The sequence below is a fragment of the Gossypium hirsutum genome, chromosome D08, assembly GCF_007990345.1.
Source record: "Gossypium hirsutum isolate 1008001.06 chromosome D08, Gossypium_hirsutum_v2.1, whole genome shotgun sequence".
In the NCBI taxonomy this organism is placed as follows: domain Eukaryota; kingdom Viridiplantae; phylum Streptophyta; class Magnoliopsida; order Malvales; family Malvaceae; genus Gossypium; species Gossypium hirsutum.
Window position 1 is genome coordinate 4706393 of NC_053444.1, and position 72089 is coordinate 4778481.

Consider the following 72089-nt stretch of genomic DNA (forward strand, 5'->3'; position numbering starts at 1 on the left):
AAACTGCATTTTTACATGGAGAACTTGAGGAGGATATTTACATGTAACAACTAGAGGGTTTTATAGTCTTAGAAAAAGAGGACTATGTTTGCTTGTTGAAAAATTCCCTTTACAGTTTGAAACAATCACCAAGACAGTAGTACAAGAGGTTTGATTCCTTTATGACTTCTTATGATTTCAAAAGAAGTAGCTTTGACAGTTGTATTTACTTTAAGAAAATAATGATGGTTCTTTTGTGTGCCTACTCTTTTTTGTTGATGACATGTTGATAGCAGCTAAATATAAATGAGAGATAAGAAAGGTCAAAGCCCAACTAAGTGAAGAATTTGAGATGAAAGATTTGAGACCAACAAAGAAGATAATTGGTATGGAGATTTTCGGAGATAGAAAAACAAGAAAATTGTACCTAAGTTAGAAGGGGTACATTGAGAAAGTTCTTTGTAGGTTCAATATGTAGAGTGCTAAACCTGTTAGTACTCCTTTAGCAGCCCATTTCAGGCTTTCATCGGCTTTATCTCCATAACCAGATGATGAAATTGAGTACATGTCACATGTTCCATATTCTAGTTGTAACACTTCTAACCCTTATCCGTTATCGGAACAGGGTTACAGAGCATTACTGAACTTTACGAATTAAATACGGACATTTCCCAACTTTTGTTACACATATTAAGAATCAATTATATAACACTCATATTGTCCCTTAGATGGACCTTCAAGGCCCAATATTCACCTTAGAAGTGAATCGGGACTAAACCGGGTACTTAGGGAATTTTTTCCCAAAATTTCAAAAATTTTCTTTGAAGCAGGGGACACATGCCCGTGTCTCTACCCGTGTGAACTAAAATAGGCCATTTTAAGGCCACTTTTCTCACCCATTTTGACATTAACCTGTACTCAACATTCACATACACCAATATACCCAACCAAGCAATCAATACAAGTTAAAACATGTTCTCAACATGACATAACATCAAAAATATTTCATTTACTTATACCTACCTTGTAACACCCTCTAACCCTAAACCGTCGCTGGAACAGAGTTATAGAGTATTATCGAATGTATCGGATAACTTATAACTAATTCACAAATAAATAACAGACATAGCATACTTGTATCAAATATGTTATATTAGTTCCATTTCATACTTGTAACCAATTTAAACATCATCCTATAACCATAAACACAAGACTCTTATACTTAACTTATACATCATCTAGATACATGCCACATTATCAAAACAAATGTACATCACTAAAATTTCTCTGAGGTCAGGATTGATCTGGATGTTGGACCGGGCACTGGCTTTCTACTAACCTGCGCACGGAAACAATCGTATGCTGAGTATGGGTATACTCAGTGGTTTTATCATAATTCAAATTTATAACATTAATCGATAAATTATATACATTCAATTTATGCCTACAATTATTCATTAATTATCTCATACTTTAAATCAATTTGATCATTAATAACAATAAGCAATATTTCACTATCTCAATTTTATTGGATTTTTCACATCTCATTCCAATAGTTCATTTCAATTCATATACAATTCATTCAATTTATCACTATATTCAATATCAATTCTATTGCAATTTGTACTCACTAATATCATATAACAAAAATTTACTCTTAATCAAATCATGAACTTTGGGTTCATATCTTTAAATCTCATATCTCGATTTCAAATTCACATATCAATTCACAATTTCACTTTCACATTTCTTTCCATAACCCAATCAGTTCACACTTATTCAAACTTTCTCATTTCAATTATTTACCCCTATTAACTTGACTCGGACCTTGGCAGATACACGGATCCAACCAAACACACCAGAATGACACCCAGTGCCTCATCGGATAGTTCGAAGCAATAAAGAGACACCCAGTGTCTCATCGGCAGAACCGAAGAAAGTTGGTACCAAATGCCTCATCAAAACTATCTGAAGAAATATAGTGACACCCAGTGTCTCATCGACTCGAGGTCGAAGTATCCCTGAACTCTTCCAATCCTAAGGCATGCCAACTATATCCGACTCAGCCCGACTAGTTAATAGGGTATTCAAATCATTTTTCTATTTCAAATTCACTTTCGATTCAATCACAATTCATTTCAAATTCACTTTCCACTTTCTAATCAATATACAATTCAATACCAATACATTTTCCACTTTCCAATCAATGTACCATCAAATGCTCATATATATTCATACTTCATTTCAATTTCATTCAATTCACAATTTCTCATATTCACAATTTAAATCAATTTCTCAATCCAATATGCATTTCAATACCACATTAATTCTTTTAATTCAAATCATATCACTAGTAATTTCAATTCAATTCACTTACAATTCAATATCATTTAATTCAATATCGATATTCACCTTATTTTTATTTACCAAACATATTATTCAAAATTCAACAATTGCTATTAATAAATTCAATACCAATACGTATTTATCATTCAATTCAATCATGATACTTACCTCAATTTGCTTATCATGTATATTAATTTAAATTTGAACAATTAATAATTAAATTCGAATTATGGTAATACTAACCGAAATTTCTCTCGAGTCACTCCTTGTCCACCTTCTCCTTTCCTTTCTTGGTCAATGACTCTTGCACGACATTGGCTATGTAATTAAACAATAAAAAAAATCATTAATACACAATTTCATCTAAATATTTCTATTTATACCTAAACTTTACCTAAATTCTAATTTAATCCCTTATCAATACTAATTTTATTTTCCCAATTTAACTCCATATTCTCTCTCTTAATTCTTACTATAAATTCATTTTAACCCTTCAATTTCACCATAAATCCCTAATTTTGAGATTCTTTCAATTTAGTCCCTACTATTCAAAACTTACACTTTATATTACAATTAAATCCTTTACTAACTTCTAACTTGAAATTAAATCAATTTAACCCCTAACACTTCAATTTATTCAACATGAACAACATCCAATAATCTACTAAATTTCAAAATTTTAACATAAATCAAGTAGTAATTATCTCTAGGATTCCAGAAACTCAAAAATTACAAGAAAAAGACTTAATTTAGCTTACCAATTAAACTTCAAGCTTGAAATCTCTAATTTTCCCTTTTATCCTTCTTCCCCTTTTCTCTCCTTCCTATTTTAGTTTGCTCTCTGTTTCTTTTTGTTTTGTTTCTGTCTTTCTTTTTTTCATGTATTTCCTTTCTCTGTTTCGTTCTACTTCTTTCCCCTTTTCTATCATTTTATTTCTATCATGTTTTATATAATAATAACATAGTAATAATATAATAGTTTTACTTAAATAATAAGTAAATACATAATAATCACAAATATATGTATTTTATTTATACACTTGGATTTATTTCTACCACACACTTGTCATAATTTTGGTTTATTTTACCTAATATAATAATATAATATAATATAATATATTTATAATTAAATAATATTTTAATATATTTAAAACATAAAAATCTAAGATTTTTATCATACTTATGCCGCCTCATTTATTGGACTTGGCATATTTACCTATTTAGTCCTTTTAACTTTTCTTTAATCTATTATTCAACTTTCACCTCTACTTCAATTTAGTCTTTTTCACAATAACTCTTAATTAAGTCAAGTTCATTTAACCAAAACCTAATTGATCACACAACTAACTTCGTAAATATTTTTAATAAATATTTACAAACCCGTTTCACTAAAACGGAGGCCCGATAATTCACTTTCCAATGCTTGCACTTTTTAGGTCGTTACATACCTATTTAACTCATTTCATTAATTTATCGAATTCTACTACTAATTAGATGCATACAAACATTTAATATTCACAACCACAATTCAAACTATTTCATTGCCAAACCAACCTTATACATGCCATATAAACTAAAATTTACATTGCAAAAACTACCGGAATAAATTGAATAGTGTAGCTTGATGTGTTGATCCTATCTTCTGACTACACGTTAATCTACAAGAACATTAAACAATATGAGTAAGCTTAATGAAGCTTAGTAAGTTTAATAGGTTAAACATTGATCTTACTGAACTTAATATAATATAATATAATAAATTAAATTGTAAATAAATCATACATTTTCCCTGTCAAATACAATATAATCAATAAACACACTTCCTTCAGATCAATATCAATAATAATTTATAAATATTTCAATTAAATCACATAAGTCTCTTACCATTTCTTACTGAATCGAAGAACGACTTACGGATATGAGTACATCGTTCTTTTTGTGACATAGTCCAACTATGGTCTTACACATGCATTGCCATGACCCTGCCATGGTCTTACATTTGTAGTGCCATAACCCAGTTATGGTCTTACGCATGTATCTATACTGCCATGGTCCAACCATGGTCTTACATTCAAGGTGCCATAACCCAGTTATGTTCTTTTCATTAAAATGCCATAGCCCAGCTATGGTCTTACATTTAAACATTGCCATGGTCCAACCATGGTCTTATCCATCAATTTATTCTTTACCATGGAACGATCGTACTCAATCCTACGTTCTACTAATTTTAAACATTCAATTCAATTTTCATACTTTTACAATAATCTTAATTTCAACAACAAAATATGAAAAAATATATTATGCCATTCCTAAATTAACAAATAATCATGAAAGTTTAACCATATGAACTTACCTAAGTTGGATTGTAAAATTGGTAATAGTTCAGAGACTACTCAGCTAATTTTCTTTTTCTCGTTGATCTACGAGCTCTTGATATAGAATGTAAAATTTTTTATTCATTAGCACATAGTTTAATTTCAGTCCGCTTCACAATTTATACCCCTTAAAATTTGAAATTACACAATTACCCCAACTTTTATAATTTTGCAATTTAGTCCCTCACCAATTAACTCATCAAATGAGATAATTTTTCTCAATTAACACTTTACCTAAATATTATAAGCTATTACACAACCCTTAATAAATATAATTTAATACCAAACCCTAAGATTTAATCTTTTTCACAATTTGGTCCTAAAATTAATTTCTATTGAAATTACTTAATAAAATCTTCATATAAAAAAATTAAAACTTCAAATCCATGTTAATTCATCATAAACATCCATAACCCATCAATGGTAACTTTCAAAATTACCCACAGAATAAAAAACTAATGAATTAGATAGTTGGACCTAATTGTAAAAGTCTCAAAAACATAAAAATTTCAAGAGAAAATCAAGAATTAAACTTACATGAAGTAAAAATATAAAAACCAGCTTAAGAAGCTCTCTAATGGCTGTTTTTGGCTGAGAATTGAAGAAGAATTGCCTAAAAATCTTTAGATTTTTTTTATTTAAGTTTAATTTTACCAAATTTACAATTTTACCCTTAAATCACCTAATTCCAAGAATTTTTTTCTGCTTATGCCGCGTCAGCTATTCCTTGGGTGTTTAATTACCCTTTTAGTCCTCCCTTATTTACCATTTATGCTATTTAATCACTTTAGCAAGTTTTGTACATTTTTTAATTTAGTCCTTTTTAATTAATTAAATATCGAAACGAAAAAAATTTGTAACAAAACTTTAATACTACCTTAATGAAACTCTATAAATATTTATAAAAATATTGTAAAGAAGCCATTTGGTTGAAGGGACTCTTTAGTGATCTTAATGAAAACCTTCAAATTAGTACAATATTTTGTGACAGTCAAAATGCCATCTTTTTTATGAAAGATCAAATGTTTTATTAGAGAACAAAGCACATTGATGTTTGGTATCATTTTGTTCATGATATTATTGCTTGTGGTGATATTGTTCTGAGCAAAATTAGTACTCATGAAAATCCTGCAGATATGATGACTAAGTCATTTCCCATAACCAAGTTTGAGCATTGCTTAGACTTGGTTGGTGTTTCTTGTTGAAGTTAAAATTTTAAGGGGTTTTTATGGAAGAGGGGAATAACTTTTTCATTGAGAGTTCTCGATGAAAAACTTGTTTGTTGAAGAATTCGTGTCAAGGTGGAGATTGTTAGAATAGAGTGACCTGAATCCTTATTAAAATAAAACACAATGGTAAAATAAAAGAAAAGTAAAATCCATATAGAACTACAATTCTTTTATTTTATTTTAGAATAAGGTTTTTCAACCTTATTGCACATCATCTATTTGATATTGATTAGAATAAAGTGTTTCAACCTTACTATACTCATTCTATTAGAATATGATTTTTCAAGCCTATAAATAGATATAGTCTACTACTCTTGTATTTTATTTGAATTTGACATAGTGAATTGTCTTCTTATCTGCCCGTGGTCTTTTTCCAAAAGGATTTCCACATAAAAATATGTTTTTTTTCTTTATTTTTCTTTTTTTTTCCTTGCGATAAATCGTCATTATTGACGTTCTATTTTTCACACCAGACATTTAGAAACAAACTGATGAACATCGTGACGCATACCTTTCTAGTAGAAATTGGAAAATAGTTTATGAAATTTTCTTGTAATGCCAACACGACCATAAATCGAAGACGAATGAAATTCTGACAATAGTTGGTGACGAAGTGGCAAATCTAATGGATGGACTAGATGACCACAAAAGAAAAGAAGTCCATTGTAGGCAAAGTTAGGCAGTAATTGTGGATTGGAGTGAAGACGATGACGTAATTCTTGGAGTTCTGGATGGGATTGAGTAGCAAGATGTACAACCTCTACAATAGTAAAAACTGGGCGTCAGAGCACAAGGAGTGATGCTAAAGGAACACGAGATAAGGCATCGGCAGCGAGGTTAGACTTTCCTAGGCAGTATCGAATTTCAAAATCATATCCCATGAGTTTCCCCCAACCATTTATGTTGCTCCAGTGTTTGAATCTTTTGACCAGTGAAACACCGCAAAGATTGTTTAATGGTAATAATGGAAAATCATCGACCCAACAAATACTGCCGCCATTTTGCGACTGCTTGTGTAATGGAAAATATCTCCCATTGATAAGTGGAAGCAGATTGCATTCGATGATTGAGCTTTTGGCTAAAATAACCAATTGGATATGATCCTGGGACAAAATAGTGCCAATACCTACTTTGGAAGTATCCGTTTCGAGAACAAAAGGTTTGGTAAAATCCATCAATTGCAAAATCAAAGTCGAAGCAAGTAATTGTTGCAAACAGGAAAAAGTGTTCTCCACTTGGGATGTTCATAGAAGTTTTCTTTCTTTAGCAAATCAGTAAGAGGTCCAGCGATAGTAACATAATGACGGACAAAATGACGGTAATTGCCGGAGAAATCCAAAAAGCTTTGGACCTCCTTAATGGTGGTCGGTGTTGGCCATTGAGAAATGGCGTGAATTTTGGCAAGATTGACGACAATTCCTTGGGCCAAAATAATGTGTCCTAAATAGCCATTGAAACCTTGGCCAACTAAACATTTGGACTGTTTAGCCACAAGTTGATGGGTCTGAAGCCGTTGAAAGACCTGTTCAACATGATGAAGATGAGCAACCCAAGTTGAACTATAGACCAATATATTGTAAAAAAAACCCAGAACAAAGACATTAAGAAAAGGCCGAAAGACCTCGTTCATCAGGATTTGAAACGTCGACGGTGCGTTCGTTAAGCCAAATGGCAGAACCAAAAACTCGTGATGGCCCCCATGAGTTCGGAAGGCTGTCTTGCATTTGTATCCAGCCTTTATCTTAATATGATGATAACCCGCCAACAAATCTAATATGGAGAAAAATCAGGCACATGGAGCTCATCAAAAATTTCGTCGATCGACAGAATAGAAAATCGATCTCTGATCGTGATAGCATTGAGGGTGCGATAATCAACACGAAATCATGTTCTGTCCTTGTGCACTAACAATATAGAAAAAGAAAATGGACTGGTACTGGGTTTGATTGCACTATCGCATAATTTTTTTTGAACTAACTTCTCCATTTCTCTCTTCTGAAAGTGAGGATATCAATATGGTCGAACTTGGATGGTTCCCATATTCGGTAACAAGTGGATGGCATGATCATTTGGATGGGTTGGTGGAAGACCCAGAGGTTTGGTAAAGACATCTGAGAAGGTCGATAAGAGAGATACAAGATCAATCAGATACAGTGGAAGAGAAGTCGTGTCAGGGCACAGCAGTTCGAGTAAAAAATACTCAACAATATCTTGTGTATGGGCCATTCGCCTAAGTCAATTGTACTAAACTTGATGAACAATCGGAGATGTGTCACCTTACCAACAAATTGGTTGATTGTTGTAGGTAAGCTGAAATTGGGCGGTGGCGTAGTTGGTGACAACCAGCCCGAGAGTCACCAACATTTAATCCCAAGAACCATACCCTAAATCTTAAGAGGCAGAACATAAAAATCAACATTAATCTCTTGACCCTGAATGGCTAATGGAACTTAACGAAAAAAACTTGGACAATGCAACCGCTCATCGTTTCTGACTAAAACAAAGAATAAGGGAGTTTTTCAATAGCCAAATGCAAAAAGGTAGCCACACGGGTCTGAACAAAATTGTGGGTACTACCCCTATCTAAAAGTACCTATATCAGCTTATCGTAAACGCAGCCATTAAATCGAAGGGTAGTGGTGGAATAGCCACTGCCTAATGTATTATAAGAAACAACATAAGCTGTAAGAACTTCCTGAAGTTGTGGATGAGTAGCTAGAGAAGCATCAGACGGTTCTTTGTGGGTGAGTTCATCACTGGCAGACAAAACAGAGTCACGATCATCATCAAAAACAAGAAACTGAGGCTTAGACTTGCATTTATGATCCCGTAAATATTTCTCGTCATAGTGGTAGTAAAGGCTGAAAAGGAACTTTCGTACCCTTGAGAGAGTGGTAACATTGCATGGTGTTGGAGAAGACAAAATAGAGTTTGTAGAAGGTGAGGCCAATTTAGGGGTAGGCAAAATGGGCATTCCATGGCCCAATGTAGGTCTCAAGAGCCTTTTTTCCAAAAGAGACCGTTGCTCATACAATTGGGCAAGCCCAATAGCATTATTGAGCTTTGTGGGCTTGTGGATAAGTATAGCAGTTTTGAGGCCTGATCGTAGTCTCGATATGAAACAGTGTACCAGAAATAAAGGTGGTAAAACATGGTTCGGTTCGTAATGGCCTCAAAACATATACGATATTCACTGACTGTAGAGGTTTGCTGTAGTTTGGCAAGTTGACCTTCAGGAGATTCTAATTCACGGGAACGAAATCGCTTAATGGGAGCATCTGTAAAATGCGCCCACCTAGCTAACTGTTGATTACGATACATCCAATCATACCATTCTTCAGCCACGTCGTCAAGGTAAAAAGAAGCTATTGTTAGATGATCGTTCTTTTTATTGTTGTAAAAGGAGGATTATCGATTGGCTTGTAAAACCCATCGATCAGGAATACCTCTAGAAAATTGAACAAACTAGATTAGAGCTGGTTTATGAGTTCCCAAAGGAGCTGGCCCTATTGGCAATTGAGAACTGCGTCTTCGTGAAGAGGTGGATGTCAAGGAGGCAGTGGGGAGATGATTCAGGATTTTTTGAAGCATCTGTTGGTAAGAGGCGAACGAAGTGGTCAAGGATGTTTGGGGATCATGGATTGAGATGCTTAGACAGATTTGCCTATCTTGTCGAGGAGCTTTAGGTGAGTACCATCGGCTATCGAAGTGGATGGTCAATGAAAGCACCAAATAGAATGTACTCGTATTTCCAAATTACATAAAATTACAAAAGATGAAGATAAGGTAACATAATTCAGAATTTTCCAAAAGAAACAACATGCATTTCATCATTTTGCTTATTCTCTTTATACTCCAAGCCGTTAGTTCCCTGCTGACATGGTTATCATAACAAACTCAACAAATTTTTTTGGTACCTTGCTGTTACGAATGGGTCTCGTGTTTATTGATGGCCCATCTTCTTGGTCTTCTCGTGTGTTGGTCCCTTCATTGTGTGGCCCATTCACAATATAATAGAAGTTTGTATAATAGCATGCAAGTTTTTAATGAACCGTAAGATGAAATTTGGGAGGAAAGATGAAAGGTTCATTAGGGAACAATGTTTTGGAGGTGGCCAATAAATCTATTTTAACGAAGAATGTTAATGATTGAAGAAATATCAAGGAGGTTAGCATCACTGCATCATGGAAGAGAGGAGGTTGAAGAAGATGGAGCTCTAAGGAAAAAAAATAGGTCTTAGTGCAATTGGAGTGGAAAAAGAGGTAGTTGCAGAACTGGCAAATATTAAATTGAGTGGTAAGACTATAATGATTTGAAGTAGTGTTTTTCGAAGGTGAATAGGTGATGGTATGTAAAGTTGCTTAACAAGATTAATCTTATCTTTGCAAGCTTGTGCTTGAAGGGTTTTTACAATATTCGTCAAATAGTAGCTGTAGAAGCCCAAATTTACCCGGGCCACCAGAGAAAATAAAACAAATAAATCAACCAAACTCAAAAAATTCAAGCCCAATAATACAAAAACAACAAGCCCAAAATATAAAAAAGAAAAGAGGCCCGATTGGCCCAAAACCTAAACTCTTCAGCAGAAACCCTAGTGCCCACTAACCCTAGGTGCGCCGCACCTAGGGTCTTCTGACCCCTAGCCTTCTGCCACCGTCGCGCCACCTACTCTGCCACCAACTCTGCCGCCGCTCGTCAATCGCCTGCAAGAAATTAAGGCAGAAGTGACAAGCACAAAATAGACTAAAAAAATCATGTAAAAATGGCTATAAAGCCATAGCAAATCACTTGTACCTGGGTTCCCCCCCTCTCTTTTACTAGAATCAGAAATAAAAGAAAGAACTTTCGAGGTTTTTTTTGGGTCTTTCTGTTTCATAGATCTATTTTTTTCTCTGTTGATTATTTTCTTTTACGCATATATATGTAAACAAAAGTAGTAAAATATAAAAAAAAGAGAACCTTATCTACGCCGCGCCGGAGGAGGAGAAGGCGAGCGGTGTCGCCCCGTCTTTGTTTTCTTTCGCGGGATTCGGCCTTGGATCCATGGCTTAAAGGCAATCGGCTTCAAAAAGGGACCAAAAAGGTCCGATTTTGCACCTCCGGCCGCCACTCACGGTGGCGCTACAGCGGAGGCACGCTGGAACCCTAGGCCGGACCACGGCCGGATTGGAGGCCTGAGAGAGAGAGCTCTCTGTTGTTTTTTTATTTTAGGGAAAGTGATGAAAATGAATTGTTTTTGTTTTTTTAACATTTATATTAAATATGAAACGACGCCGTTTAAGCCCCATGACCTGCGCGTGATCCGACCCGCTCCAGGAGGGATCCGCATGTTTTTATGAAATGGGCTATTTGCGCGCAAGGCCCCTCCTCTTTTGAGCTGTAGTGCAATCGCGTCTTTGTGGTTTTTATATTTTGGCCGTGTAATTTTCTGATATTTTCATTTCAGTCCGCGCTGAAACGCTGCGCATTTGGGGTTGGGAATATTTCCTGATTAGTCCCTCGTGCCTCCAGCGCGTTCAATTTCAGTCTCGGGCCACTCTTTTGTAATTTATTTACGATTTAGACCCCCAAAGTTCTGTTTTCAATTTAAATTAGTCCCTTTTTTGTATATTGTTGCTATTAATTAATTTTAATAATGTTATCATTATTTTTACTACTATTATTATGTTTAATACTGTTATCACTATTATTTTTTTATTTTATATATTTTTACTACTATTATTTTTATTATTCTTATTTATCTATTTAATATTATTGTTCATTTATTAATGCATGATTATTTATTGTATTTCTTATTTATTATTATCACCATGTATTTATATATATACTTTTGATCCCAAGCTTCCTTATATACATGTACATACAAACATGTTTGTCTTTTTATGTTTTATATTTATATATATATACATACGTATATTACCACCCATACATATATCTTTTGCATTTTTTTTCTTTCTTTCTTTCTTTACAATTTCCAAGTACATGTATACATATATTTTTAATATACGTTCATGTGAATATTTTTTATTTCATATGTTTTACCTATTTTGTAGCTTCAAAATACATTCATATACATACTCGTATATTTTCATACATTTCATAATTTTTATATGTACACATGCATTTTTATAATATGTCTATATAAACATACGCACATATATTTTTGTAACTTATTTATATTTGTATGTGTATTTATATATTTATATATATATTTATATATATTTTTTAATACATATCTACATATATCTAAATACCCATTTTATTTTCATAAACACTTACGTATATGTACATATTTATATATCTTTTTATATTTTCATATTTTTATTCATATTCTTTATTCATTTATTTATTTATTTACATTGTCATCATTATTTTGAGAGAATGTTTAAATTTTATTTGTTTATTTACTTGTTATTTTATATGTAATCGATTTGTCTTTTTTTTTTCTTTATTGTGGTTGTTCGTATTATATATGTTCACATCGTCGTATTCATTATTGTCATTTTTAACATTACATCGATTTTTTTTCTTCAAATTCGTAAGGAAGGAAAATTTTGAAAATAAAAATAATATTCGATATTAGAATCTTCGAGAAAATCAAGCCCTAACGTATTGGTTTCCGATTTCCTTCGTTGAATCTAAATAATCGAAACTTTTTTATATAAAACATAACTAAAATCTCGTTATTGGAAATTCAACACGTAGTGTCCTAATGTATTGGATATGACGCGTTGTTTTCTCGAGGCGAGGATTTTCCTTGTAAATACAATATTCAAGGTTTAATTTTTTGAGAAAATTGTACCCAACGCTTTGGGTTGCAATTCTTTCACATGAATTAAACAATTGAACACCCTTTTAAATTTTACTATGCAAGTTTTTAGACTAGTTCATTTCTGAAGAGGTAAAATATCGTGCCCTAACGCATTGGGTGTGACATTTTCTCTTTCTGAAATGAGAGAATCTTAACGTGTAACTTGATTTATATTAGTTTTAAAACAAAGGATCGTATTTTAAATCTCTTCAAAGTTTTTAATTTTCGACATTAAGACATTAACTATTCAACTAGGTACCAATTTTGGGCGTTACGAGGGTGCTAATCCTTCTTCGTACGTAACCGACTCCCGAACCCGTTTTTCTAAATTTCGTGGAGCAAAATCGTTGTTTTAATAAAATCAAATTGTTTATTAAAAACAACCACTTTTTGAGGTGATCCAATCACACCTCATTAAAAAGGATTGGTGGCGACTCCCATTTTCGTTTTTGTTTTCAAAACTCAAGTCGACCCCGTTTTTGTCAAAAAAATGGTGTCAACAGTAGCAATTGCCTTGTGTTTGATGTTTGGAGTTTGCCAAGGAGGTTCGTAGCTACTAATGTTTTGTGATGCTAAGGAGTGTGCTTGACTTATTTTATTTTATTTTTTATTTTCGGTTTATTTTGTTTATTCTCTCTTACCGAGCTTACTTGTTGTCTAACTGAATTTTAGGTGCTTTTATGGAGTGTTCTTGTTGCAATGCTTTGTTGCTTTTAGGAGTTTCTAGTTTTTTTTTTTGTATTTAGGTGTGAATTTGCATTTTTTTCCCTCTTGTTTTATGCAAAATAGTCAATATTACACTAGTAGACACTGTTTTTCTACTAGAATTGGTACGTATCACTATCAATTTGTTTAAGTGTATTGTTTCAAATTTATTAATATTTTATAAAATATTTAATATATATAAAATTATTTGAGAATATAAACTAAATGATACTGAATAAATTTCAAATATAAACTATTTATCAATTATATAAAATACTCATTGATAAACTTTAAAAATAAAAATTTCAAATCTGGTTTCATTTTTAAAATCTGTTTTAAAATAATTAATAACCAAACACTTAATCTTAGCTTTTCAACCTAAATTTTTAGACCCGATTATTTTTATAATATTTTATTTAATTATACTAATAACTTCTAACCTAATTTCGGGATTCGGAAATATTCAGTTCACTAACCCGATTTTTGGGATGTGACAGTTATATTGTATTTTTGGTGTTTGTTCTTGCAAATATGAAGTAATTTTCTAAATACGCAGGGGAGATGAACCCTAGGAGAATTATATTATTTGATTTCTAGTTTTATGCAATAAAACCTTAGTTATTTGTTTTCAATTATGAATGTTTAGTTATTCTTGGGTTGATAATTCTAGAGTATTAATCCATATTTGATGTGCATAAGTTTGAGGTTGAATAGACCCTTTTTAGGAATAGATCTTACATAATTGAATGGAGTTGCATGCAATCTTAGAAATAAGACGACATAAATCTATCGGATTAGAGTCAAATCTAATAGGGGGATCCATGGAGCAAATTAATATGATAATAGGTATTTTAATTAAAAAAATTTCCATTAATCAACCTAGAGTTAGTTGCTCTTATACTCGAAAGAGATATTAGCATAAATTAGGATTTCTAAGGATCAAAGAAACTAAGAAAAGAAATTGCATAAATTAGATTGAGAATTACAGATGAAGTCTAGGTGGATTCTTACCTAGGTATTGTTTTCTCACTTGGTTGATATTCGAATATTTTTGTGTTTTATTTCTTTAACGCATTCATTAGTTAGTTAATTTTAGTTTTAATTAATCCTTTGAATTATTAGGCTAAATAATAAAAAGACGATAATTATTAGTAATTGTAGTCCTCAAGGAAATAATATTTGTGCTCACCATAACTATGTTATTAATTGATAGGTGCACTTGTGTTACCGATTTATAATTAGTTTAGTGGACATCATTTGGCTTCAAGAGTTGCTTGGTGAAGTGGAAATTAAGCAAAAGTATGTCAAAGTACATTACAATAGCCGTAGTGCTATTCAACTAGCAAAGAATCAAGTCTACCATACAAGGATGAAGCACATTGATGTCCAGTATCATTAATTTGCACGAGAGATTCTGGAAGAAGGTGGAGTGAAGATCCAGAAAATTTCAACCACTAAGTATTCTATAGATATGATGTCTAAGGTTGTGATTGAGGCCAAGTTCCAACCATGTTTGAACTTGATCAATGTTAAAACTTGAAGCTTGAAATTTGAAGACTATCAAATGTTGTTTTGCAAGGAGATTGAAGATGTGGAAATTTGCTAAGGTGTAGATTTGTTGAAATAGAACAATCCCACATCTAAAAAATACAAGGTTGTGGAGAGTTTGTACTACTATAAACAAAGATTGTTTCTCCACCTCTGAATCATCCCAAAATTTTTTATTTTCTTCATAAGGCAAATTTTCCCTCTTCTTATTTGTAATTTTTTACTTGTGACTTTTTGGTGTTCTATTTTTTTTATCTTTCAATATTTTGTTGGGTAATTGTAGTGATACATTGTTCTATTAAATTAAATTATTGAGAGATTTTGTCTAGGAAGTTAGGTTTTTAAGTGGGATCGTTTGTGACCTTTCCAATCTTTTTTGGGAATTAACCTAATATGAATATATGTGTATATATATATATATAATATACGTCAGGGGCGAAGCTAAAAATTTTTTTAGGAGGGTCAAAATTTAATTGTAATTTTTACAATAGTAAAAATATAATTTCACCATTTTAATAGCCTCTATCTTTATAATTTTTAAAGGATTAAATCAAAATTTTTTCATTTTTAGGGGGGACCAAAGTACAATTTTACCTTTATTAATTTAAAATTTTAAAAATTTTAAAGAGCTTAAATGGAAAATTTTTTATTTTAGAGGGGCCGGGCCCTTGCTAGCCCCCTGATATACGTAGAAATCTCTTGAGCAAAAAATACTTATTTGAGCGATTCATAATCTATATGATTACTCATATAGAAATTTAGAAAGTCTTCCTTTTAAAGATCCAAGAAATTTATGCTCGAGACTTTTAATTTAATATTTTTTTGTTTTTTATTTTTAATTCACATAGACCCAAATCATTTAGTATTACAAGGGTAATGCGTGAGTAATGATTAGGATAGCAAAGTTGGTAGAGCAGAGGATTGAAAATCCTCATGCACCAGTTCAAAGCTGATCTTATGATTATTTTGTATGAGTATCTACTCTACCAATTGATTGATATGGATGGACAATATATATATATGGGAGTAAACCCTCTATTTATTTTATTTTGTTTTATTTTCTAGTATAATAATTTTTTTTTGCCCTATTCGCACAAAAGTAACATATCAGTTGGCCACACTGCAATTTCTTCTGATTTCACCTTGTTCTCCAGTGAGAACATCAAGGGAACCCATATGCACCATTGCGTCGCCCAACTTTTTAGCCCATGCTTCACCGCGCCTCACATTGTTCAACACCAACTCGGAGGTCAAGGAACTGTCCATCAATGTCTGATCGGAGGTGAGCAAACCACGACGACGCGTCAGTTCAATGTAGTACTTGTTGTCCAGGCGTTTGGGTGTGACACGTTCAAGTGGCACTGTGGTTCGATCCCCTCCAGCACCATCCGCAGATGTTGGGGGTGGGCACTTGGTTTTCAAAAAGGCAGCGTAGTTAGGATCAAGAGAAGGGTCTTGAGCATGAGTGGCGTTAAAAGAGTAGAGCCGGTTGGAAAAGGAAGAGCAATGCGAGACACCAATGGAGTGTGCCCCTGATAATGTCACCATCTCATCCACTGACATTCCTTTCCTATCGAAGAGTTGAGCAATTTGTTGCGCGTTGAAGAACGGCGGGGGCAGGTTTTGTGGTACTTCGTCGCTAATAGAGACACGGCCATCCCGGCGGCCGGCGGGAATGGCGTAATAAATCCCTCCAGCTTTGTACGTGCTGTCACGGGCAGCGAATGCGATTATGTCCGCACAAGACACGGTTCCTGGACATTGTGCCTCGATTTGGGCTTTGGCCCTCGCAAACTAGGGTTATTAGCAGGGTGATCCATCTCTGCTGGGGGTTCTCCGGGCACGGACCTTAGAAGGACGGAAGCATCACAACCCTGAATTTGCATGCAAAGAGCAGAGTTAGAGGAGGAAACATGATGAGTCAATTTATCAATTATTAAGAAAATGAGCGTATACATACCCTGACGAAGCAGTCATGGAAATACATTCGGATGAGACCAGCAGCTATGCCAGGATTAAGTGTAACCGCTTTGTTTACAGCTTTTCTTACAATGGTCTCTGCGGATGGACAAGTTTGTGTATAGAAGCCCACCTTCAAAGATGCAGAAGCCACAATTGAGCAGCCAAGCATGAAGGAGAACAAGGCAATAATGTGAAATTTCGAGCACAACAAAATCAATGTGCCTGATATATATAATATAGCAGAAGAAAAAATTGTATATTAATTGGAAAGGGTTGAGGATCAGAATATAGTGGTTTGTGCAGTTGGAATTGAAAGATTATGAGAGTGGAGATGTTGGATGGAGTATATATACATGGCCATAGGAGGAGTTGGTGGTGATTACTTGTTGGAACCAAAAACGTGTGTAGTTTTAGCTGTAGGCTTGAAAGCATGTGTTCCTTTGTTTTGAACCATTTAGAGGCATGCAGCAGCTTCTTTTTTTTGATTTGTCCATTTTCTTCTTTATTCTTTAATATTTACATTTTTTCCTCCTTAAATTACAATTGTTATGATTTGTTAAATTCCACTCATATTTAATAGTTTAAAATAATTGTTTTGTTAAATAAAATAATTAAATTTATAATTATTTAATTTGACTCACGAACACCTTTATATTAGAGGCAATAACATAACCAAAATTTTAATTTAGGGATCAAAATTGATTTATAAATTTAAAAAAAATCAAAGTGCAAATTTACAATTATATTAATTTATTATTTTAAAATTTTTAAAAAGACTAAAATCAAAATTTATCATTTGAGGACCAAAATATAATTAATTAATATTGAAATTTTATTTTAATAATAAAATTTAACAAAAAAAATTTTAAATAATATTTTTAATATTGAAAAAAATATTGATATTAATATTTTAATCATAAATTTATATTACAATTTATAAATATTTAATAATAAATATTTTATAGTATATAATATAAATATTTTAATTATATAAATATGAGTATTTGCTTAAATCATGTTTAGGTTCATTTATCCCTTCAAACTCTAATGCGCCATTATACACTCTCGTATATGTAATCTAGATTAAGTTTTAATTAGGTATTGTTTATAATTAAGTTTATATATGCACTGTTTTTTAAACCGGACTGGTGGTCGAACTGGTCAAGTCACCGATTCACCGGTCCAATTAAAAAATTATTACAAACTAAAAAAACTGAAAACCTTGATTCAACTGGTTCAATTGCCGGTTCAATGGTTCAATTGTTGATTCAAACGGTTTTTTAGTCAGTTTAATCGATTTGTACCAATTCCCGATCTAACCAATTCAAAACCATCTTCCAAAACGGTACCCCAATCCAACCGACTGGTCCAATCCAATTCAAATAACATTGTATATATGATATTGATGATTATAAAATATTATCTTGTTATAAAATAAATTTCAATTGTCAAAAGTAAAAGTTACTATAATATTTTGCAACAAATATATTTATGTTGTGTTTATTTCATTAACGACAACTTTTAGACAATAATTTCAAAAAAATTACCAAACACACAAAAAAAAATTCAATTTTTTAAAGAATCAATCCATTTTACAAAAAATATTTTAATGAAGCTTAAGTTTCTTTTTATATTGTATTTATTTTATGTAATTGTATAATGTTGAATTTCAACTTGTCCTACATAAGTAATAGTTTTTATACGACTTTGGCAAGTTTTAAATGCTATGGCAACTAGATATTTCTAGTTGTGACTACGCCAATTCTATCTCAAATCCAATTGAAGTACACACATTATGCAAAACCAAATTTTATTTAATGATAATTCTTACAACATTAGGTACAACTTACAAGTGAGATTGTCCAAATATAGGAGAGATAATTACCATTAAAAAAATTAAATATAGTGAGAGGTAGTAGAGAAAAATACATGTCCTAATGAAACAATTACAATCACAAGTGGTTATCACGAAAGCAGATTTTTTTAAAATTGAATCTCTGGTCAAATAAGTTAAATTGTTAGTTTTCAATTCAATTAAGTAACGAATAAATAAAAAATAGTGGTACAAATTGAGAAATTAAACAAATAAATTTAACGTGAAAAAATCCCTCCAAAGAGGATAAAAAAATAAGCAAAGATAATTTTACTATAATGGAAAAAGAACGAAGAGTACAGAAGATGGAGATAAAAACTAAATCCGAAAACAAAGAAGTGAACACAAAATTCTCCAAAAATGTTATGAGTTCTAATATCTAATGGGTGTGCTTTTGTAAAAGAGCCTATTTATAGCCTAAATTCGTAAGTCAAATAATAATAAAATAATCTAAACTAATCAGAGTTCGACTGAAACAAATAACTAGAGTTTAACTAGGAGATTATCTTTCAAATTTGACTGAAATACGTGGCATACTCAACAAATCTCCACCTTTACTCGTATTTCACAACGCCATCTTTCCCAAAGCCCCCCACGGGCCTATCTTAAACTATGCAGGAAATTAACTGAGTTTAATCTGTGCTTAGAAGATGGAAGACTTCTAGCCTTTGACTTGTGCACTGCCAAATCAAAACTAACCTGAGTCTAATTTTCACGAACACAATGTTTTAACTTTTCAAAACCTGCATCCAAAAGAGAACCTCTCTTCAACAAAATGGTCATGCATTTTTCCCTCATATGACCAAGTTGCCTCCACTCCAAACGAGTTGGCTTCGACTCTGTGACAAACATGGGACATTCGGTTTCACCAATCATTGTAGAACCTTCAAGAATATAAAGATTGTCAGTCCTTTTAGCTTTTAATAAAATGAGAGCCTTAGGAGACACCTTAATACTGTTCGACTTGATATTGATTCTGCAACCTTTCTAGTCTAAAATACTCAAGGAGATAAAATTCTTTCGTAAACTAGGTACATATCTGACATCTAAGAGTGTCCTAATCATCCCATCGTGCTTCCTAATTTTAACAGTACGAATACCAATTACCTTACTGGATGAATTATTTTCCATGCGCACAACTCCACCTACAACCGAACTGTATGTGGAGAACCATTCTCTGTTGGGACACATGAGGAAAGAACGTCTCGAATCTAGGATTCACTCAGACGTAAGCTCAAAGCTATCGCTCATTGACACTAACAAGATATCACCATCGCTTTCATTGGCCAAATTAGCACCAACTATATCTTCCTCGTTACTCTCAACAACCCTTTTTGTAACACCCCTAACCCGTATCCGTCGCCGAAGTAGGGTTACGAGGCATTACTGAACAAACACAACCATTTTAAAATCAAACTGATCACAAATATGAAAATTAAATTACTTTTGCATAGCTATTTATAATTTACAATCAAAATCTAATCAACATCGTACTCAAACCTATTCATGCCTTAAGATTGAGTTCAAATATTTAACAAAATACCAAAAGTAGTCGATAGTGTGATAGACTATGCTGATGATCCCCGAGCTCGTAACACGTCTCTAAAATCTATAAAAACAAATGGGCAAAAGCAAACAAAGTAAGCTTTTATAGCTTAGTAAGTCTATAGCATATCTAAAATACATATAAAAGAATCATATAATTCTTTAAGAAAATTTATTGAAATCACAATTATCAATTATAATTACTAATCAAACATTGCTATATTAAGTCATTTGTTTAAATTTTAAAAGGATGTGTATTTATCTAATACACACAAACAGACAAATGTATATACATTTTATACATATAATCTACAATCATGAATCGCCGAATGCATATATACATATATGCATGACAAATATTAGAACCAAATGTATATACACTTTAAACATATTAGCCAAGTGCATATATACATAAGCTTAACAAATATTATAACCAAATGTGTACATGTATTTACCACATACATTTATCCAAAGTCATATATGTACTTATCATGCACATACAATCGAATATATATATAACTTTATCAATCACATTTCATATCTCATTATACATGTATATATATATCGATCATAAACTTTTAACCTAACTCATATTTATGCCTATAACCGAATACATTCGCATTCAACTTTTACTTATAAACAAATATTTACACATATATGTATTAGCAATTGCACATAAGATTACTCATCAGTTTCTTATACCAAATGCACCCATATAAATATATATATATCAACCACCTATGTCGAGTTTATGCACAACATCTTCAAACACATAAATCTGAACAATTCACACAATTTCAACAGATTCACCAGCACTTAGCCTGCTAGGCTTAAAACCTGATTCAATACACTGGCAATTAGCCTGCTAGACGTAAAGTCCGAAATATTTCACCGGCGTCAAGCCTGCTAGACGTAAAGTCTGAAACATTTCACCGGCATCAAGCCTGCTAGACGTAAAGTCTGAATTATCTTATTGACAATAATCATTTTAGGCCCCAAGCTCAAACACTCAATTCACCCAAATATTACTCATTTTCGAACTATATAGGTATATAAATTCCATGCATAAATATTCAGCTCAAAACTCAAAATTTATATCATAGAAACACATGAATATATATATAAAACTCAACCACCAAATCCAATTTGACAATTCAATAAATCAACTGAACATATTTATGCATAACCTTATACTTCAAATCCTACTACAAATATAACACTATTTAACTAAAAATATTCTTGAATAATATACACTTTACATTCCAACATATTAAAATTATACACACATATATATACATGATCAAAACTAACATATGCAAATATCATCTAATAACAAATTTCAAAACTAAATCTTATACATGCATACATATACACTCAAACCGCATATACTTTTATAATGACACATCTTAATTCGATTCAAAAGTGTATATATACATGTATATTTACATGTTTAATAATAAAACTCTTATATCTATGTATATTTACGAATCTCTAAGTACACATATATACATATACATATCTTTGATTAAATCAATAATTTATACATATATATACGTGTATGAATTCTAACCCTGTATATATATAAAACTCTTATACTTCAACTAAATTCATTAACATTTATGTATATACTTATTTACCTTTGCACTTTAGCTAAATTCAATTACCTATATAAGTATAAACCTCTAGGTTCGAATATAAAAGAAAATACATATAAGCCAATCATACTTTTAATTTATTCAACCGATATACTTTAAATTATAATTCATCAAAAATAAATACATATACATACTTGTATATTGTTTTTATGACATTAAATAGCTAATAGACTTACCTCGGAAGATGGAAAATCGAAGTCGGACGATTATTCGACTAATTTGGCTTTTCCCCGATCTAACTCCGATTTCTTTGGTTCTCGATCTAAATATATTCAAAATAAGATAATTTATTTATTAACACATTCAATTTAATCCAAAAACACATAATTTGGCAAATTACTATTTTGCCCCTAATATTTACACTTTTTGCTATTTAGTCCTTTTTGCACAAAACACAAAATACACAAAATTTTCCCTCACTAAGCTAGGGCCGAATGTTCCTTGTCTTCATACTAGTCCACACATTTCATTTATTTCACAATTTAGCCCTATTTACTCAATTTCACTAAAAATCCCAATACAAAACATATTAATCTATCACATATCTTTCATTTTTCATCATCAACTATCACAAAGTCCAAGCATTCATCAATGGCACATTTCAAAATCATCAACAATTCACAAAATTAAAACATGAGTTTTGAAGAACACAAAGCAACGATCTCAAAAACGTAAAAATTATTAAAAATTAAAACCTAAACATACCTTAATCAAGCAAGCAAAATAAGTGCCGAACCTAGCTTGCTATTTTTTTCTTCTTTTTCTTTTGTATATTCGGCAATGAGAAAGATAACATGCATGGCTTTGTTTATTTTAAGTTTTATTATTTTCAATATATTATACCATTATTATTTTACTTTTATATTTAATATATATAATATATATATAATAGCCATCATTGCCGTCCACTACCATTAATATTGGCTAAATTTCAACATGAAACCTCCAAATTATAAAGACATAAATAATTAAGCACTTTCATATTTAGCCATCAAATTTTTATTTTATGCGATTTAGCCATTTTCTCAAATTAAGCACACAACAATAAAATTAATTCATGAAACTTTCACACAAGTAAATTCACACATAATAAACACGTAAAATAATATTAAAATATTTTTCAGACTCGGATTTGTGGTCCCGAAACCACTGTTCCGATTAGGGTTCCTTTAGGGATTTTCATCCCCGAAAATTCTTACCGGTGAATAGGTTTGGATAACGCTCTTTCATCGTATCTTCTGACTCCCAAGTTGCTTCTTCAACTCCGTGTTTATGCCACAATACTTTAACTAACGGAATTTTCTTATTCCGTAATTCTTTGATCTCACGAGCCAGAATGCTAATCGGTTCTTCTTCATATGACATATCAGACTTAATTTCAATCTCTGTCGGACTAATTACATGTGAAGGATCAGATCGGTATCTCCTGAGCATCGAAACATGAAATACATTGTGAATCTTTTCTAGTTCAGGTGGTAACATCAATCTATAAGCAATCGATCCGACACGCTCTATAATCTCATACGGTCCAATGAATCTTGGACTCAATTTGCCTTTACGACCGAATCTGAGTATTTTCTTCCACGGTGATACTTTCAAAAACACTTTGTCCCCGATCTGAAATTCTATATCCTTTCTTTTCAAATCCGCATAAGATTTCTGACGGTCCGATGCTGATTTCAGACTATCCCAAATCACTTTCACTTTCTGTTCGGTCTCTTTAATCAAATCAACCCCGTGTATCTTATTTTCACTGAGCTCGGTCCAATACAATGGTGTACGACATTTACGACCGTACAAAGCTTCGTAAGGTGCCATTTTGATACTAGATTGAAAGCTATTATTATAAGCAAATTCAATCAAAGGTAAGTATCGTTCCCACGTACCTTCAAACTCGAGAATGCAACATCTCAACATATCCTCAAGTATCTGAATGATTCGCTCAGATTGACCATCTGTTTGCAGATGAAAAGCTGTGCTAAAATGTAGCTTCGTACCTAAAGCATCTTGTAATTTCTTCCAAAACCGCGATGTAAATCTCGGGTCTCTGTCCGAAATAATAGAAATAGGCACTCTGTGCAATCTCACAATCTGAGAAATGTACAATTCAGCAAGTTTATCAAGTGAATAATCAATACGAACCGGAATAAAGTGAGCCGATTTTGTCAATCTATCAACAACAACCCAAATTGCATCTTTCTTGCTGGGTGTTAACGGTAAACCAGATACAAAATCCATCGTAACTCTGTCCCATTTCCATTCAGGTATCATGATCGGCTGAAGCAATCCAGAAGGTACCTGATGCTCGGCTTTTACTTGCTGACATATTAAACATTTCGAAACAAAGTTAGAAATGTCTCGTTTCATACCATGCCACCAATAATGCTGTTTCAGATCGTTATACATTTTCGTGCTACCCAGATGAACAGAAAATCTACTATTATGGGCTTCATTCAAAATCATCTGAATTAACTTCGGATTTTTCGGAACACATAATCGATTTCTGAATCCCAAACACTTCTCAGCATCAACTAGAAACTCTGAATCAACATTTAAGTCACACTGGGCTCGTTTTGCAATTAAATCATCATCGACTTTCTGAGCTTCACAAATCTGTTGAACAAATAACGGTTTTGCTTTCAACTCAGCTACTATCGCACCATCATCAGACATAGCCATATGCGCGTTCATTGCACACAAAGCAAATAGTGATTTTTGACTTAGGGCATCAGCAACAACATTAGCCTTTCCCGGATGATAGTCAATCACAAGTTCGTAATCTTTTAGCAATTCTAACCATCGACGCTGTCTCAAATTCAAATCTTTCTGAGTCATCAAATATTTCAGGCTTTTGTGATCGGAATAAACATGACATTTTTCTCCAAACAGATAGTGGCGCCATATTTTCAACGCAAATACAATAGCGGCCAATTCCAGATCGTGAGTCGGGTAATTCTTTTCGTGCGGCTTTAACTGTCTCGAGGCATAGGCTACAACTTTGCCTTCCTGCATCAAAACACAACCCAAACCATTTAAGGATGCATCACTATAAATAACAAACTCTTTACCCGATTCTGGCTGAACTAAGACTGGAGCTTCGGTCAAAAGAACTTTCAATTGATCAAAACTTTTCTGACACTTTTCTGACCACTCGAACTTAACGTCTTTTTGTAGTAACTTTGTCATCAGGGTCGTAATCACAGAGAACCTTTTCACGAACCGTCTATAATAACCAGCGAGCCCCAGAAAGCTTCGAACTTCCGAAACATTCCTCGGAGGTTTCCAATCAAGTATAGCTGAAATTTTACTCGGGTCAACCCGAATACCCAATGCTGATACAACATGGCCCAGAAAACTGACTTCACGTAACCAGAACTCACATTTACTAAACTTTGCATACAACTGCTTATCTCGCAAAGTTTGTAACACAAGTCTCAGATGTTCGGCATGCTCATTTTCGTCACGAGAGTAGATCAAAATGTCATCAATAAATACTACCACAAACCGATCCAGATACTTTCTAAAGATCCGATTCATCAAATCCATAAAAATAACAGGTGCATTAGTAAGTCCGAAAGGCATAACAAGAAACTCATAATGTCCGTACCTCGTTCGGAAAGCAGTCTTTGGCACATCAGAGTCTTTAACTCGCAACTGATAGTAGCCTGATCTCAGATCTATCTTCGAAAACACAGTAGCCCCTTTCTACTAATCGAACAAATCATCAATCTGTGGTAACGGATACTTATTCTTTATAGTCACCTTATTGAGTTACAGGTAATCAATGCACATTCTCATCGTTCCGTCTTTCTTTCTCACAAATAGAACTGGTGCACCCCAAGGAGAGAAACTCGGTCGTGCAAAACCTTTATCAGTCAACTCTTGCAACTGTACTTTCAATTCTTTTAATTCGGTCGGTGCCATACGGTACAGAGCTATCGAGATTGGAGTCGTCCCTGGTAATAACTCAATACCAAACTCTACCTCTCGAATAGGTGGCAAACCCGGTAATTCTTCAGGAAACACGTCTGAATACTCACACACTACTGGCACAGATTCAATCTTCTTTTCGGTCACTTTGCTATCAAGAACAAATGCAAGGTAAGCTTCACAACCTTTTCTCATATACTTCTGAGCCAACATCGAGGATATTATTGCTGGTAAACCATTCAGGTCATTAGATTCAATCCGAATAATCTCATCATTCTGACACCGTAGATCAATAGTTTTCCATTTGCAGTTTACTATAGCATCATGCAGAGTTAGCCAATCCATACCCAAAATTATATCAAACTCGTCGAATGGTAACAACATCAAATCAGCTGGAAAACATAAATCTCGAATCATCAACGGACAATTCTTACACACTTTGTCAACCAACACACACCGGCCCAGGGGGTTTGATACTTTAATTACAAACTCAGTAGACTCAACAGGTAGAGTCTTACTGAATACTAAGGTCTCACACACATAAGAATGAGTCGAACCAGGATCAATCAACGCAATAACATTAGTATCATAAAGAGTGAAAGTACTAGTAATAACATCTGGAGAAGAAGCCTCCTCTCGAGCTCGGATAGCATATGCTCTGGCAGGTGCACGAGCCTCAGATCGAACTACTGTGTCCTTTGTTCCTCTCTGACTACCACTTACATTACTCAAATGCCTTGGCGGTCTACCCCGTACTGACACATTACTCGGTCTAGTATTCTGCACAGTATTTTGATCAGCTACCATCGGACACTCTCGAATGAAATGATCCTTTGAACCACACTTGAAGCAAGACCGATCATGTAATCTACAATCTCCAGGATGCCATTTCCCACAATGCTTGCACTCTGATCTATTTTGTCGAACACTACCAACGCTAGCAACTGAAGTAGCTCGTGAACTCACAGGGGGTCGATCTCGATCATACTTAGGAAACCCTGCAGTAGCTTTAGATCGACTATGATCCTCTCTGGATTTCCTTGAGGTCGACTGGAAGGATTTACTAAATGATCTTTTACGAGAATCTCGAGCTTCATAGTCAGCTTTCCTCTTCTCTTTCCCGAGCTCCTCAGCTTTACAAGCTCGCTCAACAAGTACTACGAACTCTTTTATCTCAAGTATACCAACTAACAGTTTAATTTCTTCATTCAGCCCATCTTCAAATCTTTTACACATGATAGCTTCAGTCGAAACAAACTCTCGAGCATATCTACTGAGTCTCACAAATTTCCGCTCATATTCTGTCACTGTCATACGACCCTGTTTCAATTCAAGAAATTCCTTACATTTCTGATCAATGAATCTCTGGCTGATGTATTTCTTACGGAACTCAGTCTGAAAGAATTCCCAGGTCATTCGCTCTTTCGGAACTACCGATACTAGTGTATTCCACCAGTGATATGCAGTGTCCCGTAGCAAGGATATGACACATTTCAAGCACTCATCAGGGTTGCAAGATAACTCATCAAACACTCGAATGGTATTATCAAGCCAGAATTCAGCTCGCTCAGCATCATCATCATCGGTAGCTCTGAACTCTTCGGCCCTGTGTTTTTGAATTTTATCAACAGGAGGCTTAAGTAATCTCATTGGATCACTTACTTGAGGTATAACAGGAACTGAAGATGGATTAGTTGGGGGTGGAGGTTGTTGTACAACCGGATTAGTTCGGACATATTGAGTAAACCAGTCATTCATCATTTGGTAAAAGGCTTGTTTAGCCTCTCCCTCCTGGTTACTCGAGATTGGTCGAGAATCTACTAGCTCTGTCCCTTGCGCAGGAGCAGGCGCTATACTCTCAACATCATCAGCTACGGCTTGTTCGGGATCCATTTTTATACGAAAACACATTTTTAGATGTCAGCAGTCATCACACTATCTCAGTATATAACTATGGCATGTATAGCTAGACTCATACACGCTACGTTAGTCCAAGAATCGACTAAACCGTAGCTCTGATACCAATAAAATGTAACACCCCTAACCCGTATCCGTCGCCGAAGTAGAGTTACGAGGCATTACTGAACAAACACAACCATTTTAAAATCAAACTGATCACAAATATGAAAATTAAATTACTTTTGCATAGCTATTTATAATTTGCAATCAAAATATAATCAACATCGTACTCAAACCTATACATGCCATAAGATTGAGTTCAAATATTTAACAAAATACCAAAAGTAGTCGATAGTGTGATAGACTATGCTGATGATCCCCGAGCTCGTAACGCGTCTCTAAAATCTATAAAAACAAATGGGCAAAAGCAAACAAAGTAAGCTTTTATAGCTTAGTAAGTCTATAGCATATCTAAAATACATATAAAAGAATCATATAATTCTTTAAGAAAATTTATTGAAATCACAATTATCAATTATAATTACTAATCAAACATTGCTATATTAAGTCATTTGTTTAAATTTTAAAAGGATGTGTATTTATCTAATACACACAAACAGACAAATGTATATACATTTTATACATATAATCTACAACCATGAATCGCCGAATGCATATATACATATATGCATGACAAATATTAGAACCAAATGTATATACACTTTAAACATATTAGCCGAGTGCATATATACATAAGCTTAACAAATATTATAACCAAATGTGTACATGTATTTACCACATACATTTATCCAAAGTCATATATGTACTTATCATGCACATACAATCGAATATATATATAACTTTATCAATCACATTTCATATCTCATTATACATGTATATATATATATCGATCATAAACTTTTAACCTAACTCATATTTATGCCTATAACCGAATACATTCGCATTCAACTTTTACTTATAAACAAATATTTACACATATATGTATTAGCAATTGCACATAAGATTACTCATCAGTTTCTTATACCAAATGCACCCATATAAATATATATATATCAACCACCTATGTCGAGTTTATGCACAACATCTTCAAACACATAAATCTAAACAATTCACACAATTTCAACAGATTCACCGGCACTTAGCCTGCTAGGCTTAAAACCTGATTCAATACACTGGCAATTAGCCTGCTAGACGTAAAGTCCGAAATATTTCACCGGCGTCAAGCCTGCTAGACGTAAAGTCTGAAACATTTCACCGGCATCAAGCCTGCTAGACATAAAGTCTGAATTATCTTATTGACAATAATCATTTTAGGCCCCAAGCTCAAACACTCAATTCACCCAAATATTACTCATTTTCGAACTATATAGGTATATAAATTCCATGCTTAAATATTCAGCTCAAAACTCAAAATTTATATCATAGAAACACATGAATATATATATAAAACTCAACCACCAAATCCAATTTGACAATTCAATAAATCAACTGAACATATTTATGCATAACCTTATACTTCAAATCCTACTACAAATATAATACTATTTAACTAAAAATATTCTTGAATAATATACACTTTACATTCCAACATATTAAAATTATACACACATATATATACATGATCAAAACTAACATATGCAAATATCATCTAATAACAAATTTCAAAACTAAATCTTATACATGCATACATATACACTCAAACCGCATATACTTTTATAATGACACATCTTAATTCGATTCAAAAGTGTATATTTACATGTATATTTACATGTTTAATAATAAAACTCTTATATCTATGTATATTTACGAATCTCTAAGTACACATATATACATATACATATCTTTGATTAAATCAATAATTTATACATATATATACGTGTATGAATTCTAACCCTGTATATATATAAAACTCTTATACTTCAACTAAATTCATTAACATTTATGTATATACTTATTTACCTTTGCACTTTAGCTAAATTCAATTACCTATATAAGTATAAACCTCTAGGTTTGAATATAAAAGAAAATACATATAAGCCAATCATACTTTTAATTTATTCAACCGATATACTTTAAATTATAATTCATCAAAAATAAATACATATACATACTTGTATATTGTTTTTATGACATTAAATAGCTAATAGACTTACCTCGGAAGATGGAAAATCGAAGTCGGACGATTATTCGACTAATTTGGCTTTTCCCCGATAACTCCGATTTCTTTGGTTCTCGATCTAAATATATTCAAAATAAGATAATTTATTTATTAACACATTCAATTTAATCCAAAAACACATAATTTGGCAAATTACTATTTTGCCCCTAATATTTACACTTTTTGCTATTTAGTCCTTTTTGCACAAAACACAAAATACACAAAATTTTCCCTCACTAAGCTAGGGCCGAATGTTCCTTGTCTTCATACTAGTCCACACATTTCATTTATTTCACATTTTAGTCCCCAAAAATTTAATTTCACAATTTAGCCCTATTTACTCAATTTCACTAAAAATCCCAATACAAAACATATTAATCTATCACATATCTTTCATTTTTCATCATCAACTATCACAAAGTCCAAGCATTCATCAATGGCACATTTCAAAATCATCAACAATTCACAAAATTAAAACATGGGTTTTGAAGAACATAAAGTAACGATCTCAAAAACGTAAAAATTATTAAAAATTAAAACCTAAACATACCTTAATCAAGCAAAATAAGTGCCGAACCTAGCTTGCTATTTTTTCTTCTTTTTCTTTTGTATATTCGGCAATGAGAAAGATAACATGCATGGCTTTGTTTATTTTAAGTTTTATTATTTTCAATATATTATACCATTATTATTTTACTTTTATATTTAATATATATAATATATATAAAATAGCCATCATTGCCGTCCACTACCATTAATATTGGCTAAATTTCAACATGAAACCTCCAAATTATAAAGACATAAATAATTAAGCACTTTCATAATTAGCCATCAAATTTTTATTTTATGCGATTTAGCCATTTTCTCAAATTAAGCACACAACAATAAAATTAATTCATGAAACTTTCACACAAGTAAATTCACACATAATAAACACGTAAAATAATATTAAAATATTTTTCAGACTCGGATTTGTGGTCCCGAAACTACTGTTCCGATTAGGGTCAAAACCGGGTTGTTACACTTTTATTTTGTAGTTTATAATAATCTACTCTGACGTGACCTAACTTCTTACAATAGCAACACATTTTGTCTTGCTTCTTTGATGCTACCAAAATGAAAGCTTGCCTATCTGCCTTGCTATTTGAACCAAACTTATTGTCGAGTTTTTCTTTACTCAACAAATGACTCTTCATTTCCTCAAATAAGAGTTTGTCTCTGTCATAAATTAGGGTCTCCCTAAAAGACTTGTATAAAGAGGGTAAAGAGCACAATAATAGCATAGCCAGATCTTCATCTTCAATCTTAAACTCAACATTATTTAAATCATTCAAAAGAGTAATAAATTAACTAATGTGATCTCTAAGAACCTCACATTCTTTCATGCGAAACGTAAATAGATGTTGTTTCAACATTAAACGGTTAGCCAAAGACTTAGTCGCAAAAAGAGTTTCTAACCTTTTCCACAAGGCGAATGAGGTTTTCTCCATCAATACCTTCTGCAATACCCTATTCGCGAGGCACAACTGGGTTGCAGACAAGGCCTTTTCATCAAGTTCTTCCCATTTTGCCCGATCTAGATTCTTAAGCTTTTTCCTGATAACGACCTTTTTCAGGCCGGTCTGAACTAGAATTGCCATAATCTGAACTTGCCATAGATTGAAATTTGTAACACCATCAAACTTATCAATGCCAAATATTGTTGCTGCAATTTTTGAACTGGCTAATCAGCGAAAATTGACCTAGCTCTGATACCACTTATTGGAGATCAACTCAATTAAGCAACGAATAAGTAAAAAAATAGCGAAAGAAATTGAGAAATTAAACACACAAATTTAACGTGGAAAGCCCCCTTCAAAGAGGATAAAAAATCACGGGCAAAGATAATTTTACTGTAAGGGAAAAAGAACAAAGAGTACAAAAGATGGAGATAAAAACTAACGTCTGAAACCTGAAAACAAAGAACCCTCAAAATGTAAACACAAAATTCTCCAACAATTGACTTGGTCATTAGTCTAATCATAATTAAATAAATAATTTAAAAATCGTAAATAATTAATAGAAATTATAAATTGGTTCAATTGTCGGTTTTATAAATAGGTTCAATTGATTCAATTATCAAATTTTACTTCAAATTTAAAGTTTTTATTGATTTTAAAAGTTTATTTAGTGAACAATTCAATCCCTTTGTTCGAATCGATATAGCGATTGATTTTCGATCAGACAAAATTTCAACAACATCATCTCTTATTTTACAAAATTTAATCTCATGGATCTCAAATTATAAAAATTATCTTGAATGAGCATGCCTAATACTCTTTATAAGAGTTGGTGAAAGGTGGTTTTGTAATTCAATATCAATGTTCTATGGTGGTCAATTCGATTATACTATCAGATTTTAGTTTAATCGGTTTGATTCAACAATTGTTAAATAAAAATAAAAATTTATAAAAGAAAACGAAATTTAATAATCGAATGAACCATCAAATTTTTGTGTTTTATTCAATGTGTAATTTTATTCATGACTTTTTTATTTGGTTTATTTTTCATAAATGACTAACATCATTATCGATAAAATATCATTTTATGTTTACATGTTACATTCACAAATACTTATATTTATCCAATATAAAAATAAATTGATGTATTCATTTCTTTAAATGTGTACAATTGAATCAAAACAAAAGTTTTATATATACATTTGAACCAAAATCAAAATTTAATGAGTATAATTGCACAAAATCAAAATTCATGTACAAAATTAAATATTAAATCAAAGCTTGTGTATAATTTTAATATTTATCTCTTATTTAATGATGGTCACAAAACTAACTATAAATACGATAAAGACAAGCGCACCTATCAAACAATAATATAGCTATGGTGAGTAGAGAATATCGTATCCACGAGGACTAAAAGTACTAGTAATTATCGTCTTCTTATTATTTAGCCAACAAATTGGAGTGATTATTTTTAACCTAAATTTACTAAGAACGCAACAGAGAATAAATCAAGGAAAAAAACTAATATTAACCAATGAGATAGACAATACCCAAGAAAGAATCCACCTAGACTTCACCTATTATTATGAATCTGAATTAAATGATTTATTCACTTGTTACTTGATCCGTAGAAATCCCTAAATTATGTTAATATCTCTTTCGAGAGTAAGAACAACTGACTCTAGGTTGATTAATTGAAATATCTTTCTAATTAAAATTCCTATCATCGCATTAACTCTATCTATGGATTCCCCTATTAAATTTGACTCTAGTCTGGTAGATTTATCTCGTCCTATTTCTAGGATTGCATGCAACTCCACTCAATTATGCTAGATCTACTCTTAAATAAGGACTTTTGCTCCACTAAAATAAGCACACTAAATATGAATTAATATCCCAGAAATATTAAAACAAGAATTAACCATACATAATTGAGAACAAGAATTAAGTATTTATCGCGTAAAACAGAAATTAGATAAAATGATTTATCATAGGTTTCATCCTCCCTAGGTATCTAGGGAATTAGTTCATAGTCCTGAATAGAAACATCTCAAAGTCAGAAAAACCACAAGACATAAAGAAACTCAATACAACTTTGAAAGAAATTAAAAGGAGATCTTCAATCTTGATGGAGATCCGCTTCCGAGTTGATTTCGATGGCGTTCTTCGAGTGTTTTCTTTGATCTTCTCCGATTGCCCCCTTATGTCTTCTTCTCATGGGTATTTATAGACTTTAGAATGCTTAAAAAACTTAAAAATTGATTTCTTTCGCGTATTTGAGAAACAGGGTGCGAAATCGACACGGGCATGTGTCCAACCCATGTGGCTCACACAGGCGTGTGTCCAACCAGTGTGGAAATGCTCAAGCCGTGTGGATCCTGAAAGCAACTCTTTTTGTCCGATTTTGGCTTGTTTTTCGCTCCTTTCACTCCCACTTGCTCTCCTAAGTATATAAACATGAATTTAAAGGATTAGGAGCATCAAATTCACTAATTTTCATAGTTAATCATTCAAAAATGAATTAAAAATGAGATTAAAATATGTTACTTTTATAGCTTATCTTTTAAAAATTCATTTTAATGAGATTTAAGCTTTTAAATCTATCTTTGGAGGAAGCAATATGTTTGGTCAAGTATGTAACAAGATATTCTGGTGCAGGATTCACTACCTTGAACCAAACAAACATTTAGGGTAAGTAGTTAAATCCATATTAGATTCAGTTGAAGCGATTGAATAAAAAACTAATGGTTTGACTAGTGATAATGAAAAATAAAACGAATTGCTATAAATTAATAAAAAATTGAAAATCAAAACTTGACGGTTCAACCGATTATTAAAATTTCATCTCTTTTATAAATTTTTTATTTTTATTTAACAATTATTGAATTAGATCAATTAAACTAAAATCCGATAATATAATCAATTCGGCCACCTTAGAAAATTGATATTGAATTACAAAACCACATTTCATCAACTCTAATAAGAGTATTAGACATGCTTAAGATATTTTTGATAATTTGAGATCCTCGAAATTAAATTTTGTAAAATAAGAGACAGTGTTAAAGGGTATGAGTTTTCTGGATGTGGCTCCTACTTCAATGAGTAGTTGAAATTGGCGGAGGATGCTTAAGTTGAAGCCTTTGGTTCCTGCCACTTTTCAACAGTTTGCTAATGCTAAAGTGAGTACTTCTCAATTGTGGGAGGCAATTAGAACTCGTGGTGTGAAGGTGGAATGTCAATGTTTGCTATGGTTCCCTTTACATATTCCTAAGCATTCTCTTATTGCTTGGATGGTCATTTTTAATAGGCTCCCAACCCGAGATCGCTTGCTTGCTTTTGGGATTTCGATTGATACTTGTTGTTTTTTCTGTATGGATGCTGCAGAGAAATGTGATCACATTTTCTTTGAGTGCAGTTTTTCAAGGAAGGTGTGGCAGTCAATTTTGTGCCTTTGCTCCATTTATAGGGCTGTGAGAACTTGTAGGCAAGAGTTATGGATACAGAGGAACAAGAGATATTTTGGTGCATCTTTCTTAACTGAAGATGCTGTCTTGGTACAAGATTAAATAGATTGTGCAGGCTCGCTTAGGGGAAAGATCAATCAATAGAACTGATCCTATTATTGCTTCACTTTATGCTTCTTAAGGTATCATTGGTTAATTTGTTTGTATAGCTTAAAGTTACTGTAAAATGTTTTTTGTTCTTTGTAGAAGTTTTAACTGCTTTCTTGGATTAATTAACTTCATCACTCATCCAAAAAAAAAAAGAGACGGTGTTATTGGAATCAGGTAGAATCGAAAATTAATTGTTATATTGGTTCAAACAAAGAGATTGAATTATTCACTGAATGAACTGTTTAAAACCGATAAAAACTCTAAAATTGAGGTAAAAATTGACTATTGAATCGATTGAACCAATTTATACTTTCTATTAATTATTTATAAATTTTAAATTATTTATTTAATTATCATTGAACTAAAGATATAATCATTTAAACTAAAAACTAATAATGTAACTCATTCGACCACTTATTCAATTTTTTTTAAAAAATTGCTTTCTCATCCTAACTGTTTCATTAGGAAGTATACTCTTCTCAAGTACCTCTCACTATATTCAAATTTTTAGTGGTATACTTGTTCAATCCCACTTGTAAATTTTACCTAATGTTGTAAGGCATAATCAATTTGTTTAATGTGTGTGAATGGATAGGAGTATTTTAATTGCGTTAGAGATAGAATTAGCTAGTTGCCATCGCATTTAAACTTGCCTAGTTCATATAAAAACTAGTTCTCCTAGGTTTCCATTTTAAGTTTAACATCACACAAATTACATATATAAGATAAATACAATATAAAAAGAGTTTTACTCAAAACATTTTCATGAAAATAATTTTTGCAATTTGAATAATTTTGCATAAAATATTTTTTGTTGTTTGATAAATTTTCTTGAAATTATTATCTAAAAGTTATTTTTAATGAAATAAACATAACACAGATATTATGGTAACATTTACTTTTAACAATTAAAATTTATTTTATAATAAGATAATATTTTATAATAATCAATATTATATATAAAATGCTATTTGAATCGGAACGGGCTAGTCGGGGTACTGGTCCAGAAGATGGTTTTGATCCGGTTGAACTGACTAAAAAACTAGTTGAATCGATGATTGAGCCGCCAATTTAATCGATTGAATCGGGGTTTTTAGTGTTTTTTTTACTTTTAATGATTATTTTTTTGAAAGGTTATATTATTGAATACAATAATTTAAATATATATTTTTAATAATATTCAGCATTTTAATATTTGATATTAATATTTTAAATTTTTAAATATTTTAAAATTTATGATAAAAATTATTATTAATATAATAGTATTAAATTTCACTTAAATTAATTTTTATATAAAAAAATTATTTATAAAGAAATGTCTACGCTTTCCAAATAAGGAAGTCTACTTACAAGAAAAAAAAAGTCTACTTACATATTTATAAATTATTTGCCATGAAACAATCACCCCTTAAAACAACAAAAGAAATACAACATGTAAGTAGGGAGGGGCTCTATCCCTCAAAAAAGTAAAATATCATTTAATTATTTTTAAACCGAATTATAAGTTGACGGTAATGATAAAATTATATTTTGGTCTCCAAATAATAAAATTTAAGTTTAATCTTTTTAAAAATTTTAAAATAATAAATTAATATAATGGTAAAATTATATTTTAATATTTTAAAAAATTTATAAATTAATTTTGACTCATAAATTAAAATTTTGGTTACACCATTGCCTCTATTATAGAGGTGTTCGTAAGTCGAATTAAACAATTACGAATTTAATATTTCTTGTGAGATATTTAAACAATTATAATTCAAGCGGAAAAAGTATAAATACTAAAGAAGTATTAGAAACTTGAAATTGATATTTCTGATAATTAGATAATAGATTTGAAGCACAAAGATGATGGACAAGTCAAAACAAATTACTGGTATGCATCAATTCATGTAGCAGCCAAAAATGAAAAGAGAACAAGAAACCGTCCATATGGGTAGGAGAATAGAGGAATATGCAGGCGGTGTTCTAGATGAGAAAACCCATAACTCTCCTTGCAATAATTTAGAATAGAGAGTTGAAAGACTTGGTCAGAGCTGAATATATACATATGACATAAGTGAGGTATCTATTTAAACTCGTTTGAGATAGTTTTAATTGAAAATCTTTTTACTAATTAAAAATTATGTATAATATCTTTGAAAAGATGTATATAGTTGCAAAGTGTGTTGCAATTAACCACACTAACACTATACAGTACTCTTATCAATTTTTTTAGCAGTGAGATTATATGCGATAACAGTGAGATTATGACATTAAAATAAATTATCAAGAATATGCCAGCAGCTATGCCAGGATTAAGTGTCACCGCTTTGTTTACAGCTTTTCTCACAATGGTCTCTGCGGATGGACAAGTTTGTGTATAGAAGCCCACCTTCAAAGATGCAGAAGCCACGATTGAGCAGCCAAGCATGAAGGAGAGCAAGGCAATAATGTGAAATTTCGAGCACAACAGTGTCATTGTACCTGATATATATAATACAACAGAAGAAAAACTTAAAAATTAAATGAAAGCAAATTAAAAGTAGAATGGAAAGGGCTGAGGATCAGAATATGGTGGTTTGTGCAGTTGGGATTGGAAGGTTATGAGAGTGGAGATGTTGGATGGAGTATTTATATATAGCCATAGGTGGAGTTGGTGGTGATTACTTGTTGGAACCAAGAACGTGTGTAGTGGTAGCTGTAAGCTTGAAAGCATAGCTTGAGGTTGAAGTGTTCCTTTGTTTTGAACCATTCAAAGGGATGCAGCAGCTTCTTTGTGAGTGAAGAGGAAGAAAACTTCAGATTCAGACATACATATATTGCTTCATCTCCTTAATATCATATATATATATATATATATCTCTGACCAAGCCTTTCAACTCTCTATTCTAAATTATTGCAACGAGAGTTATGGGTTTTCTCAAGCTGTAATGGAGCTGCAGTAATAATATTATACTGGTAAATTCATATAGAACACCGCCTGCATATTCCTCTATTCTCCCACTCCATCCCATACAATGGATTTTTCTCTCTAATTACTAATTCAATTATAGTTATCGAGGAATAGCCTAATACCACTAGCCCTTTTGTATATAAAATATATGTGAAAATAACTCAATAATTAATTCTTACTAAGTGAATAAGCTTGAAAATAACATAAAGTTGTATTATGCATAAAATTATAATTTTAATTCATATTCTTCAATTGGATCATTTTTAGTCCATATACTTTCAAATTTTAAAATTTTAATCTTATGCAAACGATTGCAATTAAATCCATTAATTTTTTGTGAGTAATATGTAAAAATAACAAGCTAGCACTATATTATCCATATAGTAATATGTTTTCAACCTCAAATTTGAAAATAGCTCAACTTAATAAATTTTACAACTATTATTTGATAAGGACTGCAATTTTAATATTTGAAAAGTAAAATGACAAAATGATCAAATTAAAATATAGAGATTAAGTCCCCAACTTACAAGAAGATGAGTCACAATTGATAAAAGTATTTTAATAGACCTTGAAATTGCTCGATTCTTTTGTTCACTTTTTTGATTTGGTATATTTTTGCGCTGGAACAATAGCAAGAATGGCTCTAAACTTTAGCTCATATATTTACTTTTAAAATATCGATTTTGATACCTAAAGTTTCATACTTGTCTACTAAAATAGTATCTATTCAGTGGCGAAGCTGAGGGGTTGGCAGGGTCTGACTCCCCTAAAATGAAATATTTTTCATTTAGGCCTTTTATAATCTATAAAATTTTAAATTAGTAATGGTAAATTTACACTTTGGCCCCTAAAATGATAAAAAAAATGATTTAACCTGTAACACCCCTAACCCATATCCATCGCCGGAATAGGGTTTCGAAGCATTACCAAAGTTTATCAATCAAATAGGAAAAATTCTCAAACATTTCTTATCATTAAAAATAGTCATCAAAGCATCATTTTAATCCAAATGATAAACATACCTAATCCAAATCAATTTGCCTAGTTCATGAGCACTTAAACATAGAATTAAATTCAAATGCACGTATCTAGATTTAGTTCAATTTACCATGCCATAATATGGCTTCAAAAAACAAACACATATTTATATATATTTACCAAACTAATATTAAACTTATAACCTCATTTACAATTCATCCACAAAATAACAATTATTTAGACACCCTAGGTACATGTCGACACAAAGGATAAACATCACAAATTTGAGTTCGGAATCGTTATTGGATGCTAAATCGGTGATAAAAAGTTAAGTACCTAACCTGCGCACGGAAAACAAAACCGTACGTTAAGTAAAACTCAGTGGTATTTCTATAATCCAAATATTTAAAGACAAGATAAAATAATATGCACATATTAATTATAAGCACAATTGAATATTTAAAACCACATTTATTCATACAATGGCATTAGCCATTCAATATTCAAATCATAAATACATCATTTTATACCATTCTAAATTCTCATCATTTGCTATATAATAGCTTTTCACAATTTGATCCACATATCATTTAAACAATAACATTATCCATTCCATATCCAATTCCTGAATACATAATTCATGTATCTCATTTTCATGTTTCAATTCACTAACCCATTTTCAATTCCCGTACAATATCATCCAATAGCACTCATAATACCGTTTTATTTAATTACCCCTATTAAGACGACTCGGACTCGGACAGATATACGGATCCAATCCTATGCCTCATCGGATAAATCTGAAGTAGTAATTGCACCCAACGCTTTATAAATTTGACACCTAGTGTCTCATCGATTAAACCGAAGTAAATTGGCACCCAGTGCCTCATCGACTCGAAGTCGAAAAAATCCTTGTACTCTTCCTATCCTATGGCATGCCATCTATATCCGACCCAGCCCGATACAGTTAATAGGGTTCCAATTCGCTTTCCAAATACAACCAATATCCAATTATCATATTTGCACATTATCACATTTACACGTATATATTCATTTCAATTCAAATAATCATTACATTTATAATATATATACCAATTCAATCCATTTCAATCAGCTTTAATGCAATTCAATACCAAAGTGCCAAATACTCACCTCAACCACTTACCATATGCATTAAATCAAAATACAACAATTAGTAACTAGGTTCGGATTAGAGAAATACAAACCAGGAATTCCGAGCTATTAGACGTCGACTTTATCTTTTCCCTTTTTAGTCGAGGATTTCAGTACGACGTTAGCTACGGAATTAAAACAATTAAAATTCATCAATATAACACAATTCAATTTCATATTGAATATTTCAATTTTTTACTCAATATTTGCCAAAATTTCAATTTAGTCCCTAAACCGAGACTAATTTTTATTCGTCACATTTAATTCTACATTTTCATACAAATTCCACTTTAAATTAAATTTAACTCCCTATTTTCACTTAAATCCTAAATTTTGAATTTTTCACAATTTAGTCCCTTTTACTCAAAATTTACCATTTATTCTACAATTTAATCCTTTTTCATTTCTAGCTTAAAGATCTATCAATTTAACCCCTAATACTAAAATTATTCAACATTAACAACATTTATAAACTCAATAATTGCTAAATTTTCTACATAAGTCGGGTAGTACTTAACACCGGGATTCCAAAAACATAAAAATTACAAGAAAAATGGACTAAATTGACTAACCAATTGAACTTGGAATTTTGAAACCCCTAACCCGTTGGTTCTTTCTTTCTCTTTTTCTTTTTCTTTTTCTTTTTCTTTCTTTCTATTTCGTTTTGCTTTTGTCTTTCTTTATTTCTTTTATTGCTATAATATATATTTACTTAAATATTAAGTAAAACATACTATAATATATATATATATTTTAACTTTAATTTATTAATAATATATAATAATAATTTTACACTTTATGCCGCCTCATTAAAGAACAATGTCGTAATTTCTTCTTTAGTCCCTTTAATTATTCTTTAATCTATGATTCAACTTTCACCCTATATGTAATTTAGTCTTTATACCTAATTACTTTTAATTCAAGTAAATTCACTTAACCGAAATCTAATTAATTACACAACTAGCTTAGTAAATATTTATTAAAAATATTTACGAGTCTGATTTACGGGAATAGAATCCCGGGAATGCACTTTTTTATTTTTTTCAATTTGGTCCTTTTTTTAATTAACTATCGAAACGTTAAAATTTCTTAATGAAACTTTAATACCACCTTAATGACACTCCGTAAATATTTATAAAAATATTTACGGCTCGGTTTATAAAGACAAAGTCTCGATACCTCATTTTCTAAAATCACTTAAACTTAATAAATCACTTAGATAACATAAATTATCAAATCAAAAACTTTTTTTTAAAATCACATTTGACTCATAAATATTAAATAATAATATTTACGAACTTACTCATCGGATTTGGTGGCCCCAAAACCACTGTTTCTGACACCACGAAAAAAACGGGCTATTACAACACTTCTCCCTTACAAAAATTTCGTCCTCGAAATTACTCACCTGGTACAAGCTATTAAGTCAAGTCTTTCTTCCACCTTTTCAATCGAAGTTCATAAAAATCAATCATAACTCATATCATTTTCGAACTCATATCAGAACTCATTTTAGAAGTTGATAATATACCTGAACTTAACTGAGTAGCTCTGATGTTCTCCTACCATCACTTTATCATTACTAGTATAACTACCGAGAAATTCCCAATAATCGTCTGTCGAAACATAATCGAGAAACCCAGATTATCAAACTCTAGCTGATGCTTATGATGTAGTTGTATCTATAACTTTCAACTGATATTTGTTCCCCTTTTTCAAGGAAATTAGTGTCAAGCAATATCATTTTACACAAGTGCAATAACTTCAACAATCGGGACAACTTTAACCCATAATAACATTTCTCGATTAGAACTGACTTGATAGATATATTTCTGTATCAAGTCTTCTAGAATCTGAATTTCTCATTCTTACTGTTCGTCTATTTACCCATGAATGCTTATTCCTGGACCTGAAGATAGACTCAAATGCGTATAACTCAATTAACTTTTCAATGAATAACCCACACTGATTAAAACAAATGAGTCGATTTTATCTATCAGATAATAACATTTTAGAATAATCCCTTCTTCTTGTTGTTAAGACAACCTAGACATACAATCTATCACAATTCCCTCAGAATACTAATCAAAGATCCTTAAAAATTGCATTAACTTAAACGAAACATAACATCCCGTTTTAACTTGTTGACATTAATCAAGATTACCTGAGGAATGAAAACTGATATACAAGTTTGAGCTCAATCTTCCACCGTCTACTCTTTTACCGATGTCAACCCTTTCACAAAAGCTGGAAAAATGATTATATATAATAAAGCTATTTCAATTATTAACATCGAAGCTTTGAACTATATCGAAGCCACAACCATCAGATAGATTAAAAACCATAGTGCTATAATAGGACCGACGTTTCAATATCAATAGTGCACTCCAAAATAGAAGGGAAAACTGAAAGTAGTCCCAATAACAACCAGTGCAGTAATACAACTTTTATAATCTGAGATCCATATCACCGAGCTCCCATGATCGAACCAGGATTTATAACAGTAATAAATGTAATTACCTCCGGCTAATGAATATCTTTTATAGATGAACTATGTTTGATAAATTAAACAATAAGAATGATAAGAAAATTGAGATAATGAAATCCAAGATGTGAAGCTATACTGAATTTCCAAGAATAAAAACCACATTGAATGATAAAGAGATTGATGATATCCCAAAGAAAGTCCAGAAGAAGAATATCGCTCATACGCACTAAAAACAGTTGTGATAGAGATAATGTAAATTACATATATGTAATTCAGAATATTAACCAGTAGAAGTAGAAAATAGCTTCATATGAATCTTATCATCAAGTCTTTTATCTAACATAATGGATTAGAATTTCAAAAAAAGATAGAGCAATGCCGATCATGAATCAACCAGACTAATAATAATTCCGTCTAACATTATGATTAGCTAACTTTTTTATATGATAAGAATCACATCTGAAAATTAACAGTTACATACATCTCTGAGAATAAAAGAACATATGGAATACCTAGAAGAGATCACTATAAGATACTCGACTATAACAGCTGCATTTAGATATCTTTGCAATTTCAACACTATCCCACTGACTACTACAGTCATTAATGATCCTACATTATCCCAATCACTAAAGAAATCAATTCAGAAGAAATTCCGGTTAACCCATTCTTTAAATACCATACCTGAATAAATCGATTACTCATGAATAACTTCTTCCTTAATAGCGACATTGCGCATCCCAAATAATCTTCAGAAAAATCTAATATCTCTTCTAAAACTCTCTTTACTTGCTAACCCATCCTCGTCTCTGGCCGCGTTATTATTCATTCAGCTATTGAACTCTTCAGTTTCACACTTGTAAGCTTAATGAATATAAATCTTGTAAATTCCGTTGTATAAGACTGTACAGGTGATAAGTGAAGGTCGTAAAGCATCAAAATTTGACTCTCATATATATACACGTATAACATAACATTTATCATCAACATAATCATTATAATCATTCGACATTTTCAACTATAAAACAAAAACAAATATATCAGCATACAACTCCCAACTCAATTTGACTCAATTATGGCACGTACCTCTAGACTCAATTTCGAGCTCGATTTAGTTCGAGAATCGGCTAAACCTGTAAAACTCAGATACCACTAAATGTAACACCCTTAACCTATATTCGTCGCTAAAATAAGGTTTCGAAGCATTACCAAAGTTTATCGATCAAACAGGCAGAATTCTCAAACATTTCGTATCATTAAAACAAGTCATCAAAGCATCATTTTAATCCAAATTATAAACATACCTAATCCAAATCAATTTGCCTAGTTCATGAGCACTTAAACATAGAATTAAATTCAAATGCACGTATCTAGATTTAGTTCAATTTACCATGCCATAATATGGCTTCAAAAGACAAACACATATTTATATATATATTTACCAAACTAATATTAAACTTATAACCTCATTTATAATTCATCCAGAAAATAACAATTATTTAGACACCCTAGGTACATGCCGACACAAAGGATAAACATCAAACATTTGAGTTCGGGATCGTTATTGGATGCTGAATCGGTGATAAAAAATTAAGTACCTAACCTGTGCACATAAAACAAAACCGTACGCTGAGTAAAACTCAGTGGTATTTCTATAATCTAAATATTTAAAGACAAGATAATATAATATACACATATTAATTATAAGCACAATTGAATATTTAAAACCACATTTATTCATACAATGGCATTAGCCATTCAATACTCAAATCATAAATACACCATTTTATATCATACTTAATTCTCATTATTTGCTATATAATAGCTTTTCATAATTTGATCCACATATCATTTAAACAATATCAATATCCATTCTATATCCAATTCATGAATACATAATTCATGTATCTCATTTTCATGTTTCAATTCACTAACTCATTTTCAATTCACGTACAATATCATCAAATACCAATCATAGTACCGTTTTATTTAATTACCCCTATTAACACAACTCGGACTCGGACGGATACACGGATCCAACCAACACACCAGATTGGCACCTAGTGTCTCATCGGATAAATTCGAAGTAGTAACTGGGCCAAGTGCTTTATAAATTTGACACCCAGTGTCTCATCGGTTAAACCGAAGTAAATTGGCACCTAGTGCCTCATTGACTCGAAGTCGAAGAAATCTCTGAACTCTTCCTATCCTATGGCATGCCATTTATATTCGACTCAGCCCGATACAGTTAATAGGGTTCCAATTCACTTTCCAAATATAACCAATATCCAATTATCATATTTGCACATTATCACATTTACACATATATATTCATTTCAATTCAAATAATCAATACATTCGTAATATATATACCAATTCAATCAATTTCAACCAAATTTAATTCAATTCAATATCAAAGTGTCAAATACTCATCTTAACCACTTACCATATGCATTAAATCAAAATACAACAATTAGTAACTAGGTTCAGATTATAGAAATACAAACCAGAAATTCCAAGCTATTTGACATTGACTTTATCTTTCCTCTTTTTAGTTGAGGATTCCGGTACGACGTTAGCTACAGAATTAAAACAATTAAAATTCATCAATATAACACAGTTCAATTTTTTATATTGAATATTTCAAATTTTTACTCAATATTTGCCTAAATTTCAATTTAGTCCCTAAATCGAGACTAATTTTTATTCTTCACATTTAATTCTATATTTTCATACAAATTTCACTCCCTATTTTCACTTAAGTCCCTAAATTTTGAATTATTCACAATTTAGTCCCTATTACTCAAAATTTACCATTTATTCTACAATTTAATCCTTTTTCATTTCTAGCTTAAAATCTATCAATTTAACCCCTAATACTAAAATTATTCAACATTAACAACATTTATAAACTCAATAATTGCTAAATTTTCGACATAAGTCGGGTAGTACTTAACACCGGGATTCCAAAAACATAAAAATTACAAGAAAAATGGGACTAAATTGACTACCCAATTGAACTTAGAACTTTGAAACCCCTAAGCCATGAGTTCTTCTTTCTTTCTCTTTTTCTTTTTCTTTCTTTCTCTTTAGTTTTGCTTTTATCTTTCTTTATTTCTTTTATTACTATAATATATATATTTACTTAAATATTAAGTAAAACATATTATAATATATATATATTTTAACTTTAATTTATTAATAATATATATAATAATAATTTTACACCTTATGTGGCCTCATTAAAAAATAATGGTGTAATTTGCTTCTTTAGTCCCTTTAATTATTCTTTAATCTATGATTCAACTTTCACCCTATATGCAATTTAGTCCTTATACCTAATTTCTTTTAATTCAAGTAAATTCACTTAACCGAAATCTAATTAACTACGCAACTAGCTTAATAAATATTTATTAAAAATATTGACGAGTCCAATTTATGGGAACGGAGTCCCAGGAATGCACTTTTTATTTTTTTCAATTTGGTCCTTTTCGTTTAATTAATTATCAAAACGTTAAAATTTCTCAATGAAATTTTAATACCACCTTAATGACACTCTGTAAATATTTATAAAAATATTTACGGCTCGATTTATAAAAACAAGGTCCTGATACCTCATTTTCTAATACCACTTGAACTTAATAAATCACTTATATAACATAAATTATCAAATCAAAAACCTTTTTTTAAAAATCACATTTGACACGTAAATATTAAATAATAATATTTACGAACTTACTCATCGGATTTGGTGGTCCCGAAACCACTGTTTTCGACACCACTGAAAAACAGGCTATTACATAATCATTTAAAAATTATAAAGATATAAATTATTAAAATGGTGAAATTACATTTTTACTATCTCAAAAATATACAATTTAATTTTGACCGGACTCACTATTATATAGATAAGAAGTAGTAATTTTTCCCGATCATTTGACATCCATCACCCTTTTGTGCCACTATTAAGAAACTAAAAGTTAAAATGTTGAAACATTTATTATTAACCAAAATTGGAAAAAGTAAATTAGCTATATATGTAGATGTCAACTAGTAATAATTTTTGCAAGTCATGAATGTCTGCAACAATGTGCATAATCTATTTGAAGGATGAACAAAAACAATAATCATTAAGAACATTGACAAATCAAAACAAATTACAGATATGCATCAATTTTAGTAGCAGCCAAAAATGAACAGAAAAAACATTTACATGAGTAGGAATATGCAGGCGGTGTTCTATATAAATTTACCATTAAAATAATATTACAGCTACCGAAACCCCATAACTCTCTTAAGGCAGCAAGTTGCAATAATTTAGAATAGAGAGTTGAAGGCTTGGTCAGAGCTGAATATATATATATGACATTCAGGAGATGAAGTACTATATGTATGTCTGAATACAAAGAAGCTGCTGCATGCCACTGAATGGTTCAAAACAAAGGAACACTTCAACCTCAAGCTATGCTTTCAAGCTTACAGCTAAAAACTACACACGTTTTTGGTTCCCACAAGTAATCACCACCAACTCCACCTATGGCTATATATAAATACTCCACCCAACATCTCCACTCTCATAACCTTTCAATTCCAACTGCACAAACCACCATATTCCGATCCTCAGCCCTTTCCATTTAATTTATAAGTTTTTCTTCTGCTATACTATATATATCAGGCACAATGACTTTGTTGTGCTCGAAATTTCACATTATTGCCTTGCTCTCCTTCATGCTTGGCTGCTCAATTGTGGCTTCTGCATCTTTGAAGGTGGGCTTCTATACACAAACTTGTCCATCTGCAGAGACCATTGTGAGAAAAGCTGTAAACAAAGCGGTGTCACTTAATCCTGGCATAGCTGCTGGTCTCATCCGAATGTATTTCCATGACTGCTTCGTCAGGGTATGTATACGCTCATTTGCCTAATAATTGATAGATTGACTCATCATGTTTCCTCCTCTAACTCTACTTTTTGCATGCAAATTCAGGGTTGTGATGCTTCCGTCCTTCTAAGGTCCGTGCCTGGAAACCCCCCAGCAGAGATGGACCACCCTGCTAATAGCCCAAGTTTGCGAGGCTTCGAGGTGATTGATGAGGCCAAGGCCCAAATCGAGGCACAATGTCCAGGAACCGTGTCTTGTGCAGACATAATCGCATTCGCTGCCCGTGACAGCACCTACAAAGCTGGAGGGATTTATTACGCCATTCCCGCCGGCCGCCGGGATGGCCGGGTCTCCATTATCGACGAAGTAACACAAAACCTGCCTCCGCCATCCTTCAACGCACAACAAATTGCTCAACTTTTCGCAAGGAAAGGAATGTCAGTGGATGAGATGGTGACATTATCCGGGGCACACTCCATTGGTGTCTCGCATTGCTCTTCCATTTCCAACCGACTCTACTCTTTTAACGCCACTCATGCCCAAGACCCTTCTCTTGATCCTAACTACGCTGCCTTTTTGAAAACCAAGTGCCCACCCCCAACATCTGCGGCTGGTGCTGGAGGGGATCCAACCACAGTGCCACTTGACAGTGTCACACCCAATCGCCTGGACAACAAGTACTACACTGAACTGAGGCGTCGTCGTGGTTTGCTCACCTCCGACCAGACATTGATGGACAGTTCCTTGACCTCCGCGTTGGTGCTGAACAATGTGAAGCACGGTGCAGCATGGGCTAAAAAGTTCGGCAAGGCAATGGTGCATATGGGTTCCCTTGATGTTATCACCGGAGCACAAGGTGAAATCAGGAGAATTTGCAGTGTGCCCAACTGATATGTTACTTGAAACGACTCCTACTCCTACCTATATTTCTTTCAAAGCCATACTTGCTTATTTAATTTGTTTAATTACCATTCTTTTCATTCATTCATTTTGTTTCACTAACAGCTACCTACAACTACAGGTGTTCATTTAAATGTAAATCATTAGTTTCAAATTATTTTAATCAAGTATAAACCATTTCTATGAAGTGATGTATTAACATGTCTGTCAATTTCTTTCAATTAAATCAAAGAAGGTTATATGTATTCATTTTGTTAATTTTACAATTTTTTAAGCCATTGAAAGGAGAAAAATAGCTTTTTAGGAAAGAAATAAACTCACTTTGTATTAAATTTTATCTTCTTTTATTCTTTCTTACCATACTTTATCACATACAACTATTTATATAGTAATTGTAAGTGACTATTAGTTTCAACACATTCATATATCCTAGTTAAGTACAGGCATGAGTATTAGATATATATCTACTCTAATACATTCATTAAATATAAGTACATGCAAGTTATTCTAGAATGTTACAAATTATAATATCCAACACTTCCCCTTAATTTGAAATTTTCTTGATTACGCTAAATTTTTCACGCATTCTTCGAAAACCTTCAACCTTTAGAGGTTTTGTAACAATATCCGCCTCTTGATCTTGAGTCTTTACAAACTTAAGCTCCACTTCCTTCTTGGCAATATGCTCCCTAATAAAATGATATCTTGTGTCTATATGTTTGCTTCAATCATGGAACACAGGATTTTTCGCAAGTGCCTGTGCAGACTTGTTATTAATACATATTTTAGTCGCTCATTCCTCAGCTCACATGAAGGCTACTAAAAGGATTCTTCGTTACCTAAAGGATACGATTGAATTTTGGGTTATTCTACTAATCTTCTCATGACTTTCAACTCATGGGATTTTGTGACAGTGATTTTGCTGGCGGCATTGATGATAGAAAAAAGCACCACTAGAGTGTTTGTTCTTCCTCAAAATTAGGAAAGAAATCATAAGGTTGTCGAGATCTAGAGAAACAAAATTTACTTGAAAAAGAGTAATTAATAGAAGCAGCAAGTAAGAATTTATCTATAAAGATCAATAATAATTTTATTTATTCAAGCAAATACAATAAAAGCAAATTGGAAGAGGGAGTTTTTATTTGAAGCTTTAGACACAATATGCAAAAATTGAAGGGAGTTTTTATTTAATGTTTCATATTTAGATTAATATTATTTTAATGCTTAATTAATTATGATGATTTTGTTTAATTTGTATATTTTAAGGACATGAAAGATTTGATCTTAATTTAGATCTTGATCAAATACAATTTTATGGACTACTTGAAGTTGCTATTGAAACTTTCCCAAAAGATAAGAAATTGAGGTAACTTTACTTATCACATCAAATGTTTAGATTTTTCTTCATAAAAATATATTTTTCTTAATATATGCTATTTGATAATTGCTTGATGATTATGTCTGAATGGTAATAGATTAATTTTAATCTTATAAATTGATAGATTTTCATGATATTATCGATCACCATAATAATATGTGACCATGTATCGGTTTTTAGTCATCATTAAACTAATTATTTTATGTGTTTATTTGATAGTTTCAATTTGAATATATATATATTCTAAGTGCTAAACATCATGTGTTCTTAGACTTTAATATTTTTAAAAATTCTCTTAATCAACAATAGTTAAGATTATTAGATTTTTTTTTTTGCAAAGCCAGTGAAATACAGAAAGGATTGTCGATAACAATCCAAACAAGTTCAATCACAGTCTGTAAAAAAACGAATAAAACAAAACAACCTAGAAGATACTACTTAGCAGACAAAAATAACTTCAACAAAAGACTTCCCCGTTGTACTCTGCTGCAGAAAACAACAGAGCAACCCAGCATCATCCACTCTGCTTCAGCAGCAAATCACCAAGTAGCTTTAAAGAAGTTTTTCCTTGACATGCTTGCCTTTGCTAAAGTTTCTGCCATTCCATTCTTTTTGTGATTAGTGACTGCAAACTGGATTTCAGCAATATGTCTACTTCCATCTTCAATTTCCGCAAAAAACTTCCTTAGCAACCATGGACGAAGACTTCTATATTTCAACCAATTCGAGACCGTATTCAAATCAAACTCTATAATCAAAGGAAGTTGCACCTTATGAAACAAACTTGAAAACATCTCTATTGCTACTTTTATAGCCATCGGTACCACCATTTCCAAACCCCCCACTGCACAGTTACCTGAAAATAGAGCTGAAACAACCCCTTTTTCGTCCCGCAACACCCCTCCGCAGCCCGCTCTTTCATCTAAAGAAACCCAAGCCACATTAAATTTCATCCAACCACAAGTGTCACGGACTTAGAATTTTTCCACTCGATCCGTGTGGCCTTAGGCAGTTTCTTTGCTTAAAAACGCCTAAGTCAGCCTAACTCACAATGATAATGGATTCAACAGTAAAAACACGTAAGTCAGCCTAATCTCGCAACGATAAAGGATTCAACAGAATTCCCTCAAGGCACCCACGAAGAACAGCAGAAGAACGAAGTAAGAATGAACTTTGAAAGATGAACAAAAGCCACAGAAGAGAAAGAACACTTGAGAGAAAAGTTTGAGTGAATACTCTCAAAATTCTTATTTACAACTAAATGAATTACAATGAGCAGAGAGATCTCTATTTATAGTTGAGCCTCCCTAAAATCAACGGTGTAAATAAAAGTACATCAATGGCTACAATTAGAAGCTGTATACAATTAGAACTCTAAGATTACATAATCATATCTTATTGGATCACTTTCCATATTTACCAAGCTCTTGAGATGGGCTTTTAATCTCTCCAGGCAACGGGCCAGTTTGGTTGGGCCAAATGACCTCCCTCAAATACGATGGATTGCACAAGTTTTTTATGGTTGCGTGCTCCCATGCGCAACCCATGGCATTCTCCCCCACTTGTTCTAGCGACGCCCTCGTCGCATCTTTCTTATGGAACTGGTCAATCTTCTATTAGAACTGCCATAATGCCTCGGCAGGTTCCCAGCTTACTTTGCTATCAGGAAGTCCCTTCCATCGAACTAAGTACTCATGCCGTGGTCAGTGGTACTTTTGTCTAATTACCCGATCTGCCTCAATGTTTTCGACTTCACGATCGTACGACACCTTTACCCCCATCGGTGCTCGTTCGGACTTGCCTCGATTCGGATCCTCTTGATCCCTATGAAAAGGCTTAAGCATGCTTACATGGAAGACCGGGTGGACTTTAAGTTTTGTTGGCAGCTCAAGCTTGTAGGCCACCTTGCCTACTCTCTTCACAACTTTGAACGGCCCATCATACCTTCGCACAAAACCCTTGTGCAAGCCAGTATATCGCAAAATCAAGTGTAGTTTAGCAATGACTGAGTCACCCACTTAAAATTGCACATCCCTTCATTTTTTATCAGCCCACTTCTTGCTACGCTTACTTGCCTTGTGTAAACAAGCTCTAGCCAAGTCATTCTTCTCATGCCAATCTTTTTCGAATCGATAAGCTGCCGGATTTGGTCCTGTATAATGGGTCACAACAGCGTTAGGTGTGAGTGGTTGTTGACCCGTCACTATTTCAAATGGACTTTGATTCGTGGTCCCACTTCGCTGCAAGTTGTATGAAAATTGGGCCACATCCAACAACTTTGGCCAATCCCTTTGTGTGGCACTTTTGTAGTGTCGAAGATATGTCTCCAACAATGCATTTACTCGTTCAATTTGCCCATCGGTTTCTGGATGCATGCTCGTGGAGAAGTTCAAATCTGAGCCCATTGACTTGAACAACTCCGTCCAGAACCGGCCCGTAAATCGCCCATCTCGATCACTGATAATAGACAGTGGCACTCCCTAATATTTCACCACGTATCTAAGAAACAACCGGAATAAATGTCGAATACTTTGAAAACCTGTCCACCACAACAAGAATACTCCCAAACCCATTAGACTTAGGCAAACCAATAATAAAATCCATGTATAAACTCTCTCATGGCCTTTTCGGAACTGGCAAGGGTTGAAGCAAACCAGCTGGAGTCTTTAACTCAACCTTGTCTTGTTGGCACACTAGACAAGTTTTCACATAGGTTTCCACACCAGCACCCATGTGAGGCCAGTAATAACGTTCCTCCAAAAGGGCCAAAGTGCGATGCATCCCTAGATGGCCTGCCCATTTCGAGTCATGACATTCCTTCATGACTTCCTTACGGAGTTTTCCATAATGGGGCACATAGAGGCGGTGTCCATAAATGTATAATAGCTCCCCATCAAGCCAAAATCTTCTTGTTTTTCCCTCCTTGGCAAGCTCAATCAAATTTTTGGTTGTGGGATCATGGGACAATCCCTCTCGAATGTGTTCCAACAAAGAACCATCAGGTTGACTAATTGCTGCGAATTCCATCTTTCGACTCAGTGCATCAGCCATAATGTTGGCACTTCCTAGTTTATATTCCATTGTAAAATCAAACTCCGCTAGTAAAACCTACCAACGAGCCTGCTTGGGAGACAACTTTTTCTGGGTTAGAAAGTAACTATTGGAAACATTATCGGTAAGGACCACGAACCTGGAACCCAATAGATAATGTCTCCATATGCACAAGCAGTGTACTACCGCAGTCATCTCTTTCTCTTGGACCGTATATCTACGCTCCGTCTCATTAAGCTTTCGACTCTCGAAAGCAATTTGGTGCCCATCTTGCATCAGTACTCCCCCTATAGCATAATCTGATGCATCTGTGTGTACCTCATTAGGCTTCGCAAAATCCGGCAAGGCAAGTACGGGTTCCCTCATCATTTCTTGCTTCAATTGATTAAAGGCCTTCTCACATTCCGGTTTCCAATCCCATACCTTCTCCTTTTTCAACATGTTCGTTAAGGGAGTGGTAATTCTAGAGTAGCCTTCAAGAAAACTTCGATAGTAATTTGCCAACCCAAGGAAGGATCTCAATTCCGTTACCTTGGTTGGAGGCTCCCACTCTGAAATGGCTCGAACCTTGCTCTTATCCATTCGGATTTCACCACCTCCCACAATGTAGCCTAGGAATGACATCTCTTGTTGGGCAAATGAGCATTTCTCCTTATTAATGAATAGTTCATTTTCCCTCAAAGTTTGGAGCATCTCCCTCAAGTGTCCCATGTGCTCTTCAAGAGACTTGCTATACACCACAATATCATCAAGGTAAACAACCACAAAACGATCAAGAAATGGTTGAAGTACCTTATTCATTAGGGTGCAGAATGTAGCTGGGGCATTCGTGAGTCCGAAAGGCATCACAAGGAACTCATACGAATCGTACCGTGTCACACAAGCTGTCTTTGGTTCATCTCCCTCGGCTATCCGAACTTGATGATACCCCGATCTCAGATCTAACTTGGTAAACCGTCTTGCACTACCAAGCTGATCAAACAAATCTGCAATAAGAGGAATAGGGTACCTATTCTTCATAGTGATCTTGTTTAGAGCTCGATAATCGATGCACATTCTCAAGGACCCATCATGTTTCTTTTGGAACAATACTGGGGCACCGTATAGGGATTTAGATGGTCTAATGAATCCCGCATCCAAAAGTTCCTTCAATTGTTTCCGCAACTCTTCTAATTCTAGCAGAGACATACGATAGGGGGCCCTTGCTGGCGGTACCACATTGGACACTAACTCAATTTTGTGGTCCACCTCCCTCTTGGGTGGCAAACTTTTAGGCAACTGAGAAGGCATTACATCTCGGAATGATTGCAAAAATTGACCCACTTCTTTCGGAGTCTCACTAACAGACTTAGCGGTCTCTTCGATCTTCAAGGTTGCTAAATATGAGACTTTATTTCTACGTACAACTTTAGCAAACTGAATTGCTGAGAGTGTTTTTCCTTCATAGCTTCTTTTCCTTGTTACTTTCACCATGCATTGATGTTTCGCGTTTGAAATCACTATGTAATTGCTCGAATGGGCAATAAGAGCATTAACCTGATCTAGGAAGCTTAGTCCAACCACAAAATCATAATCATCAAGCGGTATTACCTTAATGGATACCTTCCCGAACCATTTTGCCGAGCTGAAGATCCACTCCCTTTGCAACCCCCTTGATTGGAACACTTTCTGAGTTCACTGTTTTTATCCGACCTACTTCATTATCTATCTTGAGGCCCTGTTTACAAGCAACCTCCTCAGACATGAACAAATCAGAAGCGCCTGTGTCAACGAGTGCATTCAATTTTCTGCCAGCCACAATGATGTCTACAAACATCAAACCATGGCTCATTCTATCTTCGACACCCCCTAGTATCGAACCAAGATTGTTATCCTCCACATCGGACTCTCCCTTTGCTTCCATAGCCGTGAGAGCGGCCTTCTTTGGGCAGTCCTTGATCATATGTGGACCATCACAGTGAAAGCAACTTATAGGCCCACTCTTTTTCTTGTCCCAAGGCTTCTTACCGTTGCCGTTCCTAGTGGACCTTTCTTTATCTCCCCCACTATTACCCTTTTGATTAAATCTGGGCTTAGAAGAATTGGCATTGTCTTTCTTCCCACCAAATTCAACAAGCGATTCTGCTACGGACATAGCCTTGGTGAGTTCTTGAACTCCTCGGCGTTGCAACTCCTATTTCGCCCACGGTTTTAATCCGTCCATGAAGGAAAAGAATGCCTCTTTCACCCCTATATCTGAGATTTGAAGCATAAGTTCGCTAAACTCCTGCACATACTCCCTCACAGTGCCTTGTTGCGCAAGTCGACGCAACTTTGCCCGAGCCTCATCATCGGCATACTCTAGGTAAAACTATGCTTTGAACTCACATCGAAACTCCTCCCAAGTTTCGATTTCGGTCCCACCACGTCTCACATAAGTGGACCTACGACGCCACCATAACAAACAACGTCAGATAAATACATCGCAGCAGTAGTTACCTTAGTGACATCCTCTGTGATGCCTTTGGCACGGAAGTATTGCTCGATTCCCCATAGAAAGTTGTCCACATCTCTTGCGGACCTTGTTCCCTTGAACTCCTTGGGCTTGGGAACATCAATATTAGGCTTGGGTGCGATAGCAGCTAACCCACCATTGCCCAAAGCAGCCTTGTAGATTGTGAGTTCACCCTTGAGCTCCACAATCTCCCCTTTCAAGGCAGCCACCATAGTCTCAATGGCATCATCTCTACCCGTCAACTGCTTCACATTGTCCAACACATACACTTTGAGCTGCTCCTGCAGGGACTGCAATTCATCATGGAGCCTATCATTGACATCATCAATTCTCTCCTTGATATCCCCCATAGAATTCTCGAGAGTGACGACACGATCCTCTAAATCTGACAATATGTCCCTCGAGCGGCTAGCTTTCCTAGCTTTCCCACGGGTCTCTATTCCCTCAACTTCTTTCGACATCTTTCAACGGTAGCTTCGAACCTTAGCTCGGATACCAACTGTCACGGACTTAGAATTTTTCCACTCGATCTGTGCGGTCTTAGGCAGTTTCTTTGCTTAAAAACGCATAAGTTAGCCTAACTCGTAAGTCAGCCTAATCTCGCAACAATAAAGGATTCAACAGAATTCCCTCAAAGCACCCACGAAGAACAGCAGAAGAACGAAGTAAGAATGAACTTTGAAAGATGAACAAAAGCCACAGAAGAGAAAGAACACTTGAGAGAAAAGTTTGAGTGAATACTCTCAAAATTCTTATTTACAACTAAATGAATTACAATGAGTAGAGAGGTCTCTATTTATAGTTGAGCCTCCCTAAAATCAACGGTGTAAATCAAAGTACATCAATGGCTACAATTAGAAGCTGTATACAATTAGAACTCTAATATTACATAATCATATCTTATTGGATCACTTTCCATATTTACCAGGCTCTTGAGATGGGCTTTTAATCTCTCCAGGCAACGGGCCAGTTTGGTTGGGCCAAATGACCTCCCTCAAATACGATGGATTGCACAAGTTTGTCATGGTTGCGTGCTCCCATGCGCAACCCATGACACAAGGAGGTGGTTCCCAATCCATAATCCGCACATTCCTCACCCTTTTAACCAAACTGCTCTCCTTGGTCACCCCCACCAATCACTCTCCGTGAAAATACATTCCTCATAAACCACTATCGCCCTTATAAACGATTTCAATTTTGCTTGGTAAATTAACGAGTCAAGTGTTGTAGCCTTACCTTCAAACACTTGTTGATTACAAGAAATCCATCCTGGCCAACATGCTGCTGATACTGCCAGAAACCATAGACTTTTTTGAATGCCAGACAAAGACACTCCCCAGCACAAGGAAAAGAATTCCTCAAAGTTTGCTCCGTCCTTCCATCTCAACCCCCACCAGCAAAAATATACATGGCCAGAATCTTTTCACAAATGAGCATTCAGAAAACAAGTGATTGGTAGATTCCACCACTCTCTCGCACCATAGACACCCATTATCCGAAGAGTCGATAATAATTCCTCAACTAATAAAAAAATCTTTCATTGGAACACGATTAATCGCCATCATCCATAAGAAGCTACGCAGTCTTGGTAGGACTTCCAATTTCCTAATTCTATCAAACTGAAATTCTACCTCACCTAGAATATTCCCCCACTTTCATGAATCCAATTAATACGGTCCTCCACCTCCTCATTCAGTACAACACTACTCATTAAATATTTTAATTTTTTCACCATGCATTTTTCTCTATCCAACAATTTTCTAGAGAACACACTCTCACAATGCACCTTTTCAAAACTATTATTACGAGCAACATCCTTCACAAAACAATTCTTTTTTAAGGCCAATCGAAAGAGTCTTGGGAATTCCTCCTTTAGAGCTTTATCCCCACACCACACGTCTTCCCATTTCCTATCACCCAACAATAAGAATTTAGCCCTGTCCACTTTGTCACCTCTGTTCTTTTCGAGTTTTCCACAATCCCTCGCCATACCACAAACATTTCTTTAGGCCTAGACGTATTAAGCCTCCACTCTTGCTAGCTCAATCCATATTTTGATTTAATCACTCTCCTCCATAATGCATTCTTTTCCATGGCGAATCTCCAACCCCACTTTGCCATCAACGCACAGTTTTTAACCTTTAAGTTTACCACCCCTGCCCCTCCCAACTTTTTCGGAAGACACTTTTTATCTTAGCCAACCCTTGCCATTTTTCTTTTGTTGTCCGAGCCACCCTATAAAAATTGTCTTCTGATTTTATCTATATTATTAATCACCGACGAAGACCCCTAAAATAATGACATATAATAAATCGGTAATGAGGACAATACCGAATTAACTAGCACCACCCTAGCCACGAAAGACAACATTCTGCTTTTCCAACCCGCCAATCTCTTCCTAAATTTCTCCACAATTGGCTCCCACGTCACTACTCTTCTTGGATCAGCACCTAACAGGATTCCAAGATAGCTTAATGGTAAATTACCAATATTGCAAAGACAAATGGCAGCCATTCTCCAAAGAAATTCCTCATTTGTCCTAAAGCCTAGGGGTGTTCATTCGGTTAACCGACCGGTTAACCAACCCGAAATTACTATAACCGAATTAACCGACCTTCCAAAAATTTTAACCGTTAACCGAACCGATTTTTTTTAAAAAAAATTTAACCGAACCGAAATTTTTTCGGTTAATAAGGTCGGTTAACCGAATTAACTGAAAATTATGTATTTTTTATTTTTGGTTAAAAGTTACCCGAATTACCCGAATTACCCGAATTACCCGAATTAACCGAATTAACCGAATTACCGAAAAATACCCGAATTTTTTTTATTTTTTATTTTTAAAATTTAAAAAATTTATAAATTATTAAAGTAAATTGGGTTTTAGACTTTAGTAAATTGGGTTGTCTTTTAGTTTTAGTTTTATTGGATTGGGTAATTGGGTAAACTTTAGTTTTAGTTTTATTGGGTTGGGTAATTGAGTTTGGGTTGGGTTGGATAATTTTATTTATTAATTTTTTCGGTTAACCGAAAATTTTCGGTTAACCGACTGGTTTCGAACCGAATTAACCGTTAACTGAAAAATCATAAAAAAAATTAACCGACCCCCGACCGAAAAAATTCGGTTAACCGACCGATTAACCGAATTCGGTCGGTTAACCGAATTTTTTCGGTTTTACCCGAATTATGCACACCCCTACTAAAGCCCACAAAAAATGATTTCTTAAAGTTTATACTCAACCCCGAAAAAATCTCGAAACATCTTAATATATACTTCACATTATGCACTACCTCTTCTTTAGCCTTCAAAAAGAGTATAGTATCATCTGCAAACTGTAAATGTGAGAGGGATTGATCCGGTAATACATGATATGTCCCTTTTATTAGTCCTACCTCCTCTATCTTTACTAGCATCAAATGTAAAAATTCTATCACCAAAATAAACAGATATGGGGATAGCAGATCCCCCTATCTTAACCCCCTACTCAACCAAAACCTCTTTATCGTCGCACCATTCACAAGTACCGCCACTCTAGCTGTGGATACGCATTCTGCCATCCAACCTCTCCATCTTTCCCCAAACCCCATATTTAATAGCACCACATCAAGGAAATCCCATCTCACACAATCATAGGCTTTTGAAAAGTCTAACTTGAGAATCAAATTGCTTTCTCCTGACTCCCTTTTCCTTATCGTATGAATAACTTCATTAGCCACTAGGATTCCATCAAATATCTACCTTCTCTTTAGGAGTGCACATTGTGTGTCACATACGATCCCAAAAATTACCTCACTAAACCTTCTAGACAAAATTTTGGCGACAATTTTATACAAAGAGCCTACCAAACTTATCAGTCAAAAATCTAAAATATCCACCAGACTCTCAGATTTGGGTATGAGCGCTATAAAAGATGAGTTAATACTCTTTTCCAGCTTCCTAGAATAAAAAAGATTTGACTTCACTTGATATAGATCCCCCTTTACCAGCTGCCATTTCTCTTTAAAGAAACCCATATTAAAATCATCTGGACTAGGGGCTTTCAACTCATCACAACTCCAAACCTCATTTTTTATCTCCTCCATCGAGACAGGCTATTCAAGCCATGATCTTTCATCATCCGAAATCCTATTAAAATTCAAATCAATCCTCATCCCCCAATTTCTTCTCGGACAGCTAAAATGGTTATTGAAGCATTCAAAAACTTCCCTCTTTAAATCTTTCGGATCCTTACACCAATTCGATCCAAATTTGAGTCTCAATTTCTTCTTTGCGCTTATCTTTACCACTCTATGAAAGAATGTCGTATTAGAGTCACCTTCTTTTAAATATTCTTGATTTCTATTGCCACATTTATTCCCGAATCCTAATTGCGTCCCAGAGTTCCATATCTAATCGTCTCACTTCCTCCAGTTCCACCTCATTAAGTTTCCTACTACTACCCAAATCATCCCATTCCGACAATTTCCTCTCAATTGCTTTAATCTTTTTGTCAACATTTCCATCAGATTTCATGTTCCATTCCTTAATCGCACCCTTCAACCTTCTTAACTTATTAGCCATCTTCATATTTTCCCCACTCAACCCTCCCCAAACATCCTTAATGAGACTATTACACCCTTTTTCCTTTAGCCATGCATCATAGAATTTAAATAGGCGATGACCCCAATCAACCGAATTAGTGTGTTAAAGGATCGATATATGGTCAGAAACCGATCTGCCATAACCTTGTTGGAAAGGGTCCTTGAAATTAATCAACCAATACTCATCCACAAGGAATCAATCCAATCTGCTCATTTTATTATTTGGACCAAACCACGTAAACTTCTTCCCTGTTAATGGTATGTCCACCACCTTACAATCCTCAATGAAATCATTAAACGCCTTCGATCCAGTCAATAGCCCCTTACAATTACATCGTTCACTCTTATTTCGAATGGAGTTGAAATCACCGCCCATAATCCAAGGACTTGAAAAAGACCATCTTCAAGCTCCAATCTCCTCCCATACCAGTTTCTGATCAGAACATCCATTAGGAGCATAAACATTAATTAAAATAAAGCTCCCACCCTCCTCCACCCATTTGCCTTCAATTACCACAACATGCTCATTGATACCATGTCTTTCAAACACAAATTTACTCTTATCCCAAATCGTAATAATTCCTCCTGAACTTCCTTTTGCAGCCGAGTATCTGTACTCAAAATTATCATCACTTCAAACTTTCCTAATCATATCATCAGTCACGTTTCTAACATAGCTTCTTGAATAAAATAGATTTCTGCTCTAGTTTTACTGACCACTATCTTAAGATAACTTTTCTTTAATTTAGAAGACAGCCCTTTAATATTCCGCAATAAAATCTGCATAGTTCTAACAGGCATATATACGAACAACAGATCACCTTTATTTTGAAAAAATTTCAATCTTTCTACAGTTCTTACCTTCTTCCTGATCGGCTGCTTGTGTCTGGACTCTATAAACTCAGCCTTGACCTTCTTCCAACCTCATTTTTTCTTCCATTACTAGCCTTTCGTCCCCCCGAATACTAAACCTAATTTTTTTCCGATTTCCCACACCTCATTTGCTTCTCTAAGAATTACTTGTTTTCTATTGCTAATGTCTGAGTCTGACAATGAAGCATTCACCACCACCTCATCTCTGGCCTCCGATTTGTTTCCCCTCTATTTTTTTCAAAGCCATATCTCTCTTTCTCTTTTCATTTAACGACAGGATCTCGTCCTGAATTTCAAACATTGGCTGCACCTTCCTCCCCTTTGAGCCCTTTGTTTTTCGTTTCAGCAGGTTTCTTTTAATATCTGATGCCTCTCTTTCATCTACTTCTGAACTATTCCATCGTCTTTCTCCTGCCAATTTATTATTTTGAGACTTAGCAGGACTTTGGCTCACCTCATCATAAGGGATACTAGACTCAACCCCCCTTTCGGACTCAAAACCCAATCTTGCCCCATACTCCAGTCCACTATTTTCATTTTCTTAGGCTCCCACCCCAACCTCCTCCAAATTGAAGCCCATGTTTACCACATCAGCATAGGCCCGATTCTCTAACCCGTTTTCAACCCTCTCTCCCCCAAACTCAGCCCTTGAAATTCCAAACATATCCTCTTCCACTCTGCCAGCGTGTTTAGACAGAACTTGACATTCACTGGTGTTGTTTAAATTATCCTGGCGTTTTGCATTAACTACATCCTTCTCCCAACCTTGCTCCTCCCTTGACAGCTTTTCCACGCCAAATACAGTCGCCAATCCAGAATCCGACACGACGGACTCCGTCCATCTCTTCACGCCTTCCTGCCCGTAGACACTGTTTACACCCAACAATGGATTATATTCATCCTCTGTTTCCGAAATACCTTTCTCCACTACTCTAATCGGAAATTCCCTACATCCAAAAGGATCAACTCATCCACCCTTTTCATGTTCTTAATATTTACCAACAGAGACATATTTGCATAGCTGCTCACCTTATCCGAATGTTTTCCCACAGCAATTAACTCTCCCAAAACCTCCACAATTCTCTTAAAAGTTTCATAGTTCCAACAATGGAAAGGGATACTTGAAACCTCGACCCAAACCACTCTTTCCTCCACCAGCATTTTTTCCGACCAGGGTGTTATAGAGATGAATAACTCTCATAAATATGCCCATTCATTCTGCTTCAAAATCTCATACAACTCTTCATCTGGGATGTCGATCAGAAAAACTCTACCTTGGATTTTTCTAATTTTAATCTCCCCAAGTCCAGCTTTTGTTAATTGTTCTTGTATTGCCTTTACGTCACTACAAGACGCTGTCACTCCCACCATACTCCTCTGTAGCTTCCACAACTGTTCATCTTCTACGTACCCCTGAACTGTAACAACAACCTTCGTTTGCCAATCACTACCTTCTTCAGTCAACTTCCTCTCTGTTTGCTTCTTCATAGAGCATTCTCCACTTACCAATCTGACATCGCTACCTTCCTTTTCATATTTCTCTCTTCCCTTCTCTCTCATTTTCCCTTACCATCACTTCCATCAGCACGACTTTGCTTCTTCCATATCATTCTTTTTCCTTTATACTTTGCTAACTCCACTGATAGTCTATTACCCATTATCACGAAACCGTTCTGCCTTCCTATCGCCCTCCTAGCATCTGTCATTGATCTGAATCTCACAAATCCGAATCTTTTTTCCTTCATTGCTCTTTTTTGCCGACATAAATGCATCCACGACCTCTCTATGGTAACTAAACATCATCTATAATCCCTTCAAATGCATTGATGTCGGAACGTTAAGAATGAAAACCGTTATCGGAATAACCACAGAGAGCAATTGCCATTCTTCGATGTTTTGTGATATTCTTCAATGGCAGAGAAAATTATGTTGTTGGTGTTGGTGACGTTGTTGCATCGTTTCGAATGAGAATTGAGATCCGAGCATTGCTTCGATAAACTTACACTGTAATATTACGTATGGATTAATTCTACATGTTCCTAATGATACAAAAAGGATAAAATCACATCAAACATCTTTGTTTTAAGTTCATTTAAGGATAGAGGAATGTTTTGATTGATTTTTGAGTTAATTCTATTATAGAATTTCAAGTTTAATAACAGCTAATTTTTAATACTTGGTTGATTTTAGTTGATAACATTCTCTATTGTTGAGCTATTAAATGTATTTTATGCATTTTATATTATTCATTTAGTAATCTATTATTGAGATGACATAAGCAATTGTAAGTGGAAATGTTTTAGTAAACATGAAATGTATGATTTTGAAGTAAATTTCATGCATGTTTGCAATGATTTATGAATTTTTTGTTAACACTAGCATTATATCATGTTTGGCATTTTAGATGTCAATTTTATCCATACATTTGATTTATAATAAACTCTATACATGATCTGGCTATTTCTTATGGCTAAATAACGAGTTATTCATCCCACTAATTCTGCTTCATCTCGTGAAGTGAATGTAACAATACATAATGATTATGAAAATGAAACCTATTGTCATTTTTAGCAAATAGATAAGTGAAAGGTCAATAATTCAAAATGTTGCTAAATTTTCATTCTTAGAACATAATGATCAATGGTTTATACTAATAAATCATTCATTAGAGTGGATGATATCCTTATAATCTTGTTGGTAAGAAATCTGATATATGCTTATATTAATGTTTGAATTATTCTTTTACATATTCCTTCAAGTGAATGCCTACAAAAAAATATAATAACTTTTGATAATTAAAGTCAATTTGGACATTTCAAGATTTTGACATATTCCTTAAAATACATATTGCATATAATTGTTTGAAATTTATGTTTCTTTTGTTAAGTTAATGACATTATAGACTTCACATTAATTTAGACATTTCCAAAAATAAGTGTCGCAATAGTTCTTATATATGAATGCAAAGTAAAAGGAAAGACAATTATAAAATTATAAATTGTCACAATTTATATTGCAATTGAAATGCATGTTAAAGTAAATCAAAAGTTTACTGATACAAATACATTTACTACTCGGCATGGCCAATTAGACTATCCTAGGTCATATATGATGCGAAAATTAATTAAGAATTCATATGGACATCTTTAAAGAACCAGAAGATTATTTAATTTAAAGAGTTCTCATGTATTGTTTGCTCGCAATGAAAATTATTATTAAAAAACTCATTAACTAAAGTTAAGATTTAATATCTTGAAATTTTGAAATGAATATGAGCTCATTCATCCACTATGGGGATGGTTTTGATATTATATGATTTTGACAGATATATCTACAAAATAATCACATCTCTGTTATCAACTCGCGGCCTATTGTTTGCAAGATTATTTATTTAAATAATTAATCTTAGGTTATGCAATCAAGACAATTCTTGCTAATACTAATGAGTTTCTATCTCAAGCTTTTATTTATCGTTGTATATGACTTCGAAAAACTTTTGTAAAGCCTACTATTTATAAACATATTGGTTTAGAGAAATTTTTGGACGCCTCCAATGAATATTGAAACCATTACTTTATATGAGAACAAAGCGAGATTATATTGATTTACGTGTTACAACACTTATAAGCATCAAACCAATAAGTTATAAATATTTTCCACTAGAATTGAATTTTGGCAGGAGTTAAATAATGATTTATACTTGATTAAAATAATGTGAAAATAATGATTTACATTTAAATGAACAACTGTAGTTGTAAGTAGCTGTTAGTGAAACAAAATGAATGAATGAAAAGAATGGTAATTAAACAAATTAAATAAGCAAGTATGGCTTTGAAAGAAATATAGGTAGGAGTAGGAGTCGTTTCAAGTAACATATCAGTTGGGCACACTGCAAATTCTCCTGATTTCACCTTGTGCTCCAGTGATAACATCAACGGAACCCATATGCACCATTGCCTTGCCGAACTTTTTAGCCCATGCTGCACCGAGCTTCACATTGTTCAGCACCAACGCGGAGGTCAAGGAACTGTCCATCAATGTCTGGTCGGAGGTGAGCAAACCACGACGACGCCTCAGTTCAGTGTAGTACTTGTTGTCCAGGCGATTGGGTGTGACACTGTCAAGTGGCACTGTGGTTGGATCCCCTCCAGCACCAGCCGCAGATGTTGGGGGTGGGCACTTGGTTTTCAAAAAGGCAGCGTAGTTAGGATCAAGAGAAGGGTCTTGGGCATGAGTGGCGTTAAAAGAGTAGAGTCGGTTGGAAATGGAAGAGCAATGCGAGACACCAATGGAGTGTGCCCCCGATAATGTCACCATCTCATCCACTGACATTCCTTTCCTTGCGAAAAGTTGAGCAATTTGTTGTGCGTTGAAGGATGGCGGAGGCAGGTTTTGTGTTACTTCGTCGATAATGGAGACCCGGCCATCCCGGCGGCCGGCGGGAATGGCGTAATAAATCCCTCCAGCTTTGTAGGTGCTGTCACGGGCAGCGAATGCGATTATGTCTGCACAAGACACGGTTCCTGGACATTGTGCCTCGATTTGGGCCTTGGCCTCATCAATCACCTCGAAGCCTCGCAAACTTGGGTTATTAGCAGGGTGGTCCATCTCTGCTGGGGGGTTTCCAGGCACGGACCTTAGAAGGACGGAAGCATCACAACCCTGAATTTGCATGCAAAAAGTAGAGTTAAGGAGGAAACATGATGAGTCAATCTATCAATTATTAAGCAAATGAGCGTATACATACCCTGACGAAGCAGTCATGGAAATACATTCGGATGAGACCAGCAGCTATGCCAGGATTAAGTGACACCGCTTTGTTTACAGCTTTTCTCACAATGGTCTCTGCAGATGGACAAGTTTGTGTATAGAAGCCCACCTTCAAAGATGCAGAAGCCACAATTGAGCAGCCAAGCATGAAGGAGAGCAAGGCAATAATGTGAAATTTCGAGCACAACAAAGTCATTGTGCCTGATATATATAGTATAGCAGAAGAAAAACTTATAAATTAAATGGAAAGGGCTGAGGATCGGAATATGGTGGTTTGTGCAGTTGGAATTGAAAGGTTATGAGAGTGGAGATGTTGGGTGGAGTATTTATATATAGCCATAGGTGGAGTTGGTGGTGATTACTTGTGGGAACCAAAAACGTGTGTAGTTTTTAGCTGTAAGCTTGAAAGCATAGCTTGAGGTTGAAGTGTTCCATTGTTTTGAACCATTCAGTGGCATGCAGCAGCTTCTTTGTATTCAGACATACATATAGTACTTCATCTCCTGAATGTCATATATATATATTCAGCTCTGACCAAGCCTTCAACTCTCTATTCTAAATTATTGCAACTTGCTGCCTTAAAGAGAGTTATGGGGTTTCGGTAGCTGTAATATTATTTTAATGGTAAATTTATATAGAACACCGCCTACATATTCCTACTCATGTAAATGTTTTTTCTGTTCATTTTTGGCTGCTACTAAAATTGATGCATATCTGTAATTTGTTTTGATTTGTCAATGTTCTTAATGATTATTGTTTTTGTTCATCCTTCAAATAGATTATGCACATTGTTGCAGACATTCATGACTTGCAAAAATTATTACTAGTTGACATCTACATATATAGCTAATTTACTTTTTCCAATTTTGGTTAATAATAAACGCTTCAACATTTTAACTTTTAGTTTCTTAATAGTGGCACAAAAGGGTGATGGATGTCAAATGATGAGGAAAAATTACTACTTCTTATGTACGTAATAATTTTTCTCCATATCAATCGGAAAAAGTTAACGACATTATAGTGGTTGAGTAAGAAAATTCTTTTTGAGTCGAAATTAAATTGTATATTCTTACCATAGTAAAAATATAATTTCATTATTTTAATAGTCTATATCTTTATATTTTTAAAAGATTAAATCATTTTTTTATTATTTGGGGGCCAAAGTATAAATTTATCATTACTAATTTAAAATTTTATAAATTATAAAGGGCCGAAATAAAAAAAAATTTATTTTAAACTAGTCAGGCCCCTACCAGCCCCCTAGCTGCGCCACTGAATAGATATTATTTTAATAGTCAGGTAAAAAACTTTAGGTATCAAAATCGATTTTAAAATTACATATATCACATTAAAGATTAGCTAAAGTTTAGAGCTATTCTTGCTATTGTTCCATCACAAAAAATACCAAATCAAAAAAGTGAACAAAAGAATGGAGCAATTTCAAGGTCTATTAAAATACTAAATCAATTGTGGCTCATCTACTTCTATGTTGGGGACTTAATCTCTCTATTTTAATTTGACCATTTTGTCATTTTACTTTTTAAATATTAAAATTGCAGTACTTATCAAATAATAGTTGTATAATATTGTGCCAACTTGTTATTTTTATATATTACTCGTAAAAATTTTAATGGATTTAATTGCAATCGTTTGCATGAGACTAAACTTTTAAAATATGAAAGTAGATGAACTAAAAATGACCCAATTGAAGAATATGGGCTAAACCTACAATTTTATGCATAATACAACGTTATGCTATTTTCAAGCTTATTCCCTTAGTAAGGATTAATTGTTGAGTTGTTTCCACTTATAATTTACATACAAAAGGGCTAGTGGTATGAAGCTATTCCTCAATAATGGACTTATTAATTGGAGAGAAAAATCTATTGTACAGGATCAATTCGAAGCTAGAGTCAAAATCATGCCTGAAGCCAAGCATCGTTTTATTAGTTTATTCGAATTTAATTTTGATTTGTTACTTTTATTGTGTTTTTTATATTTTTTTTGTTTTCGGTTGTTTATTTAATTATAGATTTAATCTTCTTTTTTTCTTTTGTTTGGTGCAAGCTGACACAAGTTGTGGACATAAAAACTGGTTATGATATAATCTTGATTATAATGAATTATAGATTCAGATAGTTAAGTAAATTATTGCGGGATCGATACTACTCTTTATACTGCTAATTTACATATTGTTTAGATAAAAAAAATTTATTTTCGATGAATTTAGCACGGTTAAACTCGAAAAAAACAAAGTTAAAACTAACAAATTCTATATCAGTTCAGACACATCTACTTGCCAATACAGCATATCTTCCCGTCACTCATCGCCATCACAATATTTAGGCATCCCACTTGGTAACATGGAGAAGCACATTGATGGCGCTGACATTGTAATACCCCTTTTGACATTGGAATAAAATATGTTTCATTGACAGAGAAAAAACAATTTCTACTACCATAGGCTTCATTTTCAATTAGCTATTATATATATATATATATATATATGTCAAGCAGTAATAATTTTTGCAAGTCATGGATGTCTGCAACGATGTGCATAATCTTATATAAAATTTGAATATCTTTTTATACGAAAGTTGAAGTTAAATTTTCATTTATCTGATAGATTTGAAGGATGAATAAAAATAATAATCAAAAAGAAAGGATGAATAAAATATGCGTCAATTTTAGTAGCAGCCAAAAATAAAAAGAGAAAAAGAAACCATCCATATGAGTAGGAGAATAGTGGAATATGCAGGCGGTGTTCTATATGAATTTACCATTATAATATTATTACTGCAGCTCTATTACAGTTTGAGAAAACCCAGAACTCTCGTTGCAATAATTTAGAATAGAGAGTTGAAAGGCTTGGTCAGAGCTGAATATATATATATATGATATTAAGGAGATGAAGTAATATATGTATGTCTGAATCTGAAGTTTTCTTCCTCTTCACTCACAAAGAAGCTGCTGCATGCCTCTGAATGGTTCAAAACAAAGGAACACTTCAACCTCAAGCTATGCTTTCAAGCTTACAGCTAACACTAAACACGTTCTTGGTTCCAACAAGTAATCACCACCAACTCCACCTATGGCTATATATAAATACTCCATCCAACATCTCCACTCTCATAACCTTCCAATCCCAACTGCACAAACCACCATATTCTGATCCTCAGCCCTTTCCATTCTACTTTTAATTTGCTTTCATTTAATTTATAAGTTTTTCTTCTGTTGTATTATATATATCAGGTACAATGACACTGTTGTGCTCGAAATTTCACATTATTGCCTTGCTCTCCTTCATGCTTGGCTGCTCAATCGTGGCTTCTGCATCTTTGAAGGTGGGCTTCTATACACAAACTTGTCCATCCGCAGAGACCATTGTGAGAAAAGCTGTAAACAAAGCGGTGTCACTTAATCCTGGCATAGCTGCTGGCCTCATCCGAATGTATTTCCATGACTGCTTCGTCAGGGTATGTATACGCTCATTTGCTTAATAATTGATAGATTGACTCATCATGTTTCCTCCTCTAACTCTACTCTTTGCATGCAAATTCAGGGTTGTGATGCTTCCGTCCTTCTAAGGTCCGTGCCCGGAGAACCCCCAGCAGAGATGGACCACCCTGCTAATAACCCAAGTTTGCGAGGCTTCTAGGTGATTGATGAGGCCAAAGCCCAAATCGAGGCACAATGTCCAGGAACCGTGTCTTGTGCGGACATAATCGCATTCGCTGCCCGTGACAGCACCTACAAAGCTGGAGGGATTTATTACGCCATTCCCGCCGGCCGCCGGGATGGCCAGGTCTCTATTATCGACGAAGTAACACAAAACCTGCCTCCGCCATCCTTCAGCGCACAACAAATTGCTCAACTTTTAGCAAGGAAAGGAATGTCAGTGGATGAGATGGTGACATTATCGGGGGCACACTCCATTGGTGTCTCGCATTGCTCTTCCATTTCCAACCGACTCTACTCTTTTAACGCCACTCATGCCCAAGACGCTTCTCTTGATCCTAACTACGCTGCCTTTTTGAAAACCAAGTGCCTACCCCCAACATCTGCGGCTGGTGCTGGAGGGGATCCAACCACAGTGCCACTTGACAGTGTCACACCCAACCGCCTGGACAACAAGTACTACTCTGAACTGAGGCGTCGTCGTGGTTTGCTCACCTCCGACCAGACATTGATGGACAGTTCCTTGACCTCCGCCTTGGTGTTGAACAATGTGAGGCACGGTGCTGCGTGGGCTAAAAAGTTCGGCAAGTCAATGGTGCGTATGGGTTCCCTTGATGTTCTCACTGGTGCACAAGGTGAAATCAGGAGAATTTGCATATGTTACTTGAAACGACTCCTACTCCTACCTATATATCTTTCAAAGCCATACTTGCTTATTTAATTTGTTTAATTACCATTCTTTTCATTCATTCATTTTGTTTCACCAACAACTCCTTACAACTACAGTTGTTGATTTAAATGTAAATTGTACTGCATTTGAATCGATAATTTATTTTAATTTCACTGTTATTTTTTATTTCATGTGGTGAAGTGCAACACAATTTGCAACTAGATAAAAGTACTATTTATTTTATTGACATGTTTTGATTCCTCTCAGTGCGTCTTTTTAAGGATATCATTATGTATAATTTTTAATTAATAAAAAGATTCAATTAAAAAGATTAAAGTAAGAAAACCGCTTTTATTTTAGAGTTTTATCGAGATCATACCAACTCAATTATAACATATATTGGAGACTTTGTTATTGTATTTAATAGGAATTTGAGTGTATATTATTTAAACCAAGTGATAAAAGATTTGTAATTTACTCAAATTAAAGCATAACCAATTGAACTAGAAATGTTAAATATTGTATTATGGTAAGTTGCAAAGTTAGTCTATGTACTTTAATTTTATTATTTTAGCATCCATACTTTTTGAATTTTGAATTTCAATTCTAGACAAAACTATAACTGTTAAATTATATTATTTTTAAAATATTTTGCAGCAAACATATTACCATATGTGTAATGATATGTTAGTTTGCCATTCACGTAATACTCACAAAAAAGTCACGTCATTTTAATTAATGGATTTAAATATTGTCATTTGATTCAAAACTAAAATTTCAAAATTCAAAAAGTTTAAAAATTAAAAGTAATTAAATTGAAGAATAATAATCAAATCCGCAACTTATACACAGTACATGATTAATAGCAGAATTTGATCTAATGGTTTTAAATACTACCCTTTTAAGTCAATACTGAAAATTCAAAATTCAAAATTCAAAAAGTGAAAGAACTAAATTTTACTAAATTAGATTATAGAGATTAAATTCACAACTTATTCGTAGTACAGGGACTAATAATACAATTTGACCCAAATGAATATGTGCATTGTGACAATATAAAACCCACTCTTTCTCTCATAAAGAAGCCCTAGCCGACACCTTCAATAACCCATTTTCCTCTGCTTCTTCAGCTGAGGCAAACCGTAGCCACTAAGAATGCAGATCTTCGTGAAAACCCTAACGGGGAAGACCATAACCCTAGAGGTCGAGTCTTCCGACACAATCGATAATGTCAAAGCCAAGATCCAAGACAAAGAAGGCATACCCCCGGACCAACAACGCCTCATCTTCGCCGGTAAGCAACTCGAAGACGGCCGCACCTTAGCTGACTACAACATCCAAAAGGAATCCACTCTCCACCTTGTTCTCCGTCTCAGGGGTGGCGCCAAGAAGAGGAAGAAGAAGACCTACACCAAGCCTAAGAAGATCAAGCACAAGAAGAAGAAGGTCAAGCTCGCCGTGCTCCAGTTCTACAAGGTCGATGAATCCGGCAAGGTTCAGAGGCTGAGGAAAGAGTGCCCCAATGCTGAGTGTGGGGCTGGCACTTTCATGGCTAACCATTTTGATAGGCACTATTGCGGTAAGTGTGGACTCACTTATGTTTACCAAAAAGCTGGTGGCGATTGAGTTTCCACCTTTAGCTTGTCGATCTTTTGTTAGTATGAGAGACGGGATTTTAATTTCCAATTATCGTTCGACTCTTTAATTTTTTAATGTTACGATACTTGGGATATGATCATCAATTTTAGCTTTTCTGAATCTAAGTAAGGGCATTTTACAGATTATTGTTTGGTTCATGATTGTTGATTTGTTGATCTTCCTTTGCTCATGTTATGTTGTTCTGTGTTCAATTCCAATTCCCAATCTTTAGAAAATTTAAACCCAGCATTGGATTAGACCTGTGTCTTCATGTTGGGTTTTTAAGTTGTAGGTCAATGAAGATGCTTCTGATTGCATAATGGTTGGATTGATAATATGGTATGTAAAGCATATATGAGTTTTCAGGGTAAAACCCAGTCATGAATATTTCAACTTCCGGGACTCGTGCTTGTTGAATGTCAATGGGTGGAATAATTTGATAAAAGC

At 33.8% G+C, this 72089-nt stretch overlaps 4 protein-coding genes and 2 pseudogenes across 4 annotated transcripts; 4 read left to right on the forward strand and 2 right to left on the reverse strand.

Annotated features, from left to right (window-relative positions):
- Positions 1-15892: 15892 nt before the first annotated feature.
- On the reverse strand, positions 15893-17252 carry LOC107919000 (peroxidase 5-like; annotated as a pseudogene).
- Positions 17253-34660: 17408 nt separating this feature from the next.
- On the forward strand, positions 34661-35104 carry LOC107908586 (uncharacterized). Its single transcript, XM_016835802.1, has one exon. It carries the CDS (start codon positions 34661-34663, stop codon positions 35102-35104), a length of 444 nt encoding a protein of 147 aa, XP_016691291.1.
- Positions 35105-47293: 12189 nt separating this feature from the next.
- Positions 47294-48671, forward strand: LOC107917026 (peroxidase 5). The gene is made up of 2 exons (XM_016846420.2): positions 47294-47628; positions 47715-48671. The coding sequence occupies exons 1-2, from the start codon at positions 47410-47412 to the stop codon at positions 48498-48500; spliced, it is 1005 nt and encodes a 334-aa protein (XP_016701909.2). The 5' UTR covers positions 47294-47409; the 3' UTR covers positions 48501-48671.
- Positions 48672-64585: 15914 nt separating this feature from the next.
- LOC107917053 (peroxidase 5) lies at positions 64586-65943 on the reverse strand. The gene is made up of 2 exons (XM_016846448.2): positions 65634-65943; positions 64586-65548 (listed from the first exon to the last, which is right to left on the reverse strand). Exons 1-2 carry the CDS (start codon positions 65850-65852, stop codon positions 64763-64765), a joined length of 1005 nt encoding a protein of 334 aa, XP_016701937.2. The 5' UTR covers positions 65853-65943; the 3' UTR covers positions 64586-64762.
- A 2625-nt stretch (positions 65944-68568) lies between these two features.
- On the forward strand, positions 68569-70109 carry LOC107917043 (peroxidase 5-like; annotated as a pseudogene).
- An 889-nt stretch (positions 70110-70998) lies between these two features.
- On the forward strand, positions 70999-71783 carry LOC107917064 (ubiquitin-40S ribosomal protein S27a). The gene has a single exon (XM_041099593.1). The coding sequence runs from the start codon at positions 71160-71162 to the stop codon at positions 71628-71630; it is 471 nt and encodes a 156-aa protein (XP_040955527.1). The 5' UTR covers positions 70999-71159; the 3' UTR covers positions 71631-71783.
- Positions 71784-72089: the final 306 nt, after the last annotated feature.

What these genes read in the sequence shown, in the direction of transcription:
- LOC107908586 (XM_016835802.1), top strand. Translation starts at nt 34,661, where the DNA reads ATGCTTAAGTTGAAGCCTTTGGTTCCTGCCACTTTTCAACAGTTTGCT.
- LOC107917026 (XM_016846420.2), top strand. Translation starts at nt 47,410, where the DNA reads ATGACTTTGTTGTGCTCGAAATTTCACATTATTGCCTTGCTCTCCTTC. An exon ending in TCCATGACTGCTTCGTCAGG is followed by an intron (nt 47,629 to 47,714) that starts GTATGTATACGC and finishes ATGCAAATTCAG; the next exon opens with GGTTGTGATGCTTCCGTCCT.
- LOC107917053 (XM_016846448.2), bottom strand. Translation starts at nt 65,852, where the DNA reads ATGACTTTGTTGTGCTCGAAATTTCACATTATTGCCTTGCTCTCCTTC. An exon ending in TCCATGACTGCTTCGTCAGG is followed by an intron (nt 65,549 to 65,633) that starts GTATGTATACGC and finishes ATGCAAATTCAG; the next exon opens with GGTTGTGATGCTTCCGTCCT.
- LOC107917064 (XM_041099593.1), top strand. Translation starts at nt 71,160, where the DNA reads ATGCAGATCTTCGTGAAAACCCTAACGGGGAAGACCATAACCCTAGAG.